This window comes from Curcuma longa, chromosome 20 (genome assembly GCF_044706935.1).
Source record: "Curcuma longa cultivar G26 ecotype Majalengka, Jawa Barat chromosome 20, ITB_CL_G26_1.1, whole genome shotgun sequence".
Classification (NCBI taxonomy): domain Eukaryota; kingdom Viridiplantae; phylum Streptophyta; class Magnoliopsida; order Zingiberales; family Zingiberaceae; genus Curcuma; species Curcuma longa.
In genome coordinates this window covers 12305503-12377591 of record NC_133880.1, presented here as the reverse complement: position 1 = coordinate 12377591, position 72089 = coordinate 12305503, and the positions used below count along the sequence as shown (strand labels likewise).

The 72089-nt window shown below is 37.1% G+C and overlaps 1 protein-coding gene and 1 pseudogene across 1 annotated transcript; one reads left to right on the top strand and one right to left on the bottom strand.

Annotated features, from left to right (window-relative positions):
- Positions 1 to 26490: 26490 nt before the first annotated feature.
- On the top strand, positions 26491 to 55898 carry LOC141813362 (F-box protein 7). Its single transcript, XM_074701318.1, is given in 12 exon segments — positions 26491 to 26523; positions 26526 to 26610; positions 27981 to 28067; positions 28193 to 28305; positions 28897 to 29013; positions 29101 to 29197; positions 29772 to 29845; positions 30210 to 30263; positions 30343 to 30441; positions 30568 to 30626; positions 30765 to 30975; positions 55647 to 55898. Coding segments are annotated over 12 exon segments (1089 nt in total). The 3' UTR covers positions 55707 to 55898.
- LOC141813474 (uncharacterized) lies at positions 40283 to 41216 on the bottom strand (annotated as a pseudogene).
- Positions 55899 to 72089: the final 16191 nt, after the last annotated feature.

Genomic DNA, 72089 nt, shown 5'->3' with positions numbered 1-72089 from the left:
GTAAGGGCGGGCGTTACACTTGAATTCCAAGTAGGGGATTCAGTCTTCCTCAAAGTCGCTCCTATGAAGGGAGTGATGAGATTTAGCAAAAAGGGCAAGCTAAGTCCTCGCTACGTAGGACCCTATCTGATTACAGAGAGGATTGAGAAGGTAGCTTACAAGCTGGACTTACCACAAGACATGTCAGCAATACACAATGTATTTCATGTCTCCATGCTAAAGAAGTGCCTCCATGACCCTAGCCAAGTGATTCAACCTCAGACAATACATATTCAGGAAGATCTTAGCTACGAGAGCAGACCTACACAGATAGTGGACAGAGCAGTTAAGAGACTGAGAAACAAAAAAGTGCCACTAGTGTAGGTCATCTGACAGAACCAAAAACACGAGGAAGTTACTTGGGAGCGTGAGGACAGTATGAGACAGAAATATCCAGAATTATTCTAAGTTCGAGGATGAACTTTTTATAAGGTATGGAGGATTGTAAAATCTCAAATTTCTTTATTTTGAGTTCTTAAAGTGTTTAAAAATATTTAGAAATGCCATAGAAATATTCTAGAGATTTTTAGAAATTTTTAGAGTATTTTTATGTAATTTTTGGAGGTCGTTTGGTATTTTTACCAAAAGAAACAAAATCGCGATAAAAAAAACCAAGCCGAGGCTCGAACTCAAGACCCATAACTAAGCAACATTGTATCTCATTTTGGCTAACCAAGAATCCAACTAAGATATGCTTTAAAAAAAAGAGGGTGCATTATAATTATACGAGTTTAGACGTCAAGTTAGACATGAAAAGATATTTTAGTATAAAAGGGGAAGTTAGAGAGGAAAAAAAATAAAACCTATTTTTCTCTTCCTCTTTCTATGGGTGGTGGAAACAGAAGAAAACCTAGGGTTTTCTTCTTTCCTCTCCGAGTTTCCTCCCCCTCTCTTCCTCCTTGTGGTGGCCGGCCAAGAGAAGGGAACTGGGGAGTCTATTCCGTAGGGTTCGGACACGCCGACAAGGGTTTTCTAAACACGCTAGAGTGTTCAGAGTCTTCAACCTTAGGATTTCGTTTGTAAGTGCAAGAACAAGGAAGTAAGTACTACTCACCTGTAGTAAGAGTTGTTCCGGTATTTTTTCGTTACCTTCGTAGCATGCTTTAAAGAATTATGTTCATTCTATGCAAAAACTCTAAATTATATATAAACCCTAGAATTGTATGCATGTAGAATGATAAAGTGTTCTATTAAGTCTTTTTAGAGGTTTATGAGAAGTTTATAAGTAAAGAAAGACCAAGATCTTGATAGGATCCCAAATTCAAGAATTTGAGGATCAAAAGCACACCAAGTGTTTGAAAAATACCAAGGCATTTTACTATATGAGTACTAAAAGATAACAAGTATTTTACTTTGAAAAGGCTAGTACTCGACTTCCAAGGTTGTCGTAAAATAAATCCAGGTGACCAATTCCGAGGTCTTGGCCCTGGTAAGACTAAGATCTTTACCCTCGTAGGGCTGGTGGCTCGCTACCCTAGTCTCTATTAGGGAGCGCGCTTTGGTACTACGTCTGGGCCCCAAGAGAAAGTTGATTATTATTTTGAAGTATAAAGCTATAAGTATTCGAACAAATAAAGTAAGTTTTACAAAAGTTTCAAGTTCTAGCAAATTTAGTTAAGAAAGTGTATCAATTGCAATTTCATATTTATAAGATGAGAATTTCTAGTAATTGTAGGGTCTCCAAGGATGTCTGCATCTCCACAATGGCATGATATTGTCCACTTTGGGCTTAAGCCCTCATGGCTTTGTTCTTGGGCTCTCCCCAAAAGGCCTCATGCCAATGGAGATATCTTCCATCCTTTTAAACTCATGATCTTTTCCATGTGCTTTAGATGTGGGACTATGTTTACACCCTTGCAACCCAACAATCCATGATCAGGATCTAACCATGTGGATTTAACCTTAAACAAAAGAAGTGGGTGATCCCGTGTCTGAATCAAGAGGACCAAACACCGGGCAGGAAGTCCTAGTAAGTCGGGTGGACCGAGGGGCAAGAAGTCCTGGTTGCGGTTGGGCAGGAAGTCCTAGTAGGTCGAGTGGACCGAGGGGCAGGAAGTCCTGGTTGCTGCTTGGCAGGAAGTCCTAGTAGGTCGAGTGGACCGAGGGGCAGGAAGTCCTGGTTGCGGCTGGGCAGAAAGTCCTAGTAGGTCAGGGTGGACCGAGGGGCAGGAAGTCCTGGTGGATCGAGGATTCAGACATCAAATGGAGTTTTTTCGTTTGAGGGGGGCCTGTGGTCCTTTGTTTGAGGGGGGATTGTTGGGTTGCAAGGGTGCAAACATAGTCCCACATCTAAAGCACATGGAAAAGATCATGGGTTTAAAAGGATGTCCGCATCTCCACAATGGCATGATATTGTCCACTTTGGGCCTAAGCCCTCATGGCTTTGTTCTTGGGCTCTCCCCAAAAGGTCTCATGTCAATGGAGATATCTTACATCCTTTTAAACTCATGATCTTTTCCATGTGCTTTAGATGTGGGACTATGTTTGCACCCTTACAACCCAACAATCTCCCCCTCAAACAAAGGACCACAGGCCCCCCTCAAACGGAAAGCCTCCATTTGATGTCTGAATCCTCGACCCACCAGGACTTCTTGCCCCTCGGTCCACCCTGACCTACTAGGACTTCCTGCCCAGCCGCAACCAGGACTTCCTGTCCCTCGGTCCACTCGACCTACTAGGACTTCCTGCCCAGCCGCAACCAGGACTTCCTGCCCCTCGGTCCACTCGACCTACTAGGACTTCCTGCCCAACCGCAACCAGGACTTCTTGCCCCTCGGTCCACCCGATTTACTAGGATTTCCTGCCCGATGTTTGGTCCTCTTGATTCAGACACGGGATCACCCACTTCCTTTGTTTAAGGTTCAATCCACATGGTTAGATCCGGATCATGGCTCATCCGACGGTTAGTCCGGTGAAGAGCGCCCTCACTCTGATACCAATTGTAGGGTCCCCAAGGATGTCCGCATCTCCACAATGGCATGATATTGTCCACTTTAGGCCTAAGCCCTCATGACTTTGTTCTTGGGCTCTCCCCAAAAGGCCTCATGCTAATGGAGATATCTTCCATCCTTTTAAACCCATGATCTTTTCCATGTGCTTTAGATGTGGGACTATGTTTGCACCCTTGCAACCCAACAGTAATTACATGATATTGTAGCGTAAACATGAAAGATCACATGTTTTAAGTTTTAAGAGTTTCACAGCATGAAAACTATTTCAATGAGCATGAAAAGTTTCTTATTATGAGCATACTGTTTTTTGAATTTTTGTATATACACACATCTCAGTTTTGTGAGTTAGATAGTACTTACTAAACATCCGCTTATAGTTGCATTTCCTCTTACTGCAGACAAAGAAAAATGAAAGCAAATTTGAAGGAAGGCGACAAGGGGATATGTGATGGTGTGTGTGATGCCTGGACTATGGAAAGCCTTGGGAATTTGCTAAGAGCACATTAAGATGTTTTTAAATTGCTAAGAAAATTTAGAGATTTTACTTTCTATTCATTGTTAAGAAAAATTCATAAATTATTAGTTTTGCATATGTTGGGTATCATCTAGTATTTCTGTTGCTAATGATTAAATAGATTAGTTTGGTTAATGTTTGTTAGATGTTATGATTCATGTCTTTTCAATAAATATGCATGAAATTTTAAAGTAATAAAATGAACTAATGCTTAATTAGTTTTTGAGATTGATACTTTTGACACATGAGGTATACTATTGATACATTGTATGTAGATTAGTTTTAAAGAGTGCAAGAAGTTCATTTATGATCCTTTGCATGCAAATATAGTTAGAAATGCTTTAGTTTGCTTTAGAACTATTAGTTGAGTGTTTAAATAGAGTTTAAAAGGCTGAAAAAAAATTAAACATGAAAAAAAAAGATTTTCGCACAAGTTAGAAAATTTTAAATTATTACTAAATAGAGTAGCACTTTAAGTAATACAAGAAGGAAAGAGAAAGAAAGTAACCCGACTCATAGAAAGCATGAAGGGCGGGCATTACAGACATACTAAACACCTCGCAACAAAATCTGCAATGTCTCTCTTCATGTCGTTCCACCAATAGAGGCGCTTAAGGTCTCGATACATACGAGTACCACCCGGATGTATCGCCAACCTCGAGTGATGTGCCTCATGCAGCAATTCATCTTTAACCGGATGCTGCTCTGGAACACAAAGTCATCCTCGAAATCGAATTATCCCTTCTGTGTCACATGAGAACTTCAACTGCTGTCTGGAGTCCATCCTATTGCGGATAAACTAGATATATTGGTCGCTAGCCTGGGCCAACTTAATCTTCTCCACTATAGGTGACTGAGCAACCATCGAAACTAGAACACCATACTGAGTCCGATTATGCTCTATCAGTCACAACTCTGAAACTGTCGGATCAGATCAGTAACGACTACCATCTGACTAGCCAGAATCCCCCGTGACTTCTGACTAAGTGCATCAGCGACCACATTAACTTTCCCTGGATGATAGTTAATGGTACAGTCGTAATCTTTCAGATACTCCATCCAGCATCTTTGTTTGAGGTTCAGTTCTTTCTGGATGAATAGATACTTCAAACTCTTATGATCTGTGAAGATCTCGAAGGTCACTCCGTATAAGTAGTGTCGCCAAATCTTCAGAGCGAAGATAATAGCGGCAAGCTCCAGATGATGCACAGGGTAGTTCTTCTCGTTATCTTTCAACTGACGAGAAGCATAAGCGACTACCCGGTCACGCTGCATCAATATCGCACCTAGTCCCTGGAATGATGCATCGGTATAAAGTGTGAATCCATCTTCGCTAGAAGGAATCACTAGGATCGGAGCGCTCATTAATCGCTGCTTAAGCTCCTAGAAGCTAGTCTCGTAGGTCTCTGACCAAATGAACTTCGCTCCCTTTTTCGTTAAACGAGTCAGTGGTGTAGCAAGTCATGAGAAACCCTCAACAAATCTCCGATAATTGGAGTGACCTGTTTTGAGACTTCATATAGTTCGATATATATATATATATCAATGAAGATCTCTATGCAGCTTAAGTGCGAGTTTCCTTTGACTTGTGGTATTCAAGTCATCTTGGTCATAAAGGCTTATACTTTAATATCTAAAGCAAGCATCTTCGAGGAGGTGTTGACCCGAGAAGATTGGGTATAAGACAAAGTGTCCGAAGGTGTTTGAATAGCTCACAGATGATTCACCGCTCCTTGAAAAGGAGACGTAGACCCTGCGGCCGCTTGTCAGGATTGTTACTAAAAGTCTTTGACCAAAGCATTACATGTTAAGAATATGGTACTCTTGGATACATGTACAACTAACTTCAATCTATAGGATAAGAAAGCAGCTTGACTAGGTGTGACGTAGTCAGTCTAGTGGGGACCGACACATAAACCATGTCCTAAACCAAGAGGGTATAAGATGGGGAAAGGAACGAAACACGATTCAGTTTAGCTACTGAAGGGTTTAGAATTGTTCTGGAATCAATCGTTGATTTTCCTATCAATTGGGGATCATGATATACTACTAGGTGTCACTCATGATCGTTCCATAATTAATAGTTAATTACGGACGACCAACATAACCGGGAACCTAATAGGTCACACGCACTACAAGTTCTCCGAAGGACTTAAAACAAGTTTAAGAATTAGATTCTTAGAACGAGAGAAATAAAATCTGGTTGGACCAGACAATGGACAAGATGATGGAACTCGTCTTACGAAGATAAAATGAATGAAATTGATTTCGTTCAAATCAGAGATTGTTTGGTTAGTGAACCAAATGATTAAGTTTTGAACTGAATTGGACCAACTTGGTTTGGTTCGTGATGGAAGAGATTTTGGCAGAACGGATGTGATGAGAAGCTTCGTCTTATAATGACGAAATGAACAAAACTAATTTGGATTAAATCGGAGTTCGTTTGGTTAGCGAACCAAGCGAACCAAAATGAATCCGATCTAAACCTAAACCCTAATCAATTTGGTCCAGTTTATTTTCATTTGCCCGGTTTAATTCTTTTGGTTTAGTGTTTTTCCTTGTGGGTTTTATTGTGGCTGTCGCATGAAAAAAAACAAAAGGGAAATAAAAACCTCAAGTTTAATTAAAACCTAAGGTTTTAATTAACGAGCGGACAATAGCTTCTCTAGAAAAATTGATCGCGATTTTTCAAGAGTTGTTGTTCATCTTCTCCGGCCGAACACAAGCCCGCTGCCGCGCCTCTCCGTGCTGCACTCTCCGACCGCACATGAGCCCGTCCATCGCGCCTCCTTGCGTTGCGCTCTCCGGTCGAACACGAGCCCGTTCGCCGCCATATCCTCTATTTTTGACGGCGGAACAGAAGACCCGAAAGGGGTTTCTCCACCACGACAAAAATTGGAGAGGAGGAACAGGGCTGGTCTTCCTCCGCCGCGGTCGCCACCGCCCTGATGTCATCGGTGAGGATGGAGCTCAGAAACCCCAGCCACCGCCCCTTTCTGTTCTTCTTCCTTGCTGAGCTTTTCGAGCAAGGGCACAGCGCACAGGGGCTTCTTCCTGCGTGGTGTGCATCACTATAGAGACCGCCGGAGCTGCCTTCTCCCACGCGCGACAACCGGAGCTCTCTTCCTCTCCTTGACGCTACCATCTCCCATCGCACGACGCCCTCTGCCGACCATCGCAAGCGCCGCCGTTGCCCTAACGCGATCGCCGGCCTCTGCGCTTCCTCGTGATGCCGCCCGTTGACCACGCGATCGTCGCCGCCTTCCGCCGCGACGCCGCCTTCCACCCGCGACGTCACCGCCTACCGCTCGCGACGCCGCTGCTAGCCGCTTGTCACTCGTCGGCGTGGAGAAGACCGCTTCTTCTTCTTCTTCTCTTCGTTGCTCACTGCAGCCGCCGCTGGTTGGTTTAGTGTCTGCAACCGCGACCTACAAGCATCTTCTGCGTGCAGATCTCCTCCTTTCTGCTTTTCCCCGTTTTCTCCTTCCAACAGCGGTAAACCCCAAAACCCCTTTTCTTGCTTTGTCTCATTTTTGAAACAAAAGGGAAAGTTGCACAGTATACTTTTGTTAGGAAGTTTGAGGTTGAGGTGGATTTTAACCTCGATTATTCCATTAGTAAGGTAGTTTTGTGTTAATTACTTTGATTGGATAATATTTTAAATTGTTTGGGTATTTTAATATTATGTGTAGATACTGGTTCGAGTGGAGCACGCTGATCTGCTGACACTCGGAGCCTGATAGATACACGAAGGTGGGTACCTTCTGTCCTTTGACTCTTATATACCTTTGTGCATGAATAAATAGAATAAAATGGATTATGCATAATTGTACACCTATTTTCAAAAAGGGAGTTAAAGTGACATTTAAAATACTGAAACAGGGAAAATAACTAAATCATAAAAGGGTAAAAATAACTGATTTACTTTCTTGTTCACACATGGGATTCATCTGGGGGTAATTAAAAGGGGAAAGGGTGTTTTCAAAATTTAATAGATACTCTAACTTACTCTGCCTATTGATACCGATCATTACATTGCTTGATTTATTTTAGTTCTTGCTGTTAATTTTTTTATTCTGTTGATACTTAGCTTTTACCTGTTGATACTTACCTTTACCTACAAACTTGAGGATGATACCTAAATAAATGAACAATATGTAATTTGATTCAAGTTGGTCGTTTAGACCATATGATGAATATACATACTGAGAATGTAATACTGATGATAATTGATAAAAAGGATATAACAAGAAATGAGATAAGAGAAAATACTAAATATTAAAAGGTGTTTATTAAGAGCCTGACTTTATACCAGAGTTTTACCAGAGTACTGGACCGTACACTTGAGGAGTGGTGGCGTGATGTAGCCCTTGGTCCAGAGCACTGACCGATCACATATTATTGTGGTAGAGCAGAGGCCACAGTCAGTGTTTAACTTGTCTTCCCTCTAGCAGTCACTAAATAAAGGGAAGCAGCAAGAGAAAGGCTGATGAGGATGTGTGTGGTGGTGACTTGGCGAAAATCGGCAATATGAATTTTATATTTGCATGCTTAATGTTTGAATTGTCTTATGTGGAATATTGTAGCTAAGATGTTTTAATAGCTAGACAATAGATGCATAATATTATAGGTTTATCTATCACATATGGAACCACTGCCATGTTATGTTTTATGTTATCCGCTGCGTAGTTTCGTGGGTTTTTTTCGTATGTGGTATAAGATGTATGAATGAAAGAGTAACTGTGGCGTCCGTCTAGGCCCACGTAAGGGCGGGCGTTACACCTTTTCCAACAGGCCGCGCCTCCGGGACTTCATCCTTTGCCAAGACTCCATTCCTGGACTTTCCTGTGAACTCAAGTCACACATGTTAGATCAACAAACATTGCCTAACTTAACCTGATTTAGCCAAACATTAAAATCCAAGTCACTTGGGGCACAATTGCCTCAACAATCTCCCCCTTTTTGATGTTTGATAAAAATCATTTAAGTTAGGTCTTTAAACACAACATGCTTTAATCAGAATTAATCAAGTAAGTATAAACATTAAGCATGAATAAGTAATCATGAAAGCCTAACTTTCCATTTCATTCTCCCCCTTTTTGACATACAGCAAAAAGAAACAGAGAATATCAGAGCAAATAATGAATAAGTAGTCAAATGCATTATAAGAAACAGGAAATATTTTTCAAAGAATTATAACAAATGTTATAATTTTCTCCCCCTTAATCCTTACTCCTTCTTTGTTCAATTGCTAAAAGTATAAGATTAAACACTCAAAGGCATTAGTGAACAAGGAGTATACTAATAAGTGACACGATGGAATTTAAAAATCCTTTGAAAAATCAGCATAATTCAAAAAACAGAGAGATCAGTCGACTGCTAATCACACCAGTCGACTGATGCCTGATAAACTGATTTTCAGTGCCAACTTCGAAAAGCCTTAAAATTCATATTAATTCAGAAAAATATGAGATTTGACCATGTGATTTAATGACCCATAAGTAATTATAAAAAATATTATTTCAACATATTTTCAATCCTAAAAATGCCATTGTGATACTATGTGCCAAGGGATTTGAATTTTCAAGTACCATGCATAAGTATCAAAATATATTTGGGTATTGAAATGTTGTTTGGACCAATCCTTTTTACTAGTAGATTAATTATAGAGCATACATCAAGCATTTGATGTCAAGGAATGGTCAATTTTCAATAAAACAGGTCAAAATCACAATGTCACAGAAGTATCAGTCGACTGGTATCTGTCTCAGTCGACTGATGGCTGAAGTTCTGATTTTTCAGCCCAACTTTAGAAATTCATAACTAATTCAAATTTCGTCCAAAAATTCTAAAATTTGACAATGTAATTTCTTAACCATTTTGTGTGAGAGAAAAATAGTTTCAATATTTTTGCATCAATAAAAATCATTTTGATACCATGTATCAAAAACATGAAACTTTGAAGTTAAAAAGAGCTAAGTATCATCATTTCAAATGAGTAAATTGGTTCTCTCTTTAATGGTTCTAAGATACTTGATGTCATAAAAGAAATAGTATGGATGGTTGATTTCTTGATATTTTCAAAGAATTATTTTAATTCAATAAGCTCCCCCTAAATATATTAGGTTTGAAATCCATTTTAAATCCCTTTTTAATCTATAGCTCCCCCTATATCCATGCACTATATATGAATTAAACACAATTATGAACCAAAGAAAATAGCCATAAAACCTTAATCCATCGCGTTCCTTGATCCAAGAGGAGGTTGAAGCCGGCCGATTGGGTATAATCCGGCAGCTGAGTTGGCGCGGCGGAGAGGGTTTCTTCATCGGCCAAAGTCCCTATTTCATCTCGTTCCGGCCATCTACAGAGCCATCCAGCGCCGCTATCCTTTGAGGGGTTCTCCTAGGAGTGTGAAGCATATCGGAATTAACATCAAGCCAATCGGAGCAAGAAGAAGCACGGAAATCCGATTTTGCCAGCTTTAACCATCCTTGCGCATCGCCTGTTCTTGTTCAGGAAGGGTTTTTCTGGGCAAATTCGTGGTGCTGACATCGAGAAATCCACAAGAAGACTGAGTTCAAGCTCTAAATGCATTCAACAGCTGATTGACAACCAGCTGAAGAGATTCGAAGGAGAAGAAAAGGGTTGGATGTGTTTACATTTCTGATTTTTGGTTTCATTCAAGCTGTTTCTGAACATTTTTGTTCTTCTGCATTTTAGGCTATAAACCGCACATTTGTTTAAGTTCGTTCATTCCAAATGATAGTTTATGTGTTTTAGGATTCAATTTAGTGCCGTCAACATGCATTTCTTGTTCATTGTCTGATTTCTCTGATAAACTGAGTTTTTGGCACTGTACCGTGCCATTTTCTTATTCCGCGTATCAGGTGTTAAGGCTTTACAACTTAATGACTTGGTTTGATGTTAGCTTAATGACTAATGTTGGTTAAATTGTTGTTAGGATTGTTTTAGCCTTGTTGCCAAATTTCTGAAAACTGGTGAGGGCTAGAGAGAAAGCCCGTACGTTTGATAACGTATGTGACAGTATATTCTGAGGAGGCTGTTAGCCTACATATATATGAGTTATTTCTACACTCTGATGATATCGACTCCTGTTATGCACTTTTTAATTAAGTATATAAATGTTGATACTGTTCATAATAACTGATCAGATTGAGATTATTGGTGATGATAAATAATGGTAATATTACCTGATTTTCAGATAACAATAAATAAATAGAATGACAAAGAGATATATATATATATACACACAGATATTATACTATGTACTAATGGAGAATTACACAAGAACTGAAAATGATAATATGAAATTTTGATCCACTCTAATTTCTTGGCTTCTTAATTAAGAGTACATTCATGCACATCTATTCTGATTACCCACTTAGCCTTTGGCTAATTATCTACATTTTTGGCTTCTAGTTTTGTAGGCACAGAGTTAATACTACCTTGGTTCAGTTGCTTTAGAGTTGCTCAGAGACTTGACGTGCTGATTTTCAGTTGGGGGTTCTTTATTATATTGTCACCGAGTGAGGTACCTCCCGATGTGCGGGAACGACACCTCCGGGTCGTGACACTGATCTTTGGTTGCTTGCCGCGTGAAGAGAGAGCCGAGAGAAGAAGATACCTTATTTTATTTCTTCTTCTCATAGCGATTTCTGAAATCATTGTTGGTTTAATCGTAACGGTTTGTTATCGGGTTTTACAGTAGCTGGAAGCTTATGAAGCGTTCCAAACATTGTTCTATCATCATCGGAATAGTTTTGACCAATTTGTCTATTATCGGTGGTTAATGGTTTACCAATGAAGACTACATCGAGAATACTATTCTCGGTAATAGTTAAAAAGCCCCGGAACGATCGTGACAAACATTATTGCGTAGTTTCTGGAATAAGGCTTCTCTCGATTTGATCATCATCGATCATCGGCTAGTACCGAAGATGATGACGCGACTTGTGGTTTCCGAAGCCATCCAGACGGGAGCTTGACGTGGATCACCAGTAGAGGCGGGACTCCGACGAGGATCGCTTGATTGATTCAATACTGCTCAATGTCATCATCCGTGAGGTACGCGTAGAATAATCTTTTATTCTGTAAATTTTATTTATGCAAGTAGAATAATTGTTATTCAAAAAATTTTAATTTCCTGTCATGTCTTGTACTTGTTATTACCTACTATGCATGTGTGTGTTGTTTAATAATTAGTTGTAATTATTTGTTATATTTTCGCTGCGCACGTTTACGAAACGTGTAGACACGCGCATTGCACCAGGACGATCCCAATACATATATCCTATGGCCACTTACTCCGTAAGTCTTTGTCAAAGCAGAAACACATTAAGAGGATGGTCCTCTTGGATAGATATTTTAAGTAATTTGAATTTACTGATGGGAACCTGAAATTCCGTTCCATTGAATTCTTACCTGAAAAAAAAATTTGGAAACGGAATCTTATCAAGTAGCCCTCATATTTGATCAACTAGATGCTTGATCGATACATTAAGATCATTGAGCTCTTGTGTTTGGTATTCAGGATCCATATTTAAGAAGAGAAACCATTTACGCAGCGGAGATTAAATTATATCTTTCTTCTTGTAGGAGATATTCACTTGAAGACCTCTTGATTTTCTGTTGTATTCCTCTCCTCTTCTTGGATGTTGTGTGGGCAACGATCCTCTAAGATAGGCCACCAAGCTTTCTTCTTTCCGATGGCAAGCAAGCAAGGAAACTTCTTCTCCTTTCCTTGTTCTTCTTCCTTCTTCTCCTTTATTCTTCCTTCCTCCTTGGCTGCCGACCCTACCAAGATAGAAAGGCTTGTGCGCCGGCCCTAGGAAAGGGAATGAGGGAGGAACCGAACCATAAAAGGCTAGAAGAAAATCGAACAAAAGTCAAGAGAGAAAGGGGGAGGCGGCGGCAAAAAAAGGGAGGAGGTGGTTTTGGATGTCGTCGGCCCTAGGGTGTTTTTGAGGCAAATCCGGATTGTCTTTCCCTCTTTCAAACCTCCCCTTTTATAGCTAAACCATTTTAGAAATTTTAGAAAGATTCTAACAAATTTTCTTATCCAGATTTAGTTATAAAAAATCTAATAAAATCTTAAGAAGAATTTGTTAGTTTCTTAATAAATTTTCTTGTTTAAATTTTATCTTTATCTTAATAAAATCTCTTAATAAAATTTTATTAATTTCTTAACAAAATTTTTTAATTAAGAAATTTTATTTTCTAACAAAATTTCTTAACAAAATTTTTATCAAAAAATCATAATAAATTTTATTGGTGCAAGATGCACTAAGATCTTGCCTAGAGTTTCGATGTTTGACAATACACCTAAATCTGGTCAGTTTGACCAAGGGTTGATCCAAACAGGACTTGATGTTTGGAGATGTGTGGAAGTGAGCGAGAAGACCTAGTCGATTAGACTAGGCAGTGGAAGTCCTGATCTGGACGATCGGGCAAGGGAAGTCCTAGTGAGTGAAGCTGGGCAAGAGAAAGTCCTAGTTGTAGGCTAAGCAAAGGGAAGTCCTGATTTGGAGGATCAGGCGGAAATCTTGACAGAGTCAAATGCACCAGGTGAAGTCTGGGCTGGTCTAGGTGACCGAGTCGCAGCAGAAGTCTGGGCTGGTCTGGGTGACCGAGTCGCAGCAGAAGTCTGGGTTGGTTAGAGAGAACCGAACCGCAGCAAAAATCCTGGGGGCGAGGACAGAGCCGAGCACAAGTCCAACAAGTCTGGAGGACTTGGTTGGCATGAATTCTCCTGAAAGGAGTGGGTTAGACTAACCCAAGATTTCGGTAGAAATCTGAAGTTAGACCCACTAGGTAAGGCTTTAGGTTGTTTTGTTTGCTTGCTTGTATGCTTGTCTTGCATGAACTAGGAGCTGGAAGCAAGAGGGAAAAGCAGAGGTGAAGCAAGCAAAGTTAACTCAAAGTCAAGTTTGAAGTCAACTCAGGTCAAACCTGAGTTGAGTCGACTCAACCGGAGACTTGAGTCGACTCGGCAGTGGCAGTGGAGTCGACTCAGATAAGGTTTTGAGTCGACTCAGGCTGACGCAGAGTCAAGACTTATCGCAGTTGATGCCACATCAACTGGAGTCGACTCAGAAGGCAACTAGAGTCGACTCAGACAAGATAACAGGCGGAAGCGATAAAAGTTGATCTGCCACGTCGGCTGGAGTCAACCCAGATGGGCATCTGAGTCGACTCAGGACCAGTATATAAGGAGGCTTCGACCAGCAGCTGTAGACAACATTTTCATATGCCTTCCTTCCAACAAGAGCCGCTACTGAACGCGAACGGGGCTAGGCACATGCAACTGGGGAAGATCCAGGAGGAGTGCGCGACGCTCAGAACTTCCGGATTGGCTAAGTGTTTGGTTTATTTGTTCTTTATTTATTTGTATTATTTCTTGGACTGTAAGATGGGTTGCTCCACCTCCGAATGACGTTCAAAAAGGAGACCACTAGTAGACGGGCGCCTCCCGAATTAGACCTTGGATGTACTAACCCTGGGGTTAGGAACCAAGTAAATCCCGCGTGTCCTCTGTCTCTTATTTCTAATTCACTGCTTAAGTATTCTGATAGTTAACGAAAGATTTCGAAAAAGCGATACGCGCTATTCACCCCCCCCCCCCCTCTAGCGTGTACACGATCCTACAAATTTTGTCTACAGAAGAAATAGAATTCTTAATAGAATTTCGTAATGGAAATTCTTAACAGAAATTATTAACAGAATTTTTCTCCGAAAAAAATTCTTAACAAAATTTTTTCTTATAGAAAAATTCTTAACAGAATTTCCTAACCGAAACTCTTTCAGAATTCTCTTAGGTGGATTCTAGGCTTTATCCAAATGCTATAGCAGGGACCTAAAGGAGGAATTGGTTATGGCCTCCTGATGGGCTTGGGCTTCCTATGTTCTCCCTAAACACCCAACTCAAGTCCATCAATAATAACTCATACTACTAAAGGGTTATTATTAAACTACCGCACCAATCTCATATTATAATATGGGCTCCTTCTTACCATGAGTGCATTAATCTCTCTGTGTTTAAGATATCGTATGTCCGTCAATTACTAACAGAATCTGAGAGTAGTACCACTCAACCTTATTATCATGCGGAACTAAGTCTACCTGTAGGGTTTACATGATAATCCTTATGAGCTCCTCAAGGAGACATCATCAGCCTAGATTATAGGACACAGTTTCCTTCTATAATCAACAACACACCATATATATAGCATTACCTCCCAACTCATCGGGTCTTTTGATTTAACGAGATAAATCTCACCCTTTGATGAATTAAAGAAATACATACTAAGTATATGTGCTTGTTATTATATCGGGATTAAGAGCATGCACATCCATGATAACTGAGGTCTAGTTCGATTATATAGTCAGTATAAATCGAACAATCTCAAACGGTCCTGCTCAATACACACAAAGTGTACTAGTGTAATTTAATAGTCAAGATAAATTAATACCAATTATACTACAACCACTCCAATAGTTTGTCCCTATCCATCTTGATTGTGAGCTACTATTTATAATTTATAAGGAACCGATAACATAATCTTATGTGTGTGGCACCACACACCATGTTATCTACAATATAAATTAAGTTGACAACTGTATTACATCAGAAACGCAAATATTCTGACCAAGGTAATTCTCATTTCAATATTATTGCAAAATAGATATTTATACAAAAAATGAGACTTTATAGTATACATCACAACAATCTCCCACTTATACTAAAAGATTATGTTGTCATACATGCTGTCATACATCTGATTCTCATCTCCTCCACATGTCTATCAAACGCTTTCGCTGGAAGGGCCTTCGTGAAAGGATCTGCTAGGTTATCTGCTGATGCAATATTGGCGATGACAACTTCTCCTTACTTTACGATGTCTCATATCAGGTGGTACTTGCACTCGATGTGTTTACTTGCCTTATGGGCTCGTGGTTCCTTCGAGTTTGCTACTGCACCACTGGTATCACAATAAATTATGATAACTTTGGGCAAACCAGGAATCACATCTAAGTCCATCAAGAAGTTTCTAAGTCATACAGCTTCTATAGCTGCCTCAGAGGCTACTACATACTTAGCTTCCATGGTAGAGTCCGAAACGTATTTCTGTTTAACACTCCTTCATGTTATGGCTCCATCTCCTAAAGTAAACACATACCCTGAGGTAGATTTACTGCTGTCCCTATCTGATTGGAAGTCAGAATCCGTGTAACCCACAGGGAGTAATTGATCTGCTTGGTAAACCAGCATATAATCTCGAGTCCTTCTCAGGTACTTCAATATATGCTTTATCACAGTCCAATGTCCCTATCCTGGGTTACTTTGATATATGCTAACCATGCCAACGGCAAAACAGATATCTGGTCTCGTACATAGCATTGCATACATCAGGCTTCCTACAGCCGGAGCATAAGGAACTGCCTTCATTTCCTCTATCTCCTTTGGTGTCTTAGGACACATCTCTTTAGATAGAGGTACTCCCTTATTTTTGATGATTGTCAAAAAACGGGGAGATTGAATAGGTTCAAGTTAGGTTTTAAATGTTATTCATGATTTAATGCTCATGCTGATCATGCTTAGTGATACTTATTAATTCATTATACTTATGAATGGTTATTGATTCATTTTTACTGAAATAAATTTCTGTTATTTAATACATGCTGTTTTAAAGACCTAACTTAAATAAATTTTTATCAAACATCAAAAAAGAGGAGATTGTTGATGCAATCTTGCCCCAAGTGATTTGAATTTTAATGTTTGGCTAAAATGAATTTAAGTTAGGCAATGTTGGTGATCTAACTTGTGTAGTTTGAGTCCACAGGAAAGTCCAGGTTGGAAGACTTGACAAAGGATGAAGTCTTGGAGGTGTGACCTCTTGGCAAAGGATGAAGTCCCGGAGACGCGGCGGCCTCTTGGCAAACGAAGACTTAGCACGATAAAGCTGAGGGAAACGTCTCAAGTTAGTGCAAGGAAGGGCACGAGGCTTGTGGAAGACGTTTGAAGGTTTGCGTCAAGGCTAAGGGCTAAAAAAGAAGCTGAAAGGGAAGTTTTAGCTTGATCAGTCGACTGACACTATTGGTGCAGTCGACTGGTGGTTGATCAAAAGCACACACAGAGTTTACAGAGAGATCAATCGAGTGGAGCAGTCGACTGGAGCAGTCGACTGCTCATGGTGCAGCCGACTGCTAGGTGACGAAAGCCATACTGAAATCCTGAGAATCACAAATTTATTACTTGGTCAGAAAACTTTAGAATTTAAAATTATATTGATTCCTCAAACAATATAATTTAAATTCACCAACACCTCAAACACCGGGAATTACGTATGCCACGATCGTGTGGACGTATACGAATTCAAGCATTTGTAAGAGGAGGTTTTACCCATTAATTTTATTATCTCTAAGATAGATAAAATTAATAGTTGGTTTACTTCGGTCGCACAGATAAATAGCAGTGACTCCGATGGGGAGGATACTATTAAATGTGCCTAAGTGTGCACCATTACTTGATACTAAGTCCATTATTTAGGATTGTGCCCCTTCAGATGGAGAAGATCACACGCTCCTAAATAACTTCCTATAATCATCCATAAAGGAAGTTTGATCTAGTGATCTGCAAAACAAACTCATCCGATATGGAGGAAGGCACTCAGAGCCAACACGCAAGTTTGAATTGCATCACTATCAAACCAGTAATGGAGACCACGGGATTAAATAAATAATTCCCTCTCCCACTTAGTTATTTGAATTGAGGAATTTTAATTATGTACGCATATATAATAATTCAAAAATCGATTTCCAGGCCGTGGCGAGGCACAGGGGCCTTCTTGGTTATCGGAGCAACGACCACTTTCTTAGACAAAACCAATTTAGGAATCCATTAAGTTATGCATACATAATTTCATATCAAGCATGCATCCATATAATAGCATATAAAGCATGAAATAAAAGCATATCATAGCATGCATCCATATAGCATATAAGCACGCTTATCAGAGCATAGCATAAAATAGCATATAAGCACGCTTATCAGAGCATAGCATATAAAACAGCAATAAAGGCAATAAATATGAAAAATTAAATTTCCAACTATTATGGCCTTTTCAGAATCCGCCGTTCTTCAATATGCCACCTGTGGATGTAGTTGCGTCCATCTTGCTTCCTTCTCTGCTGCGCCTCTGGTCATCACCACGCAAAAGAAAGCCGCAACAACATAAAATAAAATTTACATCCATCGATCCTACACCCCACGAAGGGGTTTACATGTAATCTAGATCGAACAGTAAATTAAAATATTTACATCTATCAATCCTATACTCCACGAAGGAGTTTACATATTTTCTAGATTGAACAGTAAATAAAACTATACAGCGTCCCGCTGTGCTTAAATTATTATTACAATAATGCATAATAACCTCGACATGCCCGAGGGTTCCAATCACACATACATGCACAACACACAACATACAATACATACATATCACGATTTAGGCCATAATAGTTGGATCTAGGAATCCTGCAACCACAGAGTTAATCTATTTGCAATTCCTACTATTATCCTGCCTAAATTTATGTATGAAAATGCATAAATAAACTGAAACCAAACACACAGAGCCCTAACCAATGCTCTGATACCATTGATGGGAACCTGAAATTCTGTTCCGTTGAATTCTTGCCGGATAAAAATTTTTTGAAAACGGAATCTTATCAAGTAGCCCTCATATTCGATCAACTAGGTGCTTGATCGATGCATTAAGATCATTGGGCTCTTGTGTTTGGTATTCAGGATCCATATTTAAGAAAGAAACAATTTACGCAGCGGAGATTAAATTGTACCTTTCTTCTTGTAGGAGATATTCACCTGAAGACCTCTTGATCTTCTGCTGTATTCCTCTCCTCTTCTTGGACGTTGTGTGGGCAACGATCCTCCAAGATAGACCACCAAAATTTCTTCTTTCCGATGGCAAGCAAGCAAGGAAACTTCTTCTCCTTCCTTCTTCTTCTTCCTTCCTCTCCTTTCTTCTTCCTTCTCTTCTTGGCCGCCGGCCCTAGCAAGATAGAAAGGCTTGTGCGCCGGCCCTAGCAAGGGAATGAGGGAGGAACCGAGGCTTTGGGAAAATCGAACAAAAGAGGAAGAGGGAAAGGGGGCGCCGGCCCTAGCAAAAAAAGGGAGGAGGTGGTTTTGGATGCCGCCGGCCCTAGGGAGCAAGGAGGCAAATCCGGATTGAATTGTTGTTTCTTTCCCTCTTGCAAACCTCCCCTTTTATAGCTAAGCCATCTTAGAAAATTTAGAAAGATTCTAACAAATTTTCTTATCCAGATTTAGTTAGAAAAAATCTAATAAAATCTTAAGAAGAATTTGTTAGTTTTATCTTAATAAATTTTCCTTGTTTAAATTTTATCTTTATCTTAATAAAATCTCTTAATAAAATTTCATTAATTTCTTAACAAAATTTCTTAATTAAGAAATTTTATTTTCTGACAAAATTTCTTAACAAAATTTTTATGAAAAAATCATAACAAATTTTGTCTGCGGAAGAAATAGAATTCTTAATAGAATTTCGTAACGGAAATTCTTAACAGAATTTCTTAACAGAAAAATTCTTAACAGAATTTTTCAAAAAAAAAGAATTTCTTAACAAATTTTTCATAAATTCTAAAAATTCTTAACAGAATTTTTTTCCAAAAAAATTCTTAACAGAATTTCCTACCCGAAACTCTTACAGAATTCTCTTAGGTGGATTCGAGGCTTTATCCAGAGGCTACAGCAGGGACCTAGAGGAGGAATTGGTTATGGCCTCCTGATGGGCTTGGGCTTCCTGTGTTCTCCCTGAACACCCAACTCAAGTCCATCAATAATAACTCATACCACTAAAGGGTTATTATTGAACTACCGCACCAATCCCATATTATAATATGGGCTCCTTCTTACCATGAGTGCATTAATCTCCCTGTGTTTAAGATATCGTATGTCCGTCAATTAATTGAATTACTGACAACTCAATTAATTAACTTCTGAGTCCGAGAGTAGTACCACTCAACCTTATTATCATGCGGAACTAAGTCCACCTGCAGGGTTTACATGATAATCCTTATGAGCTCCTCAAGGGGACATCATCAGCCTAGATTATAGGACACAGTTTCCTTCTATAATCAACAACACACCATATACATAGCATTATCTCCCAACTCATCGGGCCTCTTGATTTAACGAGATAAATCTCACCCTTTGATGAATCAAAGAAATACATACTAAGTATATGTGCTTGTTATTATATCGGGATTAAGAGCATGCACATCCATGATAACTGAGGTCTAGTTCGATTATATAGTCAGTATAAATCGAACGACCTCAAACGGTCCTGCTCAATACACACAAAGTGTACTAGTGTAATTTAATAGTCAAGATAAACTAATACCAATTACACTACAACCACTCCAATGGTTTGTCCCTATCCATTTTGGTTGTGAGCTACTATTTATAATTTATAAGGAACCGATAACATGATCTTCTGTGTGTGACACCACACACCATGTTATCTACAATATAAATTAAGTGGACAACTGCATTACATAAGAAACGCAAACATTCTGACCAAGGTAATTCTCATTTCAATATTATTGCAAAATAGATGTTTATACAAAAAGCAAGACTTTATAGTATACATCCCAACACTCTTCTCCTCCAAGTTGCCACCCACCGCTCTTCCTCCTTGCGCCATCGCTACCTTTGGTGGTAGTGCCACCATCCAAGAGGGGCCAACCACTGGCTTCTCTTCCTCCATCGGCTGTCCACCTTCCAAAGTGGAGTGGTTATCGATCACAGCTGACAACACACCAAGGAGTCGTCGGTCAGCAGCTCCTCCGCTAGACAACAGGTGCTTCTGCCATGAGGTACTTCTTCCTTTGCCCTTGGCTATTATTTCGGCGAGCAATTATTGTTGTCGGAACTCTGATGCCATTAGGTTTGTTGTCCCTCGTTGGTAGCAAGCCATCCAACCTTCGAACGGTGGCTTAATAGTCTCTGTTCAGTTTGATCCATATTGTTGGATTGTCTGGCGCCGTCGGATACCGAATCAAACCATAGGTTTTCTCTCGAATTACTTTGTCTCCTTCCTTTGACTAGTATCAAAATGGAGATACAATACATAACTTAGTGAAGTTGTTCTCATCTCGACGTGGGTACGAGTAGAGGTAATCTTTCTGAAAGTTGCTAGTTGATGTCATTTTCACTTCGCATCATCTAATAAGTATAATTTATTTATGTCATCTTTTCTATGATTATGTCTGCATATGTATGTATCCTCATGTAATTTTTGATGTGCATGTTGTAATAATATAGATTATTATACTTACATTGCTTGTTTAGTAAAATAAAATTTTAAAATGCGCATAGAGAAACCTAACAATTTACTCCTCTAAGACTTCTCACTTCTTAAGGTTCACTGCCTTAGGATTTTCCTTAATTTAAAAGTTCACTCTTCCAAGACTTCTTACTATCTAAGGTTTGCTCTTTTAGGATTTTCCTCTTATTTGGAGTTCGCTCCTCGAAGACTTCTTACTATCTAAGGTTCATTCCATTAGAATTTTTCTTTTGCTTAAAGTTTACTCCTTTAAGACTTCTTCCTACCTAACGTTCACTCTCTTAGAGTTTTTCCTCTTGTCAAGTATCCGATCACCCTTGACCTGTTTGAACTTTCCCTTACTAAACATTCGATCATCCTTGATTTGTTTAGAATTTTTCCTTATTAGTCATTTAGTCAATCTTAACTTGACTAAACTTCTTACTTGACTGTCAAGCATTTGATCAACATTGACCTGCAAGGACTTCTGTCCAACTTATTTTCAAACATCTAGTTAAACTTAACTTGGTTGGATTCTCTTACCAACTTGATCAACCTTGACCAACCACCCCTTTAATATATTGTCAAACAAGCATCAAAACTCTGAAGGTTAATTGCACCAACAGACTTCTTCTTTTTAAGTTACCTACACTTGAACATTTGACGCACATGTTAGAACATCTAATGCATAACTTTAAACTCTTTATCATACATCAAAATATTAATCTGACCATCTGGTAACCAACAACAATGCGCTAGGATTGCTTTTATTGATATAGATATATCCACTATTATCTCATTATAAAGTTCTATTAGAAATTATTCCCAAACAGGTTTGCTTTCAATTTCTTCAATTGTAAAAACAATTAGGAATAATTTATTGGTTCTATTGGCACCAACAATTAAGATTAATTTATTGGCTCCCTTGACATCAATTGCCATCATTAGAATACCAAGGTACTTTCTTGTTAGGTGGCAAACATCTATAGTAATCACGGGACAAAGGAATTTAACAAACACACACATACTAGCACCAAGTGGCTAGAAGGAAAATGCCCATCATATGTAGACCTTATGTGCACCATTGACTAGTTAACTTCAATCTTCAATTCTCTAACAAATACATAAATGTCATTGTATGATTCAGCATAATCTCATGAAAATCAATCATTACTTGGACTTTAGTTTAGACTGCTTTTTGATAGGATATTGTAACTCCAACCCTTTTTTTAATGTCTACCATAATCATCCTTTTCACATCTTTGACGCCTACATCCAATGTGAAAGTATCCTAAGTTGTATAAGGCAAATTTTTCATCTCATAGAGGAGTGAGCCATTTAAATTATAACTTTCATTGTTAACCTCAAATGTATAAAAATTGATAGTGTTTGAATAATCAGCTTCAACATGCTTAAATACAATCTCTTCTTCCTCATCTAGTGCCACATAGTGAAAACAATCTTCCTCAGCTTGTAGATTATAAACTTCCTCATCCACTAGCTCATATCATCATTTATTTTCATCCTCTTATGTTGTATTGTTCAGGTCATATTGTTGATTAGATAACTTTGGAGGCTCACATTTATTTTGTACTTCCGTATGAGAATTTGACCTAATTTTGTGCTTTGCTTAGTGGCCAAAGAAGACACTCAATATCGCTCCATACTTTTAATGTAAGATAGAAGTTCAATAAAAATAGGTGATTCCTTGAAAGAAAAATTAGAGATCTACATGAACCTCTAACATAACTTATAATTATAAGTAATATTTTTGTAAAAACTAATTTAACACTCCTAATATGATCTTAGTATAGTGCAAAACTCGTATCTTTATTGTAGAAGCTTTTTCCAAGGTGGTGCAATTTTTATTCAAGGTGTATCAATTTAGAATAACTTTGATCAAAATTGCTTCAACAACATATGATAAAAAATTAGAGACTAGATACATGGTATATGTACTTGGATGCATAGGCTGAAAAGATGAATTTGAATTTTAAGTTCGACAACTTTTTGCTTTTGAAAAGTATTGAATACAAATGCAACAGTTTGGAAAAAGGGCAACAAAAGGGTATTAAGGTAACTAACACACTTGGGAGATATATTAATTGATTAATGACAAATGTTCACAGAGAGAATGATTGAGTTAGGATTTAGGATTTATTCAATTAACGCAAGAAGAAAACATAATACAATGATTCAAAAGATGCTAGCAACATAAAAATATTGAAAACAAAAGAAGAAAATCAATTATTTGAAAAAAATAAGACACCTATATCGGAATCAAAACAGAGAGAAGGGAGGTCTTGTAGTAGATTGAGATATTTAAAGCAATACGAAAAAGATGGGATCATAAAATAGTGATTCAAAAGACATTGGCAACACAAAAATTTTGAAAACAGAAAGATGACAATTAGACATATAAAAAATAAGACACCCACATTGGAACATAAATCCTTTGGTTGGAAAAGAAAGAGGAAAGGTTCTCCGATGGCTTAAGAATATTTAAAAAAAAGATGGGTAATAATACAGATACAATATAAGATTTTGGGTGGGTAAATAATGACTTTGGATATATAGAATACTAATATTTTTTGATTGTAGGTGTATTAAATATTATTTGATAGATAAATAATAATTTTAAGAAGAAATTTTTATGACTAAAATTTAAAAAATTCATCAGTTAGTCAACTCTTGTTGGGTTAATAGTATATTTTTTGGCTTGAGTTAAGAAACTTGGACTCTAAATTTAGAGTATTCAGATCAAGCAATAATAAGACGTTTGGTTGGAAGTTATTATTGATAACTTTGGTTAATTATTTACCTAAGGTTATCAATGATAATCTTATTTGATTCAGCTTATGATCGATTCCTAAGTAATGCAACATTACCATCACATCAGCAAATAGGTTATAATATGGGAATGTGATTACGTTGACAACTTAAGATTTTCTACGATTCTGGAGGTTAACGAAAATTTTTTCCATGATTATCTTTTGATTTTAAAATTGAGTTAATTGAAATACACATTGAAACATAATTGAAATCGAGTTAATTAATTTAATAAATTTTAATTTAAATATTTATAAATTTAAAAAAGATAATTTATTTTAAATTTTAAAAAATAAAATTTAATGAATTATATTTATTAATTTAATAAATTAATTTATTAAAATATTATAAATTTATTTTAAATTTTAAAAAATAAAATTAAAGAATTATATTTATAATCAATTTATTATCATAGTTAATATTATTAATTTAATTTAATTTATTCTAAACATAAATTGAATCAAAGATAATACAATAAATATAAAATTGATTATATTTTATTCCCTCTAAATAAATAAGTTAAACCAAATAATATAAGATTGTGTTTTATACCCCATAACCTTGGTTATGTAATTACCTAGTAATCATATAACTAAGGTTAAAGCATCCACAATTGATGCATTAACAGAGTGTTATAATACTCCATTGGTATTAAATAACATTGTGGAGAGGTATTATAACACTCCTCCAGTTGAACGCGTTTAAACAATTGAACGTGTTCAATTAAAAATAGAGTGAGCTAGCCAGGGGTTGATCCACCCACGTGTTTTTTTTAATTATATTTATTAAAATAGTTAGTTTTAACGGCTATTTTAAATTTTAAGATGATTGAGTGGACGGCGGGATCCATAAATAATGAGTATTAATGTTAAAAGGAATATGGGTGAAAAAGATATATTGTTATAACGAGTATGTGGCAGTGGATCCTATATTTTTTTAATGAGGTGAAGGGTGTTATAATGAGAGTGGATTGTGGATACTCGTTATATATGATAACTTGAATCAAATGCATCCTAACAGTGTGTATGGTTCAAATTATCATGTATACCTTTAATAATGTAATTATCACATAATCATATAATTATAAAATATAATCTAATATTACTTGATTTAATCTAGATAATGTACTAAAAACTTATTTATTTAGATATTTTATATATAATTTAATTTAAAATTTGAAAATTCAGGGGTTAGGAAATTATATATATATATATATATATATATATATATATATATATATATATATATATATCAGAAATGCTATGCTGCGTGCCGATTTCCTACGCGCTCGTGCATGACAGCGGGATCACCATTCATCACACATGATCGCGAGGATCTGACTGTCCAAAAGTGGGAATGCACAGTGCTCCCTCGCGCCGACCCGTCGCTGTCGCCACGCCGTCCGACCATCGGAAACCGCCGGACCGGGCCCGGTCAACGAAATTTATTAAATACATGCTTAGTGATATTTTTTGGTGGCGTTTGGTTGATAACTTTTATGGGTCTGCGATTCGGCAGTTTCCGATCGAATTCGGTCAGATTCCGGCCACTATCTGGTCGGAATCCGGTGCCGGATGGTGCGCCGACGAGTGGGCCGTCGATCGAGCCCGGGGCGGCGATCTCTGGTGGCCGAACGGCGTGGCGACGACAACGACAGTGGTTGGGGGTCGGGGGTGTCACGCACGGGTCGCGGATGGGAGTGTCGTGCAGCATAGAATTTCTGATATATATATATATATATATATATATATATATATATATATATATATATATATATATATATATAAAATTTTGGATAATATTTTACTTTTTTTATTATTTTTTAAAAAATAAGATAATATTGTTAGATTTTAGATTAGATTATTTAGTTTATCTTTGATTGATTCAATTAATTAATATTAAAAAAATTTAAGTTTAAAAATCCGCTGTCCTAAAAACTTAAGTTTAAAAATCCGCTGTCCTTGTCCTTCACACATGTGATCGTGTACTCGTTGTTGTCGCCTGTCGCCTTCGACCCCTGAGGAGTCTTCCGTACGAAGAAATATCGCCACCGCCAAGTTGGTATCGCCCTCGCTGCTCGTTCTCAACGAACCTTTCTGCACAAAGAAACGACGATAACGCTGAGCCGACACCATCCCTCGCTATTTGCTCTTGACGATTGACCCTTTACGAGCCTTCCGCATGAAGGAACGATAATGATGTCAAGCCGACACCACCCTCATTGTTTACCGTTCGCGTTCGACGACTGACTGCGGCTAGATTCTTGTTAACCTCAAAATAAAAAAAAAATCTTACCTTTTTAAAGTAATCACATTGCAAATTTATAATCTCTTTTACTGATATTTATTAATATGATGGATATCCTTCGAATTAATCATTATTCAAATAAAATTAAATAATATAGCCATGATAGATAACTAATGTTATCAACCAAACGCCACCAAAAAAACGTCAGCCAAATAACTTAGCTCCGCTTGAGCACACTGCCAGGTGACACATAAAAGTATAGAGACAGGAAGCCATCGTTATCTAACATTAAAGTAGATCCAAGTCTGATCGGGTTCACGTGATAACCGTAGATCCAAGTCTGATCGGATTCACGTGATAACCGGGTAAAATGTTGATGGCGGATCCGTTTACAGATGTGGCTGCAAGCTCGGCTCTCTCTGATAACATCAAATTCGACGGATGTTTCTAGACATGCTGCCGGACCCGGATCATATGGACAATCTACACTTCTATCCGTGAATCACAACCGTGCATTTCAAGGCAGATGGTCGAGATTTTTGCTTCTAGTAATAAGCGACGTCTTCTTGTGGGGAGACGGCCCCTCTCCTCTTGGACCTTCTATTATTCGACCTAAAACCGCTCTCTCGATCGCTGATGGCTTCGGGTGAGTTTTCTATTACGAATTCTCCTCCTGTTGCGCGCTTTTGACGATTGGAGATGCTCCCGGAGGAAAAAGTACTCGACCATGGTGTTCTGCGGATTATGTTTTACTTTCTTATGCTTCTATAGTTGCGCGTCCGTAATATTATCTTATTTGATTTATGGATCATTTTTGAATTAAATTTTTTATTGGGGATTTGATTACCTCCTGGAAGTTTGGTAAGAGTTCAAGAACGAGTATAGAAATTTCGTTGTGCATTTTTTTTTTGTTTTTGTTCAATTACCCAGTATGATTTCCTTGTAGTTTTTTATAATGTCTTTTGTATCGTTGTTTTAACATTAACTGTTGTGAGTTTATATATGCTTCTTGTTTCAGGATGATTATTGGTCTCTTTAGTTATCAATCAATAGCAAATTTAACTACATGGTGTGAGTTCCTCAGAGAATTGTTATTGGTCTGTTTAGGTGTCAGTGAATAGAAAGTTTAAAGTTGTTCCATGTTGAGCTTTATTTGTAGTTTATATGCTCTAGAGTTTGAAATTTAGGTTCAAGAGGTGATCAAAGGAATATTTTTAGATTTTGTCACTTATTCTTTGTGGCAAGATGTCTCTAAATGTAAACCAACTTTTTCTCTTAAGAATTTGCCCCACGATATTTTTGTGATGTACTTCTATAGTTCTATTTGTAAAGTATGATTAAAGGACATCTATTTTAATTGCATTTTAGTTAAGTTATTAACAAACTAAAATTGTGTTGTTGAGCATAGAAGAAATTAGTTAATTCTCCCTAACATTACAAATTTAGAATTTATTTTTTCATCATCATTTCTTGCAATGTTCCAACATTAACAATCATAGATCTTAAGGTTCAAGATATTTTAAATGGTAGATTTATGACAAATTAGTAAAGTAGAAATTGGAAGGTTAAGTTTACAGAAATAAGATGATACTAGTGGTTGTATGCTTATTGATTAAATGAAAATTTTAGGATAATTGTAAGGTCAAATTTCGATATTATCTATGGATGAAGCAGTTCACAACTGAAAAAAAAAATGCATCAGAAGTTATTAGGCCAAATGAGGTAAAATCATGTAGGTAGGATATTGTGAGCATATTAGGGTAGCCAGATGTCCACGATAGATGATGTGAGTCAAAGTGTCAGTAGTCCAACGTTACAAAGACTTGCAAGCATTATAACAGCAAAATTACTTGCTAGAAATGTCCATGAAAGCAAAAATCAAACAATTTGAAAATAAATGGTGCTTCTTGTTGTTGTACCAATCATATAAATCTTTATTTTCTCCATAACAAGGTGAATGTATATTGTACAAGTTATAACTTGCCTTCTATCCTTAATTATGATGCTATTCTGCAGATATCTCTATTTCAGTTCCTTCAGAACATAATCGATTTTCTCACCTGAGAACTGTGGAATTCATTGGAACAGATAGACCTTGGCTAAGTATACATAAATTTAGTTTCTACCAACAGTGAACTTCATTATCCATTCCATTTCATGGTACTTGCAAGTGCTGCTTCAACACTTTGTTTGCTCTAATTAGTCCATGTGTTTGGTTCTCTGATCAGATCTTTATGGCAATAGGGTCAGACCTGTTGCTCCCTTTGGAAGTTTGAGCAGTAAACCATACGTTGACCCTGCTCTAATTCATCGTTGTTTGCCAGATGAATTGCTCTTTGAGGTACATTTTTCATTCATTATCTAAAATGGGCAAATTGTACGAGTGACAAATTTATGATGCTCTGGCTTGTAGTTTTTGTGTTCTTAAATCATGCACATATTGGATTGTAGGTTTTGATTTTATGAGGTATAATGTTATATTAATTCCATTGCTAGTGGTGTTTAATTTATAATGTGGTAAGGATATTCATACCATTGTATTAGTGTTTACATCTCATTGAATCATTTTGACAGAATTACTATTTTGCATCATTTTATTCCACTTGTTTTGGTATATAGTGAGTCGTGTGATAAGGATCTGTATACCATTGTATTAGTGTTTGCATCTCAATGAATTAACTAACATGTAAGTACTATTTTGCATCATTTCATTTCACTTGTTTTGGTACGTATAGCTCCATGAACTTTAGCCACATTTCTTAATTGTTTTAAACTTATTTATTTTTTTCTAGAAATAATTGCTTTAACTAAGGATGTGGAGTCATGATATCAGAATTTTTGTGTTCAAAACTAATTAAGTGCCACTCTAGAAATAATTGCTCGAATTCAGAATGTGAAGTTCTGGATTGATAACTTATGTGTTTAAAATTAGGTATTTGCACGCATGAGGCCATACACTTTGGGAAGAGTGGCATGTGTTTGTCGCAAATGGAGATATACTGTTCGTAATCCGATATTGTGGCAAAATGCCTGCCTAAAGATTTGGCAGGTAGATCTCAAATCGTATATACTTCATAGTCCTTATGTTTGCTCACGATTTCAACATGTTTTGCCCATTGCCCATCAACCCTCGTAGAGTTATGGAGCAGAAGCAAATTATAGAATTGTCCGAAGCTTGTACAATGGTTCTTGGAGGAAAATGTGGGTCCAGAGACCCAGAATTCGAAATGATGGTAATACTTTGAAAAAATTTTATATTTTATGTTCTCCTTCAGTTCCACATATCATATAGATTTAAAATGAACTGTTGTTGTGAGATTAAGGGTAATTTATTCAAATGATATCTTGGAATGTTAGGGCACCATTTATATTTTCTCTGGTCAATGAGAATCTTAACTATATTTTGTTGGTTGAGCAAATTCTGGTTATCATGATGGTAATTTTGTGGTTGCTGACTTGGGTTCTGAAATTTCTCTAGTTTTAAAGAGAAGATAAACCTCTTTTTATGGATAATCTGATGAGAGATATTGGCCATCCATGACCTGCTATATTTTATGTTCTTAGCATCAAGGTCCTTTGAGGAGATCATATCACTTCCTTTTAAAGGAATAAAAGTTATATCACTTCCTTTTAAAGGAATAAAAGTTGTCATATATTCATGAAAATAACATTTTACTTAATATTGATAGGTGCAGCATGACATCTAAACTGTTGACTTTCAGCTGCTCTGGTCATTCTCACGTTTAGCTATTTCCTGGTTCATATGTTCTATGCTGGCTTGGTTAAGGACTAAACTTTCCATTTCAGGTCTCTATGTTAGCCGAAATACCTATATTCGTACGGGGGTAGCAGAGTGGAAAGTTACAAATCCGGTCCATGTGGTAAGATATACCATAGCTTTACTTGTCACATGATGTTCTTGTGTAGACAATCTTTGTTTGGCCATTTCCTTCTTAGTTTAACTGACCCCAAAACCAATTTTTGTCTTACCGTAGCTGTATCCTTTCTTCTGATACCTTTTTGTCTGGTAGTTCAGTGAGACAGTGGTTAGTTGAGGTGAATCCATAAGATTCAACTTTGATACCTTGCATTTGAAAGTAGAACTGTGTTATAGAAAAATATGCTATTTTGCACGAGTCAAAGTAATTACACTGCATCGAGAACCATTCTTGAGTGAAACCTAATTCCAATTTGGACTATTTTGAAGCACCTCATATTGTATTTACATTTCTGGTTAATTTGTAGGTTTGCTACTATCGCTACCTAAGATTTTTTCCAAGTGGGAAGTTCTTGTACAAGGTTATAAGTGTGAACTATAATTTGCTATGTTGTGTTTTTTCATTGTTCACTTACTAATGAAATCTTTATGATCAAACAGATATCTTCACAAAAAGTTAAAGAGGTGGCTAAGTGCATGAATCATGCTTCCAAGGCTGAATGTGTGTTCAGAGGTGACTACAAGTTAACTGAAGATCAGGTTTGTATAATAGCATCTACTAACCCATTTTCTTCTTGCCCATGGAATAAAGAATATCCAATCTGTTGATCAATTCAGCAACATAGTCCACCATGTATCATGTGTTGGTTTATTATGAGCTTGTAGGTTGAAGCTGCTCTCTTATACCCAGGCATGCGACTTACTGTGGTAACAATGCGTCTTAGGTAATAGACTAGTTAGCTTCTTTTTAAGATAAATTCTGCAGGAGAACATTTCTTTGGTTCTAAAATGGTACTGGTATTTACTGAACCAAAGATTCCCCTCTTCAAATCAATAGTTTTTGCTTCTCATTTTTTTTTCAGGCTTAGAGGTACAACTATAGGAGCAAACAATCGGCTTGATCTATTGAGACTTGTTACAACTGGTGTAAATGAAAATGAAGTAAATAGTCACGTAGATGGCGTGCTTGGACTTATGGAAGGTTGGGAAGAGGATGAAACACATGACCCAGATGTACCTGCTATCTCTCATAGAAGGGGTTTGACACCTTTTGTGTTTGTTCCATTTGAAGAGGTATTCTCATTTCAAAATTCTCTAGTAAAATTCTCATTTGACACCTTTTTAATCTTACTGTTATTTTATAATTTATTATTGAATTTATCTTATCATTATATAACATAGTATATTTGATGATTTGCAACTCTTTACGTGATGTTTCATACATAATATATGTGTATATGTATTGACATGTCCACCTAAGGGTCAACTCATGAATCAATTATAAGATTGTCTATATCATATTCTAATTCTCATAGCCTTCCCTTGTTTTTGGTTTGACACCTACTTATCAATAACATGTATTCAATTTTGTGCTGTGCTTGTCAGCACAGGCGGAATTTACCATTCCGTCCGCCGATCGACATTTATATCATACCGGCACCGCGAGGTCGTCGTGATCTCCATGCGGTCTCCGTGAGGGTAGGGGTGCAGAGGGTGTTGCAACCCCTGCAGCGGCCTTTGCGGTGGTGCAGAGGGTTCCATGGGGTGGGGCACTCGCGACCATCGTGATTTTTATTTTTTATAATTTTAAAGAGTAATTTTTTTATTTTTAAATTGATAATTCTTTTTCCCTATTATTATTTTTCTCTTTTATCCATTATTTTAAGGTAAATAGAGGAAAAATCAAACCTCTTAACCTCTTTAAAGATGATTATCTTTTTTACTTCTTAGATGAAAAGAATTAAATATAATATAATTTTTAACTTTTATAAATGTATTACTACTAATAAACTAAATTATTTTGTATATAAATTGGATTTAATTTTAAATTGATCAAAATATATTTAAATTAAATATAATTTAAACCTTATTGATGGATTTTAATTAATCTAAATCAATTTTTACTTAGTAAGAATCAACTATTTCACAAGATAATATTAAAACTTAAACTCAACATGCAACATCTCAAATATAACTTAATGACAAACATCTATAATGATCTAATAATAAAATTATTTAAATTAAAATATTTTATATTAAAAAAAGTATCGAAACCATATTCAATACAACACGATACTGAAATAGTATCATTCTTGTCATATATCAAAACTTCGGCTTGAGTTGAAATTTTAAACCTTGCTTGTATTAAGGGGATCAAACTAGTGTTGAAGTGCTAACTGTGCTTGTCAACAAGAGAGAAATTATTGTTCTGCTCGTTGATTGACATTAAGAGCAAAACTGGGAAAGAAAAAGAAGAGAGGGAAAAAAAATAAAGAAGAAAGGTCAAAATAAAAGAGGAGAGGAAAAAAGTTATTGGAAAGAGAAGGTGCGATCACCCAATGTTACAAGCGGTGGGAGTGACGAGGGATACACGTTGTAGATGCGGGAGTGACGAGGGATACACGTTGCAGATGCGGGTGGTTGCATGGTGAATTAGGATGTGAAGGTGTAGGACGATGTAAGGCTATGGGGTGAACTAGGACGAAGAAAAAACCTAACCTTATAAAAATACAACTATCTAATTCAATAAAGTGGTTGAACCTCTCTCTTATAAACATAGATGGGATTTAGTTTTAAATAGATCAAAATAAATCCAAATTAAGCTAGTTTGAGCCCATTTCTAGTTGATAAGCTTTATTTAACCCTAAATTAATTTTTATTCAACTATAAAAATTTAAAATATTAATTTCATTTATTTTAATTGGTTATCTAATTTTTTTTAAAATTAAAATAGAATAAAATTAATTATATTATTATTAATAATTTTATTAATTATGGGAACAATATTAAGCACGGTATGATATGATATCGAATTTGTCTCGGTTCGATTAGTAAATGAAACTTCGACATGGCTCGAAATTTTAAATCTTATATCAAACTATACTATTATGATATATCTAGAGAGAGAAAAGTAAAAGGTACTACTTACCTACAATAACTAAATCATTTTGTTGTGTGCTGCCCATGTAGCCTTGAGCTTATCGCTTGTGTTTTTTGCTTAGTCCCTTCCTAAGACAAACCAAACCTCCCATACATCTCAACTCCTTTTAATTTTGTTTGTTGTGTGCTTATGGGTTTTTACTAATTTTGACGACTCTTGTACGATCAACCATTGAAGGGGAGTTTTGACATAATGGTAAAGTTATTGTCATGTGACTTTGAGATCATAGGTTCGAGTCGTGGAAACAACTTCTTATAAAATGCAAAGTAAGGCTATATACACTAGACCCAATGTGGTTTGATCGTTTCTTGGGACTCCGCATTGACGGGAGCTTCATGCACTGAGTAGCCTTTTTTTTTGATAGATCACTGGTCAGCTACTTATGCGTCACAACAAAATCATGCCTTAAGCTTATTGTAAGAATGAGATCCATCACACCATCGCTTACTCGCTACACCATTGTAGCATCATAGTGGCTTCTTCTAATTACTTTGTTGCTCACTCGTCACAACAAATTAAAGTCTCGTGTACATCATGAGAATGCAATCTTCTCATCACCACTTATTGCAAAAACATACCACTATGACTACTTCGTACTGCATTGCCGCTCAACCTCTATAGTAGCATCACAAGACTATGTCTACTTTGTTGCACTCATCACCTGATGCTCGGTTATCATTGAGGCTACATGAGGAGTGCATGCATGATTTGGGCATTGGAACAACACTAACTCCTTTTGAGCCTCTTACTGTAAATGAATAAAATAAATAGAAATGGTGTTTGTTCTCTTGCATTGCAAATTTTGGCTACCCTTTCTGCCAAATTCCCCTAAATCTCAACATACTCAGTTCCTCACTTCACTGCTTATTTGTAGGCTGTAACCATTCACATTTGGTTTATAGATAGAATATCTCACCCCCAAGTGGTGGAGATTCTTTAATCTACCAAAGCCATATGGGAGAAAATTGATGCTCAGTAGTTCGCCATCCTCTAACAGCCCATTGATTCCAACCTCATGAGAAACTTCTAATAATTCTTTAAATCACTCTAGAGACTTGGAGAGGCTAGAGATCTATACATGGGAGATATTTCTCAATTTTTCAATGTAATTTTCAGTCTCTTCTAGTTATTGCAATCCTACATAGAGATCACCACTCATATTTGACTTTTTATGCTATTGTTTCTTCATTCAATTTGTGCTAAGTTGGAGTCTATGAAGGCTGGATTTTAGGATGCTTACTTGATTATGCTGAGGGTGTCTACCATATTTATATCACCATTTGACCCCTCAATAGATTTGCTTTGGCCATATAGTTCCCATTTAAAGGGTCCTGTGGCAGTAGAGATCATTGGCGGACATGACAAACTGAAATATACTCACTGTTGGAAACTTGGTATGTTAGGGATGTCTATATGCTTTATGGTTATCCACTAAGCACACCATCTATATGGCATGGTCAGACACAATCACTCAAAATGGTTCATTTTCTCCTATTCTCTTTTTCTATAACTTTGTCATCCCAATTTCTGTTAGGTAGCATATACTCATCTTCTTTTGCTAAGGTTGTGATGTGTGTCACTTCTTAGTTTTTTGTTTTGTCTAACAGAGGTACTTCTACTACACTTGTAACACATTCCACATGAAATTCTACCCAGGTCCTTCACGAATTTTTCAAATACTCAACATTTACTCATTTTCTCCTACATTATTTGATTTGCATGTACTCATCTTTTGCAAAGGTTGCAATGTTTGCCACCTCTTGATTATATGTTTTGTCTAATAGAGGAACTTCTACATTTGTAACACATTCCACACATCCTTCTACCTGGATCCTTCACTAAACACTTCTTAGTACATATTTGGTAACATTTACTCATTTCCTACTCACATTATCCTGCCTGCATTGTTCTTCTTTTGCTAAGGCTACAATGTGTGACACACTATTTGCTACTCAGTTATATAGTTTGTTTAACAGAGATACTTCTGCTATTTCTGTAACACATTCCACACATCCTTCACTAACACTTCTAAATACATATTTGGTAACACTTATTCATTTTCTATTCTTACGTTATTCAGGCCTGCAGATTGTTATACTTAACAATAGATCTTTTACACTAGTAGAAGGCATTTGATAGGTTTATGCTCCTCAATCTTTAAACTTTTCTCTAGAGTTAATGTGTGTGATTTCCATTTGAATTTATCATTAATTGTTATTCTTGCTAAGAAGGGCAACAATAAGTTGTTGCTGTGTGATTTGAATGTCACGGGTTCGAATCGCAGAAACAACCTGCGTATAATCGACTATGGTCTAACCCCCCTTCCTAGAGATCTCATATTGCCAGGAGCTTGTGCATTGGGCTGCCCTTTGTTAAACTTGCTAAATTTTGAATTATTGCATAATACAAAATGGTAATTCTTATTTCATTTAGGATTCATGGAAGGATGGGGGTTTTTACTCCACCTTCATATTCTTGTATGTTGAATCGTCAGAACACTCTCTTATTATTCGAGGATTACTAATCATCTAAAGATAGTTCCTAGTTTGTCTTATAATAAGAATCTTGAGCTTTGTTAATCCTATCAGTTGGGAAAACAATACTTGGTTATGCCCTTAATAATGTCTATAGATGTGCTTATATACTATTTTCTTCAATGCAATATGATATCTGGTCTATTCTAAATTTAGTTTTTTAAAAATTGTTACTTTTATTGCTAATTATTCAAATGAATTTTCTTAGTGCATAATTGATTTGAAATCTACTTTTTTCTTTTTTCGGTGTTCATATATGTTCTAAGATATGCACTCAGTTTAATGTATTTATTAAAGTGTCTAGGCGTGATAATGTTGAGGAACAATTTTCTCATTTTCTTTCAATTTCTTATCTCTTATTAAGGCTTTTTTCATCATTTTCTTATCCTTGCAGAATTTGTGTAGTTGAAAGAATGAATTAACTTTTGATTAGGATTGCTATAACACTTCTTATGGGGGATTTCATTCACATTGCTGGAAGATCTCACTCTTATTACATGTTATTTTATAAAGATATACCATTTTCTGTTGTCTATGGTTAGGTTCCATTTGTTATTCTATTGCGATATGATCTGCTAAGCAAGGTTTAAACTATTGAGTCGTGCTGAGGTTTTGGTATCGGACCAAAACGATACAGTTTTAGTACCATATCGTACCGTGTCGGTATAGTTTCAGTATTTTAAAAATATAAGATATATTAATTAAAATAAAAAATTTAATCTAAATATTTAAAAATAAAAAATAAAATATTTTTAAAAAATAATATAATAATTTTATAGATTTTAATAAAGTCTATCTAAATTATTCTCAATTATAGATAGGAATTGATTATTAAAATTCAATTAAATTCTAAATTAAAAAATAAAAAAAAACCCAAAATCGCGCCCCCTGTCGCGTGCGGCCCGCGCGGAGGCGTCCTCGGGCCCGTGCGACGCCTCCGGTGGCGTCACTTGGCTCGGGCGGCGCCTTCGGTGGCATCACCGGGCTCGGGCGATGCCTTTGGAGGCGTCTCCCGGCCAGAACCCGTTGTGCTAGTGTCGGTCCGTCGATTGAACGAAAAATTTCGCCCATATCGCGCGATACGGTTCGAAATTTCAAACCCTGTTGCTAAGTTCCTACCTAAGATATATGTATGTACATTGTTTTTGTTTGATAAACTATTGCCAAAAGTAGTAAAGTGTTTTGCTTTGCTACTCTAAGTTACAAAAGAGGTATGGCTGCTAATCTCTTTAGTTACAAGGCATATTTACAAATATAGTTGTTACCTTTTTTTTTTTTGAGTTCGCTAATATTTTTAGGCTTGTTTACTTCTGAATTAGCAATTGAGGTTGATTTATTTCCCTTTGTCTATTTCATTACTCACTCTTGTAGTTGATCCTCTACCTCACTAATGATCATGAGTGTCCATTGCTCACTTGATACCTGTTATATTTGAGAGGTGTCATAAATCAATCGCCTTATGGTTGTACTATTTATGAATAAATATAAATTCACTATTTGAGTGCACATTCTCTATATGTTTAATTGAATCTTAAACTCATTTACTGAATATTCGCAATATGATTCATAGTATGAGAGAATTTGTGATTGAATCACAACTAATGAGCATTTCTACATTTGCAATTATAAATGTATTGAAATTATCCCTAGTCGATGAATTGATGAACACAGATGTCATCGATTCTGTTGAGATTAACACGTTTTAAACTCCTTGGTTTACCACCAAGCAGTTCTTGCTGGCTGGAGACATTGGATGTTGAGAGTTAAACGTGGATACTAATTAAAGGTAACTAGTTCATTGGAGTGACCTGTCATGAGACTTCATATAATTCTATGCATATGTTAATAAAGATTTCAGTGTAACATAAGTGCGAGTTTCCTTTGACTTATAATATTCAAGTCATCTTAGTCATGGAGGTTTATATTTTGACATTTTAAACAAACATCTCTAAGGAGGTATGAACCCGGGATGATTGGGTATAAGTCAAAGTGCTCGAAGGTGTTTCGATAGCCTACAGAGGATTCACCGCTCTTTATAAAAGGAGATGTATACCCTGCGGTTGCTTGTGAGGATTGTTATTAAAAGTCTTTGACTAAAGTATTACATGTCAAGAATATAGTACTCTTGGACACATGTACAAGTAACTTGAATCCATATGACAAGAAAGCAAATTTGGGTTAGGGGTGACGTAATCAGCCTAGTGGGGACTGACATATATAGACATGTTCTGAACTAAACGGGTATAAGATTGGTGAAAAGAACGAGACACGCTTCATTGTAGCTGTTGAAGAGTTCAAAAATGGTTCTGAAATTGATTATTGATTTTTTAGTCAATTAGGGGTCATGATATACTACTAGGTGTCACTTATGATTGTTCCGTAATTAATGGTTAATTATGGACGACCAACATAGTCGGGAACCTATTGGGTCACACTTGCTATAAGTTTCTCAGAAGGACTTAAAATAAGTGTGAGAATTGGATTCTCAGAATGAGAGAAATAAAATCTGGTTGGACCAGACGAAGAACAAAAATGATGGACTTCGTGTCATGAATACGAAGTAAACCAAATTTGTTTGGTTCTAATGGAAGAGATTTTGGCAGATCGGAAGCGATGATGAACTTCATTTTATGAAAATGAAATGAACTAAATTGGTTTTGGTTAAGGTGTTTTGGTTATCGAACCAAATGATTTGATTTTGAATCAAATTGGACCAATTTGGTTTGGTTTTGAACCAAACTTGAGTTAATCGACATATAAGTTTTGGCATTGAGCTAAAAGATAGAGTTTTGGATTAGATCCAAATCTGATAAGATGTTGTATGAGATATAACATCAAAATAGGAATGAACAGTTGATATTGAATCATAATGGTTAGGATTAAATCATAACCATCTATCATATTTGATTTCCTACAGTAACTCTATATTAAAACCCTAAGTCGGCTGTGATTTTTAGGGTTGGCCTGGCGTGAGAAGGAATCGAGGTTTTAGTTTTCTTCTTCGCGTGAAAGAAAGAAAAACCCTAGCCACCTTCAAAACATGATTTCCCTCTTCATAAGAGCTGGTCGCGTTTGATTTCTCCCAGCACCGGCTGATCTTCTCTCGATCGGCCTTCCTTTTAGGCGATCTTCTCTCGATCGACATCTCCGCAAGTTTGCTCGAAGAGGGAGAAATTCCTGTTGTAGATCGCCAGAGAAGACCTCTCCCGAGCACGCACGCCCGTCGTTGACCATCGGAGAAAGGAGAGGTTCCCCGACGTTTCTTCTCAATCGTTCTCTCCCGTGCTGACCGCTAGTATGGACTTTGATCGAAGCTCACCACCCATGGGTGCTTGCTTCTTCCGAGACCCACCACCACCAAAGTTAGCTACTGGAGCTTGTTGTCCAAGGCCGACGGGTTGTGATGTTGCCAGACCACATTGTCGAGCCGGCGGAGTTCATGTGAAGGGCTGTTGCTGGCCACCGGTGAAGCATTCATCATGGACAATGCTGTCGGAGAAGAAACGCGGTTGATAGCTCTTGTGAAGAGCTGTCCAATCACTGTCAATTAACCTTGGTCGTCTGACGACCATTTGCCATCTTTGCGGAAGCTTGTGAAACTTTCGGAGATCGTTCCATCTTCGCAAGAAAGGATTCTGGTTGATTGTCCTTCACTAGTGGTAAAGGTTAACCATCAAAGTCTACGTCAGAAATACGATTGTCGACGATAGTTAGAAAGCCTCGAAAAATTTATTGCGACAAGTGTTGTTGCGTATTTTCGATATTAGGGTTTTCTCTCGTATCAATCGTTGTCGATCGTTGGTTAGTACCGAAAATGGTGATGCGATTCGTGACTTTGGAAGCCGTTTAGATGAGAACTTGGCGTGGATCACCGGTAGAAGCAAAGCTTTGATAGAGCGGCTCGATTGATGCCAATCTCATTCCCGCTCAACGTTATCTGTTAGGTATGCCTAGAATAATTATTATTCTATAAAATTGTAATTTTTAATTATGCAATGTGCCTGTTGTATCATGGATGTGTGTGTTGCGAGTGTTGTAATAATTAATTGTAATTATTTATTTTTCTTCCGTTACGTACGTTTGTGAAATGTATAAATACACGCAACGCACTGGGTCGGATCTAATGGTGGTACCAGAGCCAGGTTGTGTAAAATCGTTTTGCGTGTTGTAGTTAGTTGTAAATTTGATTAAGAAAATTTTATGATTTAATTGAGAATTTTTTATTATAGAAATTTCCTAATTAGTTAGAAGATTTCGTATTAGAAAAATTATTTTCTAATAAATTAGGGGGCGTTTGGTTTGAATTTTTTTTATTTTCTATTTTTATTTTTTATTTTTGTTTTTCTATTTTCTGATCTAATTTTTAGAAAATAGAAAATGCATTTGATATGATATATTATTTTCTATTTTCTAGAAAAAAAATTGAAAAATACGTTTGGTTTGTTAATATGAAAAATTATAAACAAAATAGTTTTTTAATAAAAAGATCATCTTATTCATGGAAAAGAAAAAATCATACAAAAAGGGGTCAAATCTAACCTTCTAATATATAATATAAGAAAATACCTTACCACTATTCACCTTTGTTGGCAATATTTTTTTTAGCAAAAAAATATTTATTCCTTAAAAAAGAAAAACCATATTAGAAGGGGGTCAAACCTGATCTTCTAATACAACATTATGTGACTTCAAACTCTTTACATGTATCACATTATAGAATAAAAGATTTATAAACTATTCACCAACCTCACACAACCTTTACAAACATCACAAAATAACATAATGTATATCTTCTATTGCAACCAACCTCACACAACCTTTACAAACATCACAAAATGACATAATGTATATCTTCTATTGCAAAGTAGCACCTCTCATATACTTGTCACCAGAAGACTCTTCTTCATCAGATAAAAACATATGTTTCCTTTTCATCAGAAGACTCTTCTTCATCAGATGAAACTTCAACATTTATCTGTTCAATTCAATCCAAATCATATCCACCAATTCCCAAAATAAAATCTATATCCATAAATCCAAATTGTGCTTTTTTAATTTGAGTCATCCCATTTATGTGCTTGATTTTCTTAGTTAGTGCATCCAATTCCGTCTCATCTACCAAATCTGTCTTGTTTAATATAATATGATCTGCGTATGCAACTTGTTCTACTACTTCTTTCACAACCCATCTCTATTTAACTTCATTCAAATGTTTCATAGCATGCTTAGAATCCACTAAAGTAACAACACCATCAAGTTTCAGATGTCGTGCAACCAAATCATATGTATAGAAAGTTTCTATAACAGGAGAAGGTTTTGCAAGTCCCGTTGTCTCTATAACTATGTGGTTAAACTTGTCATGCTTTTCTTTAGCAAGCTTCAAAAGCATGTTAACCAAGTCTCCTCTCACAGTGCAACAGAGGCAACCATTGTTAACCATAACAATATCCTCGGAAACAAAAGAATGACCAGCAATCAAGGAACTATCAATATCCACCTCTCCAAACTCATTCTCAATGACCAATTCTTTTCCCATGTTGTGAGGTCAAGATGTGGTTTAGTAATGTTGTCTTTTCGGCACTAAGGAATCCAGTGATAACAGTGGCAGGAACTCTTCCGCCGACGTCAAGCGAAGGGGAGATGTCCTCGGCGAGGTCGAGCTATGTAGATGAGACGGAGACCATGGACCTTGAAGAGGCCAAAGAGACGGCCCGACCACCAGAGGGTCAGAACAAGTTGCGGAAGGCATTGGTGGCGGCCGACGAGCAACTAGAACCAAAGTAAGAGGGGGAGGAACGTAGGTTTAGGGATGCTCTGGAAAGGAGAAACCTCGCGGCCATGGCGCTGCTTGAAGCGAAGAGTCTTCCTTCTCGTAACCTTTGCCGGCGACGAGAAGAAAAGGGCGACAGAGAAGAGAAGGGCGATGGCTCCTTGCGGCGACGAAGGAGGGAAGAGGTCTCTGCGGAGAAAAGGATTACTGTAGCCGTATTTTCCTATTTCCTATTTGGATCCGCAGTTTTCATTCTCCACATAGAAAATGATATTTTATTATTTTCTTTTTTCTTAGAAAATGACTTCTCATTTTCTAGAGAATGAGATTAGAAAACATAAAGCAAACAACAACTTCTAGAAAATAAAAAAATGAAAATAGAAAATGATCAAACCAAATGCCCCCTTAGATTTTCTTAATTAAGAATTTTATTTTCTAAAATAAAATATATAATTTGATTTAAAATTATTTCTTAATCTAATTAAATGATCATGATTTATGAAATTAGATTCTTAATCATATTTTATTATCAGATAAAATTTACGACAACTATGATTAGAACTAGTTATGATTAGTTGCATTAATTATGCCATGCCATGTTATTTGTCATGATTAGTTGTATTAATTATGTCATGCTATGTCATTGTCGTGATTAGTTGTATTAATTATGTCATACCATTTAACGTCATGTCATATAGATAATTTAATTATTTGTATGAAAAGATGATAAGATTTGAAACCCCTTATAAAATTATTAAAGTTAACACTTTCCATTAATATGATTAGAACCAGAGTTTAATTTCTTGTTTGAGTTGTTGGACTCTCTTCAAGCTCAACTTAAAATTATATATGTTCGAACTATCGAGATATGATCTTATGATTTGCGAGCTGACTTTAATTTGAAGCGTTGATTTATTAGACTCTCTCTAAGGTCAATGTAGATAGAGGTTAAGTTGGGTGTTATATATATCATGTATACGTGTTAATGCGTTAACAATCCGATGTTTATGTGAGCATTCAATTAGTTGATAGCATACTGTGATAGTTATATATATGTGATACATAATCAGTATATGATACTTACCATTGTAGTTAAAAATGACTTGTTGAATTCTCTTTAAAGTTATTATTTTTAGTGGATATGAATCCATTTAGAGAAAATTATTATCTCCCGAACTCAAAGTAAGGATTTTTGAATTCGTAAAATAAATGAGACCTATAAATGTATATAAATTGTTTATAAATACATTACATATCATCTCTCATATATGCTCGATTGTATTTTTAAGCTTAATTGACACATGGTATATTTTAGAAACTAACAAGTTGACTACGGCTGAGTATTCGGTTTTATCGAACCGAATTAACCGAAATCGAACCAAATCGAATTTTTTTAAATTAATTGAAAAAAAAGGGCAGCCCGGTGCACGAGGCTCCCGCCTTACAGGGTCCGGGGAGGCTTTTTTTTTTTGAACAAAATCGAATTTTTTTAAATTAATTGAACCGATTGAATTTTCAAATAAAAATCGAACAAACTGAACCGATAAAATATCGATTAATTCAATCAAAAATTGAATTAACCAAAATAATCAAAATTTTTAAATATTATAAAAAATTTATCACTTAATTAAAGATTTATAAGTTTACTTACTTAGGAATTTATAAATTATTTTTTTATTTTGATTAATTCGATTTATTCAGTTTGTTTGGTTTAACCAAATAAGAAATTTTAAAATCGAAACCGAACTGAATTAATCGATTTTTAGAAAAAATAACTAAAATTCTGAAATAACCGAATTGAATTTTTAAATTCGGTTGGTTTCTTCAGTTTAATTGAATTTTTGCTCACCCCTAAAGTTGACTGACCCTAGCTTTTTGGACTGGTATAGGAATTTGAGAATTGTTCTCAAATCTAAAATTGTAAGTTTTATCTTGAGTCTGTGAAGGGAAAGTAGGCATGTTGCCTCATCTACTTCAGGTATTTTCGTAATTGAATGTAATACTATTTCCTTAGTCACTCGGAATTCCGTTTCTACTTTTTGTTTAAATAGAAAAGGTTCCATTTGACGTTTAGTAACAGTTGTTATATAACTTTGAATAGAGTTTTTTATGAGATCGGAACACTAAGTAATGATATTTACGTATTAGATATTTTCCATGAGACATTTAATATCGAAACAAGTAACAAGCGTGCTCAAAAGGATAATCAATTAACCACCTATTCATGACGTTGTCGTTTTGGTCATATAAGCAAGAAATGTATGCCCGAATTTTAAAGGGTTGGCAGTTTAGAATCATTTGAATTAGATTTAATCATGCTTAAAGGACAATATGATTAAGTTATCTTTTATTGGAAAGGATGAACTAGTGGGAGAGTTGCTTGACCTTGTATATACCAAGGTTTAAAATATCGAGCCGTGCCGGAGTTTCGGTCCCGGACCGGAACGATACAGTTTCGGTACCGTATCGTACCGTGCCGGTATAGTTTCGATATTTTTAAAATATAAAATATATTAATTAAAATTAAAAATTTAATATAAATATTTAAAAATAAAAAATAAATTTTTTGATAATTTTATAGGATTTAATAAAGCCTATTTAAATTACCCCACATTATAATTTTGAACTATAGCTAGGAATTGATTATCAAACTTCAATTAATACCTAAGTTAAAAAAAAAAAACAGATCGCGAGTTCGCGACGCACCGCGGGCGGCTGCGCGGAATGTCGCGGGGCTCCGGCGGCATCGCCGGCCCCGGGCGGCGCCTCCGTCGGCGTCGCCGGCCCCGGGCGGAGCCTCCGGCGGCGTCGCCGGCCCCGGGCGGAGCCTTCGGCAGCGTCGCCGGCCCCGGGCGGAGCCTCCGGCGGCGTCGCCGGCCCCAGCTTTTCCCCGATCTCGGCACGCGCGGGCGAGATCGCGAGATCGCGACCCCTCCGCCGCGCCGGAGGTGTCGCGCGACCCCTCCGGCGAGGCCGCCGGAGTCGCGCGACTCTGGCAGCTGGGATGGGCTGTGCCGGGCCGTGCCGGTGCCGGTCGGCGGGCGGAACGAAAAATTTCGGCCGTTTCGACCGGCTCGGCACGAGATTTTAAACCCTGGTATATACTGATATATATATGGTCCAATGTCAACTCAAGCACGAGGAGGTTATAGCTACTTCATTATCTTTATCAATGATCATTCACGATTTGGGTATATATATTTAATGAAATATAAATTTGAAGCTTTTGAAAAGTTCAAAGAATTTAGAAATGAAGTAGAGAAATAGTTTGACAAGAGTATTAAGATACTTCGATCCGATTGAGGTAGTGAATACTTAAGTCAAGAATTTTAAGATTATCTGAGAAATAATGGGATATTATCTCAATGGACTCCGCCGTATATGCTTCATCATAATGGTGTATATGAGAGACGAAATCGAACCTTGTTGGATATGGTGAGATTAACGATGAATCATACAAGTCTTTCTAAATTTTTTTTAAAGGACAATACACTTGAGACAACTGTTTACTTGTTAAATAGAGTCCCGATTAAGGTAGTCTTTACTACTCTATATGAGATATGGAATAGTAAAAACCTCACTTATTTACTTGAAGATATGTAGTTGTCCTACTTATATAAAGAGGACTATATCAGATAAGTTGGGAGTTAAGTCTAATAATTATCTATTTATTGGATACTCTAAGGAAGCAAGGGGTAACCAATTCTATTCTCCTGTGGAACAAAAATATTTATTTTAAGACATACTGTATTCCTAGTGAAAGAGTTTCTCTTGCAGGAATATAGTGGGAGTAGAATTGAACTTAGTGAAGTTCAAGAGACTCAAATAGATATTGATGAGACACTTAGTTAAGAACCACAATCGATTACTCATAATGATGAACCATCGATTGAACTTATGAAGACACAACCTCTTCGTAGATCCAATAAGATATGCAATATTCCTAAAGAGATATGAATTTCTTATAAGTAAATCGAATGACGTGTTACTCATTGAGATGAGGAACCTACTGATCATGAAGAAGTTTTGAAAAGTTCAGAAAATGATAAATGGTTAACAATTATAAAGTCAGAAATGGATTTCATTAAAATTAAGTTTGAAACTTGGTAGAATATCCGTTTTGATGAGAAAATTAAATAGTTTGATTTCTCACAAAATCTGACGAACTCTTTATGTATAAAGAGGTTAGTGGGAGTGCGATTGTATTCCTGGTATTATATATTAATGACATATTAATAATAGGAAACGATATGCTTGTTGTATGCAGTTAGTCAAACTATGGTTGATCAAAAGTTCTCTATGAAAGACATGAGAGAAGCAACCTATATTCTTGGGATTAAGATCTATAGAAATAGATCGAAGAGGTAGTTTGGTTTTTCGCAGTCTACATATATAGACAAGGTGCTAAAGCAGTTTAACATGCTTGAATTCAAGAAAGGTTACATACCCATTAGGCATGAGGTTTATCTTTTGAAGTTTATGTGTCCATGGACAAAAGACGAGAGGATTTACATAAGTAAGATTCCTTATGCTTTGGCAATAGGATCTATCATGTATGTTATGATATGTACGAGACTCGATGTATTATTTGCTTTAAGTGCCACGAGCAGATATCTGTCAGATCTAGGAATGGATCATTAGACAATTGTCAAGACAATCCTTAAGTACTAACGAAGAACTATGAATGTGTTTTTGGTATATGGAGATGATGATATGGATACACACGGGAATACTGATGCTAACTACAAGACAGACAAGGCTGATTCCAAGTCGTTTGGGTGCATATTCACTTTAACTGGTGACACAATAAGTTGGAAGTGTTCTAAAAAGGATACTATTGCAACTTGTGAAGCACTAAAAGAAGCGATTTGGATTAGGAAGTTCATCAGTGAATTTAGAATGATTTTAACCATTATTGAAGCATTATATGTTTATTGCGATAATAATGGAGCAATCGCGCAGGCGATGGAATCCAAATCTTACCATTGATCCAAACATGTGCTTTGACGTTATCAATTGATCAAAAAGATCATTAGTAGAAGAGAAATACAAATTGAGAAAATTTCTATTGAAATAAACCTTGTGTATCCTTTGATGAAATTTCTACCTTAAAGGAAGTTTGAGGAATACATAAAGGCGCGTGATATTAGATACCATGGCGGTTGACCTTAGGTCAAGTGGGAGTTTGTTATATTTAAGAGATGTCTTAAGATAATCGTCTTATAGTTGTACTATTTATTTGATAAATAGAAATTCACTATTTGAGTATGCATTCTCTATGTGTTTGATTGGATCTTAAACTCATTTACTAAATATCTCCAATACGATTCATAGCATGAGAGAATTTGTGTTTGAATCACAACTAGTGAGCATCTCTACATGTGTGATTATGAATGTATTGGAATTATACCTAGTCAATGAATTGATGAACATGGATGTCATCGATTCTGTTGTAACTAGTACGTTTTAAATTCCTTGGTTTATCACCAAGTAGTTGTTCTTGCTAGCTAGAATTGGATGTTGAGAGTTAAACGTGGATGCTAATTAAAGGTAACTAGTTCATTGGAGTGACCTATTATGAGACTTCATATGATTCTATGCATATATTAATAAAGATTTCAGTATAGCATAAGTGTTAGTTTTCTTTTGTAGGGATCTATGTGCGCCAAAAATAATTTTTAACCACATAAACACAGCAGAAAAGGATCCCTCCAGAAGATCCATGCAAAAACCATACTCGTTTATTGATTCTATCTACTGGAATCGAGTTTACCTTCGATGCGAGCCCTTCACAATCCCGACAGCAACTTTTGCCTTCAAAGATTGGTGGATCTCAACGCGATCAGTGTGTTCACGCCTCCACGGTATCCACACGAACACCGATATAGAGAAGAATCAAATTGCAGTGGTAGCCACAAAATAAGGTTCGGCTAAGGAGGTAGAAGAGAAGAGGAAAAAGATCATACAACCATCCAAGTAGAAGAAAAAAAAGCCTCTCATCCCTTTATATATCACCATGGAATATCAAGGGTTTTGACTTTGGTATTCTATGGAATTAATACCCTATTAATCCCTTCTTTAGTGATCATGCAACCCTCTTAATGGATCCGAATTGACTTGAGTCCAACTCGAGTCTCACTTAATCCGAATTGACTTGAGTCCAACTTGAGTCTCACTCAATCCGAATTGACTTGAGTCCAACTCGAGTCTAATTCAATGAGTCTACCTTGAGTCCCACTCAATGAGTCTAATCTACATTAGACTCAACCCAATGGCCCAATAATTCATCACATGAACTATCTCCAAATCACATGTTCTAAGTGTGTGATCCAATAGGTTCTCGTAACGTTGACGATGTCTTTAAAACCATTTTAGAGACATAAGCAATGAGCGACATCTAACAATACATCATTGCTATCCAAGTGACGAGAATGTCGAGATCTGATACAATTTTTCTGTGACTACTATCTTGTATGACTCAGTCCTTCTATCCTTGATATCTAGATTGATCAATGAGGCATAGACCGTGTCATCCTCTTATCAATTATGTATTTCTTGATCTCCAAGTAGACTACTCAATCAAATAAGCTCAATATGTCATATTGACTTATTCGAGCATGATCATGCATTTTTGCAGTTCTACTCTATCAAGGGGCCTATAGATATTACTTCCGTCATATGGAAGGGATATATCCCATCTACATCATTCACATCTCTCTGTTTAACTTATTGCATACCCAGTGATCGCCTTTATAGTCACCCTGTTACAGGTGACGTTTGACGAAGCCAAAGTATACAACTCATTATGTAGGGAACCGTAGTGACTTCAGGTCTAAGGATTATTCATACCAATAGTCACATGAGAATGTTTATGACACTCATATAACGATCCATGAAACATTCTCATGGCGGATCAATTCAGTACATAGTCTCTAATATGTACTCATGTGTCAACGTAATATCACATATCCATGACTTGTGAGATTAAGTCATCAATTGACCTATATGCTAATCTCAACGCATTAATATTGTCCTTGCATATTAATGCTTGACTAGGAATAGTTAAGAGTAGTGTTCTATATATGTCTATAGACTCTCACTATCAATTCAACCAATTGATATGCTGTAGACAAGAACCTACTACTCAAGGACACTGTTATATTTATTCATATAGCACGGATAACAAATAAATATAATAAGCAGACCTTGTCTTTATTAATGAATATGATACATGTGTTCCCTAAACAATCATCTCATGATTGACACTAAGGGCTGACACTAACACCTTTGACTTATGATATTCAAGTCACCTTAGTCATGGAGGCTTATATTTTGACATCTTAAACAAACATTTCTAAGGAAGTATGAACCCGGAATGATTGGGTATAAGTTAAAGTGCTCGAAGGTGTTTGGATAGTTCACAGAGAATTCACTGCTCTTTGTAAAAGGAGATGTATATCTTGCGGTCGCTTGTTAGGATTGTTACTGAAATTAAGTCTTTACATGTCAAGAATATAGTATTCTTGAACACATGTACGAGTAACTTGAATCCATAAGACAAGAAAATAAGTTTAGGCTAGATGTGACGTAGTCAACCTAGTAGGAACTGATACATACCTTATGTCCTGAACTAAGTGAGTATAAGACTGGTAAAAAAACGAGACACGTCTCATTGTAGCCGTTGAAGGGTTTAGAAATGGTTCTGGAATCGATCGTTGATTTTTCGATCAATTGGAGGTCATGATGTACTATTAGGTGCAACTCATGATCGTTCTGTAATTAATGGTTAATTATGGACGACCAACATAGTCGGGAACCTATTGAGTCATACGCACTATAAGTTTCTCAGAAGAATCTAAAATGAGTTTGAGAATTGAATTTTTAGAATGAGAGAAATAAAGTCTAGTTGAACCAGACAAAGGACAAAAATGATGGACTTCGCCTTATAAAAACGAAGTGAACCAAATTGGTTTGAATAATGGAAGAGATTTTGGCAGATCAAAGTGGTTTGGTTCAAATTGAAGGTGTTTTGGTTAATGAACCAAATAATTTGATTTTGAATCAAATTGGACCAACTTAGTTTGATTTTGAATCAAACTTGAGTTAATCGACATATGAATTTTGGTCATTGAGCTAAATGATGAGGTTTTGGATTGGATCCAAATCCAACAAGATGTTATATGAAATATATAACATCAAAATAGGAATGAATGGTTAATATTGAATCATAATGGTTAGGATTAAATCATAATCATCTATCCTATTTGATTTGCTACAGTAACTCTATATTAAAACCCTTCGGCTATGGTTTTCGGGGCTGGCCTGGTGTGAGAAGGAATCAGGGTTTTTAGTTTGTTCCTCCGCGTGAAAGAAAGAAAAACCCTAGCCGTCTTCAAAACGCGATTTCCCTCTTTGTAAGAGCCGCCTGTGTCTGATCTCTCTTGGCACCTGTCGATCTTCTCCCGATCGGCCTTCCTCCAAGGCGATCTCCCGATTGGCTATCTTCGCAAGCTTGCTCAAAGAGGGAGAAGTTCCCGTTGTAGATTGCCGGAGAAGACCTCTCTCGAGCATGCACGCTCGCCGCTGACCACCGGAGAAAGGGGAAAGGTTCCTTGACGTTTCTTCTTCTCAATTGTTCTCCCCCGTGCCGACAGTCAGTGTGGACTATGACCGAAGCTTGCCGCCCACAACTACTTGCTTCTTCCGAGACCCACCACCACCAGAGCTCGTTGTCCAAGGCCAGTGGGTTGTGGTGTTGCCGAACCACGCTGTTGAGCCGGCGGAGTTCTTGTGAAGGGCTGTCGTCGGCTACCGGTGAAGCGTTCATCGTGGACAACTACCGTCGGCCACCGGTGAAGCGTTCATCATAGACAACTATTGTCGGAGAAGAAACACGACTGATAGTTTTTATGAAGAGCTATCCAATCACTATCGATCTTTCTCGATCGTCCGACGACCATCTGCCATCTTCGCGGAAGCTTGTGGATCTTTCGGAGATCGTTCCATCTTCGCCGGAAAGGATTCTGGTTGATTGCCCTTCACTAGCAATCAAAGGTTGACTACCGGAGTCTACATCAGGAATACGATTGCCTATGATAGTTAAAAAGCCTTGAAAAATTTATCGCGACAAGTGTTGTAGCGTATTTTCGATATTAGAGTTTTCTCTTGTATCGACTATTATCGATCGTTGGCTAGTACCGAAGACGATGATGCGAGTCGTGACTTTGGAAGTCGTCCAGACAAGAGCTTGATGTGGATCACCGATAGAGACGGAGCTTTGATAGAGTCGCTCGATTGATACCAATCCCATTCCTGCTCAACGTTATCTGTCAGATATGCCTAGAATAATTGTTATTTTATAAAATTTTAATTTTCAGTTATGTCATGTACCTGTTGTATCATGCATGCGTGTGTTGCAAGTGTTGTAATAATTAGTTGTAATTACTTATTTTTCTTCCGTTGTGTACGTTTGTGAAATTTCTAAATATGCGTAACGCACTGAGTCGGACCTAACAATAGCACCATTTGATCTTATTTAGCTTGTAATTTGAATCTTCTTATTGTTTTTCGAAAAGCTAATTGTGGTTGTACCACCTCTCATCCCATTTTACGTGTTTGATTTTATGGCGCATCGCCATCTAAGTATTATGCCTTCATTGCTTCTTTGGCCTAAGAAGACATCACCTATAGACACTGTGCATCTATTGGGATACTTAGGATTATGGAGTGGAACATCTAGATAGCTCACCACCTGTTACAAAGATTGCTTCATTCTTATTGCTTCTTATCTTGACATCTTTATTTTAGTAGCTCTTTTGCCAGTTAAATATCAATAATATCTTCCTCTTAGATGATCTAATGGGGAAAAAAAATACTTAAAGCAATTTCCAGAGTTCGTTGCTAAGGGGAAGAGTGATATGGTATTTAAACTGAAGTTCTTTTAAGGTTTGAACTAATCTTTGGGAGCATGATTTGAGAAACTTCATTCCGCTCATTGAAGTTAGGATGTTCAAAAGTATCTTAGTTCATTTTATCTTACTCTAAATTTGGGAAGCTTATTCTTGTTGTTATATGAATGATATTATCATAACTAGTGATGACTTTGTAGGGATCATAAAGCTAAAAGATTATCTGTCTAACAATTTCTGACCAAGAATCTAGGTGACCTTAGATTTTTTTTGGCATACAGATGACTCACTTGAGGGAGACCTATCTCCAATATACATTAAACTGAGGTGCTAGGATCACGGGAGTCTTGATTAATTCTAGTTTGGAAACTGAATTTACTGGACATATTCATTTGCAATGAATATGATCAGTTAATTTCTTAAACCTCTATGTCATGATCATTTGAAGTTAGCTCAAGAATTCTATAGCACCTGAAGAATGCTCTAGGGAAAAGTCTCCTGTATCAATTTAAGGTTACTTTTAAACTATACGATAATACTAACTAGGTATGTTCACTCACAGGTAAGAGATACATATCAATCTACTGTATCATCCTTTGATAGTTACCTGATCTCTTCAAAAAGCAAGAAGTAGTAGAATGCCTTTGATTGAGAATGTAAAAGTTATTTTCTTAAACCTTTATGTCATGATCATTTGAAGTTAGCTCAAGAATGTTATAACATCTAAGAATGCTCTAGGGAAAAGTATCCTGTATTAATTTAAGGTTATTTAAACTATACGCTAATACTAACTAGGCATGCTCACTCACAAGTAAGAGATACATATCAATCTACTGTATAATCCAGTGATAGTTACCTGATCTCTTGAAAAAGCGAGAAGTAAATTGCCTTAGATTGAGAATGTAAAAACAAATTATATTTTGACCTTGGTTCATATGAACTTATTGCCTTAGGCAGTTGATGATCAAGCTGGAGACATGCTCCTAAAGAGCTAATAAAGTTGTATTGCCACACCCCGAAGGTATAATTCCGGTAGACCAGGGTACCCCTATGACAATATAAGAAATAAGAAGACAAAACTCATTTAACCCAACACAAATATTAATGTAATACATAAATCGCTAAATTACTAAATGTTAATGCATGTATGCATGCTCATGTGTACATACCAAAACCAAATGAGGTAAACATTTGGTTTTAACAAAAATCAAAGGTTTAAAAAGAAAAGAAAAAAAACAAAACAATATAAAAAGAAACCAAATAACTCGATGTCAAGCGGGACTGGTAAGTTAGGATCTCTTAGTAGCTCTAGGGACTCCCCTCTAACTATGTGGACGCAACACTTCTTTTATCTACTAACCTGGAGGTCAAAGGAAGCAGGAAGTGAGTACAAATTTACTCAGTGGGAATATAAGAAAAAAGATGCATGAACTAAAAAGTTAATAGAGGTCAAAGAAAACCAAGGTAATATCACTTGTCTAGCAAAACATATCATGTAACATGTTAATGTGTACCTAGGAGCATACATGCAACCATCCAGATCCACTAATCCATCTTTGTAATGGCAAGTTATAACACAACATCGCATAATGAAAATAATCAAAACCATGCACTAATCATATAGTGACTGCGAGCGAACTATGCTACCACTACTTGTCTTGTGGGAAGTCAGGGTGTAAAGATAGCCACTGGCTACGAACGACAATACCATACCATGAACGGGTCTTGTGGGTAGACAGGGTGTAAATATAGCCACTGTTTGCGGGCGACAATACGTTACCATGAACGGGTCTCATGGGCAGACAAGGTATGTAAATAACACCTATTTGTCGACGACAACACGTTGTTATGAATAAACCTCATGGGCAGACGATGTGAGATATTGACTGCGGGGACAACACGCTTTCACGAATGGGTCTCATGGGAAGTTGGGATGTTTAGATAGCCATTGTTTGCAACAACAACACGCTATCACGAATGAGTCTTGTGGGTAGATAGGGTGTGTAAACAACTATTGATTATGGGCGACAACACACTATTATGAATAAGTCTCCTGTGCAGCCAGGGTGTATAGAAAGCTTGTGGTCAGACGGTGTGTAGATAACTACTAATTGTGGGAGACTATTATATGCTACCACGAACGATTTTTGTAGGTAGTTAGGATACTCTAATATTAAGTTTAGAGTTCTACCATATTAATTACTGGAATCCATACTAAAGTTATGACAAGGGAAAATATAATTGCTAGTCATTCATATCCTTCTAAGGATAGTTTATCAATTAGAAATTCTTATCAAGGAAATATTAACCATCTAGTCATATAATCTCAGTTAACTCAATATGATATCAAGATAAAATATAAAGCATGCATCACATCCGAGGATATCTAGATATCAATCAACATAGGAAGATCAAGCAAGTGAAAAGATGTGTAACAAGCAGAAGTGTAGAGTATCATACAATTTTATAACCTATCCAAACTGATATAAAATAAGACATAATGCACTAAGATAGTTCTAAGAGGTCAAAGGAGAAAAATTACCTACCTCTAAATGTAGAATGTCCTGAATGTCTTCCAATCAAAATGCCTATTTTAGGTCCCAATATGTTATTTGATTAATCAATTATCAATCCGATTAGTAATTCAATTAACTACTAAGTAAATTAAATTAATTAATAACTCAACTAATTCTTAATTGGCATCTAATCATTATCAATCTGATTAATAATTCAATTAACCACTAAGTGAATTAATTAATCAATTATTAAACTGATTAATAATTAAATCTCAAATTAATCAATTAATAATTTGATTAATTATTCCTTAATCAATTATTAAATTGATTAATGATCCAATTAACCCTTAATCAAATTAATTATCTAATCACAACTAATTAATCAATCGATTAATTAAAGCTTACTTTAATTAAATTAATTAACCAATTCCCAAATTTATTGACCATTATTATAATAGTACATTAATTAATCAATTAATTCATAATTAACCTATTAATTCTTATCATAATTATAAAACTAATTTTATTAATTAGTGAAATTGATTAATACTTAATTAATCAATTAAAAAACCTGATTAATAACTTAATTAATCAATTAGCTAACTGATCAATTTAATCGATTAATCACCAATTATTAAACTAATTAATTAATTAAACTATTAATTACTTAATTAAACTGATTAATAATCTTAATTAATCAATTAAATGGATTAATCATCTGATTAATTAAAATGATTAATACTTTGATTAATCATCTAATTAAACTGAATTAATTACCTTAATTAACTTTCTTTTGTTGACAACACAACGGGAGGCAGGCGGTGGTGGTGGCTTTCGATGGTGGCGGGTGGCGGTAGCAGTGGTTTTCGATGGTGGCAGTAGTTGTTTTTTGCCTGATAAATGGCGATGGTAAGGTTGTTGACGTTAAGGAATAGGAAGGCGATGAAGGTCGTGCGAAGATTACACGCTGTTTGCATGAGGAGGGCGGTCATGCTTGTGGTTATCGGGTCGCAGTCGGACGTCGGCGGGGTCTTGGTTGGACGCTGATGGGGTCTCAATTGGACACCGATATGGTCTCGGGTGGGGATCGTAGGGATACGACAGTGGGCAGCCGCGAACGCATGGGAAGGAGGAGAGGGTAGCAACAGTGATTAAAACTCTAGGTTTTAATTAAAATTTAGGTTAATAACTTCAATCATCTCCTAACTATAAATAAGATAATCTAAACAAGCTTCGCCAAACCCCAACAGAACTATTCCATTAATACAATATATAAAATTTATTTTAAAATTTGAAAATTTGTAATAAAATTATATATATATATTTTTATCGTTAATTTTATTATTATTAATTTTCTTTTAAACTAAATTAAATCAAATTTTAATCTAATATCAAATTGATTTGGTCATCATCCTACCAAATAATAAATTAATTTGGTTTTAGATGATATTTTTTTTCTTCTTAATATAACATGTATCATCACAACTAAGCATTACCCCCTTAACTATGTTAATAGTTATGAGTAGTAGAAATAGTTACTTGTGGATCAAGCTCTTTCGAGGGTGTGCTATGATGTGTAATAGACTCTGCATTTTTGTGGGTTCAATAACTGACTTTGATTGCTTGTGTGAATGAATTGGTAGGTATATTAACTTAAAAAATCCATTTATCTTTAATGCATTTACTTGCTTTTCTGAGGTATAGGATTGAATTATTCTTGAACATGTTGGTTCCAACTCAAGTGCTATTTATGAATTGGGCAAAACCACCTTCATCTTCAAGCCTGATTCACCCTGGTCCTCAACAGAAATAAGAGAGTAAGAGTAGGAACCTAATTTTGGAAGCCATGTCTTTATGATTATAGAGTATAATTGATTCTCTTTTCCTATATGCGATAGTGCATTGGAGAGTTTGAGATTGACTTCTAGGGGTAAAAACCGCATCAGCATCTTTTCACGGAGGAAATATATGAAATTATTCCTTTTCTCCACTCTTTCTTCTTTTTTCTGAGTATGTAACTATTTTTTTTGTTGGAAATTTTGCAAGATATAACCATAGTTTTCCTGCTTTTTGCAGGTTGACACGTCAGTGCTGAATCTTCCTGTTGACAAAATGGACTATTTTGTACCTGGCTAGTATCAAGACGTTGTGATGTTCATATAATAATCTTACTATCCCTGTTTCTGTCACTCCCTAAGTTCTATTGTATGTTCGTTTTCACAAGACCCTTGTGAATATGATAGTATTGTCGCCAATATATATTGCCTTGGGGATAACGACTGTATCACGTTTAGATGCAACAATTTTGTATAGTGCCTTTTGCAACGATTCTCCGCTTGTGCATTTTGCCAATATATAGTCCCGGCTAGTCCTGTGCGCTGACAAATAAGTTGCAGCTCATTTTCCATGTTTTACAAGGTGGATTTCAATTTGCCCCCATTTGTCTTTTAGAATGTTTTCGAGATTGGGACTGTTTTCAGTAATTTAACAGAGTTGAACTGAATTACTTTTCGTGTTGTAGGATTTTCTTATTAATGTAATAAACATTTCACTTCTTTAATTGATTGATGTTAGATTTCGGATCAATCAGGTGAACATGTTAACCTGGTCATGTTTTAAATGCACTGTATAGGAGCATGAGTCTGGGCTGGTGGTTGGGAGGCTAGTTATTTAAATTGGTCACTGATCTGTTTGCAACTAAGACAAATTTGTATTTAATGCCAAATTAAAATAGATAAATCTGTTAGATTCATAGTTTGAACTAAATTATTAGAAAGAACTATGATATAAATGATGCAACTATTACCTCTAGGCAGCCGTGAACTGAAGTATCTATGTGTGAAAAAAGTCTATGAATTTACCTCTTGAATGAAGTATTCATTTCAACGTGGAACGGTCTTATAGGGATGTCGAAGATTGTAAAGGTTGGTTGTCAGTATAGTTGTTGAGGGGCTTTTAGAATTTATGTTTAGGATCGGTGGAAAATTTCTGTGGGATAGGAGTGTAGTTGTTGAGGCGCTTCCAAGATTTTCCTAGATCGGTCGTTTTAGGATTATCGTAAACTAACAATTATACTCCCTTTTTAAAAATATTATTGAAATAATGGCGCACTCCATGTTTTAATCGTTAAAATATTTCTTTATTCGGCCGGGCAAACCATTCACTTAACCCATTAATGGTCGATGATTCAGTTTAGGTCATTTCTACCTTGCTATTTCAAAATCGCTCTAGTTTTTTCTTGCTATCATTATGCTCTCTTTTGCATTGGTCTTCATCTGATTTTTTTTGGTGATGACTTCAAAGGTATGATTACAAGCTTGTTTTAGTGTTTTATATCGTCCTGAGGAACAAAAGAAGTTGATGTTGTTGACGCAATTACACCTGTATGGTTGAGTTTGACCATATGATTTTGATGTGTTTAATAAAGATTTGAAATTAGGTTTATACTATGATTTCAAATAGCATGTCAAGCATGTAGGGCAAAGTTTCTTGATATTCACATTACAAGTGCAATGGTGAAAATCAAGATGATCAAAGTTGATTAAACATTTGATATAAGAAAAAAAAACCCAACAGTATTGACAGGAGACTAATATGTGTTGGGATATGTGAAAACCTTGTAGGGTTAGAGCAAGTACACACTAGGCATAGGTTCATGGTGTTGGCCGATATAAAGTTTTGATAGATTGAGATAAACTGGATACTACATAGAAACCCAACAGATATTGACAAATATAAAATCTGAATGGTTGAGGTCAACTAGATATTTGATAGAAGTTTAGTGGGAGTTGAAAAGCAAGAGTCCTAAAGGGAAATTCCTAGTAAGCGAGAATTCGACCAAGAAATGTGTTTTATGGTTATAATCCATATACCATTTGCTTGTTGATTTTGTTAGGATCTTGATCGTCGAGCTAGAGGGGGGATGAACAACAATTGTTACCTACAAAAGCAATTCTATCTACTTTTGCTCTCGATAGTAAGGTCAGAACACAAAGTATTAGCAGTGAAAATGAACATAAATAAGAATCACACTTACCAATCGCTAACACGTTTGTTTAATATGGTTTGACAAATCCTAGGGTCCTACTCCATGACGTATAATCTGTCGGTGGATCACTTTTAGAAAGCTAATATCTTGTTTTTCTTTGTTAACTACCAAAGGTCAAGAATGTTGGATCGTTAGTAGCAACTAGAGGGAATGAATAAATGCTCTTCGATTCTCATTTGTTTTCGTCTACAATGAGTGAGTATGCAACAAAAAGGACATAAATAAACTTAGATACAAGAATAAAGAAAAGAAATGCAAACCACTCAAAGATTTATGTGGTTTATCAATACATTCGTTGCTTGATTCGCTCCTTGATATTTACTGTTGACCTTGATATGATCCCATTGTCATCAATACAGTCTCATTAATTGTTGTTTATCTGTGCTGATTTATTATGATTGATGTTGTGTATATCTCGGTGGATGTAATAGTTCTCTGTTGAACTATGCATCATAACATCATAACATGTTATTGTTGTTGGCTCTCACTACTTGTGTGAGTGAGAGCATTATAGCACTGCCTGTGTGGGTATTATCAGGACTAGCTAGATAGCTCTTCTGGAATACTGCCCCTCCTCTTCGCATGTAGTTGGTCTGTTGTTGGAGCGGGTGATTCCTGTCATGCACCCCAGTTCACTACACAGTGTGGGTGTTTGGGGATGTTGAATGCAGACAGTGATATTTTCCCATTCCCCACTCACGTGTAATGGTCTGTTGTTGAAGGGTGTGCAGTTGTCCTGTTTGGCACCCCAGTTCACTGCATTGGGTGGGTGACTGGGGGTGACGAGTGCAGATAATGACCATGCATAACATATGTACATGCATTTGCTGGTAGTTGTTTACTGCATTTATGGTTGTTGCACTTGTTGTTATATGATTGCAATTGTTGCACTTGTTGTTATATGATTGCAATTGTTGCACTTGTTGTTATATGATTGTGATTGTGCACTTGTTATTATATGATTGTTGCATTTGTGTGACATAACATACATTATTCTTATATTGTATAATACCTGTTAGTTGTACGTAGTATGTTGACCTTGTTCCTTAAGTATCATATTAAGACTATATACCTTTGATATCTATGTTTATATTTTTATGTTGTGCATTTCTATATAGTATCCACTGAGTATTTTATACTTATCATCCAAACCCTAGAGTTTCCTTTCTTTCTCCCCAGATAGCAGGTAAGGATCTTGTCTTGAAGCTTGGAGTTCTATCGGACTGCCCCCATCTCACAGCAGGAGAAGTATCAATTTGGGTTATTTCATATGGTTGTTGGATTGTGTTTTCAATGTGTGAGTTTTTGGAGTTTGTCATTTGATTTTGTTGCAAGCACTATTGAGGTGCTTTAGGATTTTCGTTGTTATGTAGTTGATGTATTTTGGTGATCATACCTTGTTAGTACGTGTATGTGGATTGATTTGTTGTTGTAGTTGGTATTGTTACATGCATGTGTTAGATATATAATTTGTGGCCGTGTGGGCCTTTATTCATATAGTTTAGTAGTTAAATACATATGTTGTGTTGTTGAGCGGCCGTGTGAGCCCTATCTTAATATGTATTCAGAAAAAGTTGAATTGTTACAGGGAAGATGTTGTCAAAATTTTTTTGGACATACATCACTCGGGCATAATAGTCCAAATCTAACTTAGCTGACATATTCACAAAATTTCTGCCTGAATTTGAGTTCGGCACACTCAGAAGGCAATTAGGAATGTGTTTGGTAGACTAAGTACAAATTTTTTATAGTTCAAAACTCATGTTTTCAAAATATTGGTTATATTGGTTATAAATATTTGTTATTTTTTATAGGCTTTTCCTAGAATAGGTCCTAAATCCCTAACTATAAATAGGGCCTTATATCTTGTATTTTGGAATAAGAATTCTTTACTTTGATATTTGATAACATGGTATCAGAGCCAAATTAGGGTTCGGCGCCGCTCCACGATTCATCGCTTCCCTCGCGAGATTTTGCATCGCTTCGGCCCCGTGAGTTCGGCTTGCTTCCTTTGATGCCCCTCCCTCTCTTTTCTCTCCCGAACCTCCCGCGAGCCCTCAACTCTTCGGTTCGCCTCCGACACGTGCGCACCGACCCAACGAGCTCGCTCCGCGCTCGTCTGCCCGAGCTCGCAGCCCCCCCGCGCTCGCCTGCTTCCCGGGCTCGACAACGCTTCGGTTCGCGCCGCTGCCCTTGCCAGCCTTCCGCTTTCCTTTCGCCGTGAGAGAAACCCTAGAAGCCATCTTTGATAACACAAAATAATTTTAAAATTTTATTTTATCTTTGAAAAACTTAAGTTAAAATTTTGATTTTCAAAAATAAAAGGAATTTTTAGCCCTAGTCTAAGTACTTCTAGTAGAGATCATGTACCTATTAACTTAGGTTGACGCATCACATAAAGCACATTAGATAACTTGATTGTATATTGTGAAATCTAAAATGGTGTGAGATGCTTAGGGTCATAGCCTGAGTTCCAGATGCATGCCAATGCATCAAACCAACACTTGGGCTATAAACGCAAACTATGGATCAAGTTAAGTATTTCTGCTTAACATAAGTTAACTCGAATGATACACATAAACTTGACTAACTTGGTTAAGTTATTATCTTCTAATAGTTAGTCAAAACCTAAGTTGGACATGTGCTTAAAAGATGTTGGGACCGATGTGTTCGTTAGAGAGGGGTGAATAGCGATTTCTTGAACTTTCCTGCGAAATTATTAGCGGAAGCAAAAACAAAGACAAAAGAAAGATCAATCGCTAACCCGATTTGTTTACTTGGTATCCACCTCTACGAGGTGACTAATCCAAGGATCCACACATACAGACGACCTTTTCACTATGAAAATCCTCCTTTTCGAAGCACGCTTCGAAGGTGGAGAAAACCCTCACAAACTGATCTCTTCCTTTCACAAGAATGAGTAGAAGTATGGAGGAAGAGGAAAGCTTTTACAAAGTCAGAGTCTTGCCAGAAAGATGAGAAAATGAACTGTTAATTTCTTTAGCGTCGTCTGCTATTTTTATGTATTTTCGTACATCAGTCGACTGCTCCAAAGGCCAGTCGACTGATGGGCTTCAACGACTCTTTAATATGTATTTAATCAGTCAGCTGTCGCTCCAACGGTCGTCTAGCAGTCGACTGAGCCTTCAGCAGTCGACTGCTCCAGTCGACTGATGGACTCGACTGATTTTTCTACAACCTTTGTGTGTGCTCTGATCAACCACAGTCGACTGATCAAGCTAAAACTCCCTTTTCAGCTTCTTCTTCAGCCCTCAGCCTTGACGCAAACCTTCAAACGTCTTCCACAAGCCTCGTGTCCTTCCTTGCACTAGCTTGAGATGTTTCCCTCAGCTTCGTCGTGCTAAGTCTTCCTTTGCCAAGAGGCCGCACCTCCGGGACTTCATCCTTTGCCAATACTCCATTCTTGGACATTCCTGTGGACTCAACCACACAAGTTAGATCACCAATATTGCCTAACTTAAACTCATTTTAGCCAAACATTAAAATCCAAATCACTTGGGGCAAGATTGCACCAACAATCTCCTCCTTTTTGATGTTTGATAAAAATTCATTTAAGTTATGTCTTTAAAACAGCATGTATTAAATACCAACAATTTATTCCAGTGATAATGAATCAATAAACATTAATACGCATAATGAATCAATAAGCATGAACAACATTAGCATTAAATCATGAATAGTATTAAAACCTAATTTTAAACAATTCATTCTCCCCCTTTTTTGACAATCATAAAAATATGGGAATCCAAGGAGGAAGAATTAAAAACATATAGAATAAAAATCCAAGAGGGAGCTTAACTTGTCAAAATGACCAACTTTTGACACAAACTCCCCCTAAAACCTTACTCCCCTATGCATCAACAATTAGTTGTGGACATCGAAGTTTTATGTTTGAACAATCCGCCGTGCCTTCGGAACTTCATCCTTTGCCAAGAGGCCGCGCCTCCGGGACTTCATCCTTTGCCAAGACTCCATTCTTGGACTTTCCTGTGGACTCAACCACACAAGTTTGATCACCAATATTGCTTAATTTAAACTCATTTTAGCCAAACATTAAAATCCAAATCACTTGGAGCAAGATTGCACCAACAAACGATACATTTTTTAAGTATTTTTTTATTATTATAACATGCTTGGACCTATATTTTTTTTTTCACGTAATTGAGTGATTTAAAATTTTTTTCATAAAAATATAATATTTTTCAAAGTTTTTTTGATTATGTCAAAGGGGGAGAGAGATAGTTAATTTAAAGTTCAATTCAAAATATTTTCAAATCTCAAAAAATCTTGTTAAATATTTTTAAAATGATTTTTGATTAAATGGTTAATTCTTGAAAAATTTATATTTTTTAAAGTGATTGAGAAATTTCAAAGTAAAATTTTGCAAAAGTTAGTTTAATTGTTGCAAACTAATTTTTTTTAAAAAATAAGAATGACTTTAATGGGTTAATCAAAATTGACTAACCAAAAGCCATGTCAAGTTAAGGAGGAGAGAAAGAATTTTTTTTAAAAGTAAAACATAAGTTCAGGGGAGTCCTGAATTATGGGGGAGTCAAGGACATTAAAGTTGTTAATGATCATAATGACTTGCCTTGATTATTGTTGTGATTTACTTCTTTACTATTTTTTACTTAACTTGGAACTTAGGTTGTTATAATCAAAAGGAGGAGATTGTTGGTGCAGGAAGCATCAGATGAACTTGAGTTTTGATAATGACAAAGGGTTCAAGTTAAGTGTATAAAGTGATCTGATGAGTTGAACTGAGTGTAAAGGTAGCATAGGAAAACCCTAGTTGCGGCTAGGTAGTGGAAGTCCTAGCTGGAGGCTAGACAAAGGAAGTCCTAATTTGGAGGATTATGTAAAAGACCTAGTTTGAAGGACTGGGCAAGGAGGACTAGGCAGGAAGTCTTGGTGGATCAAGAGCATCAGGAGAAAGTCTAGGCAGGTCTAGAAGATTGGACGTCTAGCGATGGAAGTTCTGGGGGCCGAGGATCGAGGCTAAATAAAAGTCCAATAAGTCTAGAGGACTTGATTGACACAAGTTAAATTCTTCTGAGTGGAGTGGGTGAGGACGTGTTCCCGGTAAGGAGAACAGTAGGCGTTGGTCTAATATAGGATTTCACTAGAAACTTGAAGTCAAGACTAAAATAGTTTGTTAAACTGTTTCTTTCTTGTTATATTTTATATTTGGACTAACTTGTAATGCAGGAAAGAAGGGACTAAAACTTTATGTTCGGAGCGCCCTTATTTTGATCCAAGCGACCGGACGATCCAAGCGCTCGGATTGGTCCTAGACGATCGGACGTCAGTGGAATGGGCCAATGAGACGGTGAGGTGGCAAAGTCCCAATGGTCAGGATACCTTAGCTTCCAGGCGCTTGGATAGGTTTCAGGCGCCGATTTCAGGCGCCCGGATCTAGATATGACGTTGCAAAGTTAAAGTTGATCCAGCAACCTTCATGTCAACATCCAAGTGCCCGAGAGGGATACAGGTGCCCGGAAGATGTCAAGTCAGTATCGAAAGTAGATTGACAGGAGGACGTGGAGGCACTCGGAAAGACTTCTAAGCGTCCAGATCACTTAATAAAAGCAGTCTCGAGGGAGAACCCTAGATGCATCTCACTACGACTCAAAGACGGTCGTCTGTAAAAAAATCTTCCATCCGAAACGTTGTCGTCATGCCGAGGAGCTACAATAAAGTCTACACATCCATACTTTATCAGTATAATTACTTATTGATTTACTCTTTTTTATTTACATTTTTGGGTCGATATGTGTTACCGATCCTAATCATTTTGTAAAGCGATTAACTCCCTTTTGTAAAAGGGGAGTTACTTAGTGGATTGCCGGTTGAAAATGATCTCTGAACATGGGCCTTGGAGTAGCAGCCTGTGGCTGTGAACCAAGAAAAACCATCCATGTCACTTGTGTTATTTTTTACTACCTATTCTGATTTATGTACACAAGTTATATGAATTTTTTGAAAAGTGTGAAAATGTCTAGAAGCGCTACACCCCCTCTAGCGCTCCTAACGATCCTACAGAGTGTGTGTTGGATTTTAAAACCTAATAATTAGATTTTTAATTCTTGTAAATAACTCTTTATAAGAGATATATTTATAGGTATTTAATAGAAAAAATTTCATTAAGAATTAATAGAATCGGTTAAATCAAACTCTTATCTTTTAGCTTCAAGTTTGCTTTACAACTAAATTGGATTGATTCAAAACCAAATCACTTTTAATTAAAATAAATCAATTTTATTTATAATTAAACCAAAGAGGACCCACTTTATCTTCAAAAGATGTGGACCATCCACACTTCTTTTCCGATAAAATATCTTCTATATTTGCCTTTCATCTAGTCCAATTAGACTCAATCTCTCTAGATCTGAGAATCTAATTTTAAAACTCATTTTATATCTCTTAGAGAAAATCGTAATGAGTGTGACCTTATAGGTTCCCTATTTATGTTGGTCATTCATAATTAACCATTAATTACAAATCAATCATGAGTGACACCTAATAGTACATTATAACCAATAATTAATCGAAAAATCATACTAGATTCCAGAACCACTTTTGAACCTTTAGTAGCTATAATTGTTCATGCTCTATTCCTTTCACCATCTTATACTTGCTTAATTCAGGACATGGTCTATGTGTCAGTCCTACGTCACACCTAATCCAAGTTGTAGTTCCTTGTCTTGCGGATTCAAATTACTCAAAATAACTATCCAATGTAGGATCTTATAACACGCTAGAGGGGGAGGGGGATAAATAGTGCGTTCTTGGCTTTTCGTTCGTTTGTTTCTATCAAAATAACTTGCAGTGGATATTAGAACAAGATGCAGGGGACTCGCAGATTTACTTGGTTCTTAACCCCCCAGGGTTAGTACGTCCAAGGCCTATATATGGGAGGCGCTCGTCCACTAGTGGTCTCCTTTCTGAACTTTATTTGGAGGCAGAGAAACCCCATCTTACAGTCCGTATAAACAAATATATAAATGAAAATACAAAGCAAGACAAGTAAAGAAATAGTAACCAAACAACTCGCCGATCTGGAAGTCCTGAGCACCGCACACTCCTCCTGGATCTTCCCCAGTTGCAAGCGCCTAACCTCGTTCACATTCAGGACCACCACCAGAGAATGAGGAGAACTTGTAATTCCATGTTCTGATTGTGCACGCCTGCCCTTCTTTTATAGCATGCTCAGGTCGACTCTAGCCAATCTCAGGTCGATCCCACCTAGACCACGATCCTCTTTCTTCGTGGCTGACTTGGCCTTCCAGTCGACTGGAACCACTCTTCAGGTCAACTCTAATCTGACGTGGTGGATCTAGATAGACTTCAGCTCCGTAGCATTTATCCACCTCTGGTCGACTAGAATCACCACTCAGGTCGACTTGAATAAGTTGACTCAGGTTTGACCTGAGTTGACCCCGGGCTTGATTTAGCTGTCTTTGTTTGCTTCACCTTTGCTTTCTCCATCTTGCTTCTAGCTCCGGGTTCCTGCAAGATAAGCATACAAACAAACAAAACTATCTAAACCTTACCATATGAGTCTAACTACACCTTGTGGGTCTAACTTCGAATTTCTACTGAAATTCTGGGTTAGTCCGACGCTTACTGTTCCATTCTAGGAACACGCCCTTACCTACTCCACTCGGGAGAAGTTTTGCCAACAAGTCCTCTAGACTTGTTGGACTTCTCGCTTAGCTTTTGTTAATTTGAAGGGTGTCATAAGACAATCGCCTTACGATTATACTATTTATTGGATAAATAGCAATTCACTATTTGAGTGCACATTCTATATGTGTTTGATTAGATCTTAAACTCAAATACTGAATGTCCACAATATGATTCATAGCATGAGAGAATTTGTGATTGGATCACAACTAGTGAACATCTCTACACGTGTAATTATGAATGTATTGGAATTATCCCTAGTCGAGGAATTGATGAGTACAGACATCATCGATTCTGTCGAGACTAGCACGTTTTGAACTCCTTGGTTAGTCAAGTAGCTAATCTCACTGCTGTCGACATTAGATGTTGAGAGTTAAACATGAATGCTGGTTAAAGGTAACCATTGTTGATGCAGTCTGACCCTAGTTAGGCCTGAGTCTGACCCGAGTCAGACCTGAGTCGGTTTTGTTGTTTGACAAAGTAAAGTCAGATCAAATACAAAGATTTAAGTTTAGTCTTACTGGGCTAGTTGGGCGAGTCAAAGTTTACTCAGAATAGCCGAAACCCATTGGTTAATAAAGTTGATTAATTGGTGATAGCATGCATGCTTAGAATTCACATAGGATTTAAGGTGAAGTTGCATGCAACTAAACTTAATTAATATGCATGCAACACGTAGAATATTAAGGAATGCAAATGCAAGAATTAAGTTTAGTCAAGCTCTTGCAACACGTAGAACACACATGCATGCAAAAAGAAACAACGTGCAAGCTTGGAAACATCCTTTGATCGACCACTTGGTCGATCAGAGCTATCTGATCGACCACGTGGTCGATCAGCTTGCTTGATCGACCAGTGGTCGATCAGATAGGCCTGATCGACCAGCGGTCGATCAGATAGGCCTGATCGACCAGCTGGTCGATCAGCTAGCCATGATCGACCATATGGTCGATCAGGCCCGATCGTATCCGTGCCTTAGCCGAGAAAATCCTGCTCTTAGCCGAGAAGATATTACCCGAGAAAATAGTATTTTGGCCGGGAAAAAGAGAAGTGAAGATGGGAGAAGTGAGACCGGGAGAAAGATTTAATTGACCGGGAGATATAGAGTCGGGAGTAGTATACCCGGGAGAAGGTTACCCTTAGCCGAGAGAAGTGAAGCCGAGAGAAGATTTCACTGGCCGGGAGAATGTGCGAAGTTTAACCTTGGCCGGCAGAGAGAAACTTACCCGGGAACTTGACCGGGAGAAACAAGCCGAGGTTGCCCGAGAGAATGCTTAGAGAAGTACAGCCTGTCCAGCCTGAACATTCTTGTATGAAGAGGAATATCTTGGCCGGCCTTGTTTAAAGTTAGTCTATCCCGGATATAGAGAAGAGTATCTTGGAAAAACATTATCTTGGCCGGGAAACATAATGCCGAGCAAAGGATAACAATGGCCGGGAGTTAGGGACAATAGCCGGGAGAAAGGCCGGGAGAAAGGGAACCAAGCCGCGGGAGAAAGGAACCAAGCCGCCGATCGACCAGCTGGTCGATCAGCTAAGCTTGATCGACCGTTGGTCGATCAACATGCTCTGATCGACCCCTGGTCGATCAGCCATGGGTGATCGACCAGCTGGTCGATCACCATGGGTGGTCAAACCCGCCTGCACAATGTTTACTCCCGAGCTACTTTTTGAGTAAATTCTGGATGTGTAAGAAGTCGGTCTTGATCGGGAACTTGGTATTCGTAGGCGGTTGGAGAGAGCTTTGGTAGCTCGTCCCCGGAGTGGTCCAGGAGGAGTCTTGGTGACTCAGGATCGTGGAGCTTGGTGCTCGGGAAAGAATGGAGAAAGCCTTTGTGGCTTGTCTCCGAGATGGTCCAGGAGGAGTCTTGGTGACTCAGGACCAGGGAGCTTGGTGCTCGGGAATGAATGGAGGAAGCCTTTGTGGCTTGTCTCCGGATGGTCCAGGAGGAGCCTTGGTGGCTTAGGACCGGATTGGCCGGGAGCTTGGTGCGAATGGCCGGATGGTCCGAGAGAGCTTTGGTAGCTCGGCTCGGGACCGTGAGCTTTGGTAGCTCGATTTCAGGGAGCCTTGGTGGCTCGGAACCTGAGTGGCCAGGAGCTTGGTGCGAATGGCCGGATGGTCCGAGAGAGCTTTGGTAGCTCGGCTCGGGACCGTGAGCTTTGGTAGCTCGATTTCAGGGAGCCTTGGTGGCTCGGAACCTGAGTGGCCGGGAGCTTGGTGCGAATGGCCGGATGGTCGGGAGAGCTTTGGTAGCTCGGCTCGGGACCGTGAGCTTTGGTAGCTCGATCTCAGGAGGAGGGCCTTGATGGCTCGGTCTCCTGATTCCTCAAGAGGAGGGCCTTGGTGGCTCGGTCTCTTGATTCCAGGAGGAGGGCCTTGGTGGCCCGGTCTCCTGTTTGGTCCGAGAAAGCTTTGGTAGCTTTGCTCGTGACCTGGACTTTAATGTTTTATCCATCCTTATACTATGTCCTTGTGCTGGAACATTTTTAATGTTGCTTTTGAGTGTGCAGATATACAGGACAAGTAATGGAGGGAAATTCAAATGGATGGTGAGAGTTCCAAGGCGGGCGTCTGAGCTGTCTTTTCTGCAGGGGGAGTTCTGTGACAACGGACGGCAGCTGGTGTCAGAACAGTGCAGGGATCCGTTGGGCACAAGAACCAAGCAGAGGCTATAAGAGAAGCGAGAAGCAGCGCTGAGGATAGGAGTCTCACGCATTTACTATTGATCATCCTTGAGAGCTCAGAAGCGCCATTGCCAATCTTACGAGAGCCTGAGCGTGAATCGAAGAAGAGGAAACAAGAGCAACATCCTGTGTTTGGAGGAACCGGCTTGCAAGCTGTTCTTGTTGGCTCTGTCTAGAGCAACGTCCTGTGTTTGGAGGAACAGGCTTGTGCTGCTAGCTGTTCTTGTTGGCTCTGTCTAGAGCAACGTCCTGTGTTTGGAGGAACAGGCTGAGCAGCAAGCGGTTCTTGTTGTCTCTGTTGTCCGGTCTTTGATTCACTGTATTCTCCTTGTCTTGAGCTTATCTTTGTATCATTTGAGACAATCTGTGGAGAGGTTCCTCCACCGAGAAGGAGAAGATTATAGCCGATATTTATCGGGGTCTGATCTGCCGAAAGATCGAGGGATCGTCCACCTTACGGACACGCCGAGGAGTAGGAGCATCATCTCCGAACCTCGTAAATCATTGAGTTAGCGTGCTGATCCCAGTCTTCGTGTTTCTGATTGTTCATTCCGCTGTACTAACGAAGACGAAGGAAGAAAAGGCGAAAAGTGTGGACGGCTATTCACACCCCCCTCTCTAGCCGGTGTCCAAGAGATCCAAGTTGGATCAGGTTGGACCGGCTAGAGGGGGTGAATAGACGGTTAATGAATTTAGCACTCGTCTCTTTAATAAAAAACTTGGTTGCAACTGGATCGTTGCTTCCAAGGCGGTTAATGCTCACTCAGAACTCCTTTAGGCGGAGAAGCCTTTACAGTTGTAGCACAGAGACTTAGCTAGAAGAAAGAATACAAAGCAATTGATGATCTAACTCTAAAACTCTAAGTCTATTTATAGGTTAAGAGAACAAATCCTAATCGTAGATCGTAGATAGGTTTTGCTCTTAACCATTGATCTGTAGATGAGATCTTCATCGTTGGTCTTTGATAAGCTTGATTTGTAGCCGTTGATTAAATAAGGATAAACTTTATCTTTAATAAAAGATAAAGAGAATTATCCTTAGTAATAATTAAGTATTTATCTTTGTATAATAAAAGATAAAAACTTAATTATCTTTTCTCTTTTTTTTCTTCAAAAGTCACGTCCAAGTTTTAGTCTTTTCGCTGGTCAAATTCAGCGGTCAAAGTCAACGGTCAAAGTCAATAGTTTGACTTTTGTTGACTTTTTGTTGAATCGTCGATTGGGTGATTTCTGGCCAACCGGAGTTAGGCTCACCCGAACCCGACTCCGGCCTTTCGCCCTTCGAGCGTGCTTCCTCCCGGCTTCTCGTCTCTTGGACGTCGCGTACGTCCTTCTCGTTCCACCGGCGTACTCTTCCGCAGCTTTCACGTCCCTCGAATTGCACCAAGCCCGTCGGCTCACTTCCCCGCGCAACCCTTCTCGTCCGCTACGTCTTACGCTCGACTTCCTCCGTACCTAAGCTCCTGCGCACTTAGCAGAGGGATTAACAAAACACAAGACCTAACTTAACCTGGTCGATCACATCAAAACTAACCAGGGCACCAACAATCTCCCCCTTTTTGATGTGCATCAACCCAGATTCAGTTAGGGTTAAACCAAAAATAAGAAAAGCAAAATAAACAGGTTAAGCAAAAAAAATGTTTCATGTTAAAACTATAATCTCCCCCTGAACTTCAGCCTATTCTCCCCCTTTGATCACAGCAAAAAATCGGGGATTAAATATTAGGGAAGGAAAGATTAACTTTAAGTAACTGAGATAAAGTAACAGAAAAGATAAAAAAAATTTCCTAAGTGTTAAAATAGAAAAAAAAATTATTTTTCAAAAATAACATTTTCAATAATTTTCCAAGTTTAAAATCTTTAAAAAATAATGTTATTAACAGAAAATTTTTGAAAAGTTTTGTAAAAATTGAGCAAACTTTTTTAAGAATAATAGAAAATTTTTAGAATTAAACAAATTTTCTGTGTCTTAAAGAAAACCCAAAAGTATCAAATTTTGATATTTAATTTTTAGAAATTCAAAAGGTACTTAACAAATTCGGAAAAAATTCTGACAAAGTAAACATCTGATGTACAAATCTAGAAAAATTGGATCTGATTAAAAAATATATATATATATTTCAATTTGTTAAAATTAAAAATTAGATTTCATTAAAAAAATTCATAGTTAATCAAAATCTCAAAATTTTACATTTAAAAAAAATTAAACTTGAGAAAATAAATTACTTTTACATTTTTAAAATTTGAAAATTTAATTTCAAATGAAAAATCATGAAAAAAAATAAAAAAATTTTTTTTTTGAAAAGATATCAAATGTATAGCTGTTATATCTGTGCATTAAGGAAAAATAGTAACATAAACATAATTAGTTTAAGATAGATTTAGGAATCCAAAATAAGTTCCTATCTACCGGATTAACTAAAAATTTTGGCGGTACATAATTTTTAGAAATTTTTCTAAGTTGACCCTTATGGTTTTTCACATACCAATTTAGACCTTGAGAATAAGAATCCTTTTTGTGTCGCAGGCATGTAATATCGAATTCTAGTTTTGCGACTAAGTTTTCTAAATTTTCATTTTTAATTTTTAAATGATCAAACATATTTAGTGGACATGATATTGCTAATTCCTTTTTCAGATTTAGCATTTTTCTTCTATTTTTACATAAACTACTACATAGCGATTTTATAGCGGAAAATAATCTGTCAGAAGGTAATTTACATACCTCACTTACCATTTCATCGTAGCTGCTGCTTAGTGGTTCCTCATCGCTGCTGCTTTCATCAGATGATTCTCCCCTTTCATAGATGCTCATTTCTGAAGAACTCTCTTCTTCGTCTTCTTCTTGATGACTTGCCATCAGAGCAAGTCCGGCGTACTCCTTAATTTCTGACTCGTCGGAAGACGTGTCATCCCATGTTGCTTTTAGCGTTTTCTTTTTTCGCTGATTCTCCTTCTTCTTGTTCTTCAATTTAGGACAGTTGTCTTTAATGTGACCTTCTTCATAACAATTGTAGCACTTGACTGTCCGTCTTTTCTTTTCCTGAAATTTTGAAAACTGATTAGATTTAACAAATTTCTTAAATTTTCTTACCAGATATCCTTTTTCTCCTTCTTCTTCATCATCTGAGGATGTCGGTTCTGATTCCGTTGTCTTCGCATTCAAAGCTACACTGTTCGCCTTTCGACTTCCTGCAATTCTTGATTCGTGAAGTTCAAATGTTGAAAATAAACTCTCGAGCGAAGTTGTCTCGAGATCTTTAGCAATAAAGAAAGAATCAACAAAAGACGACCAATCGAAATTTCTTGGAAATGAATTGAGCGCGTACCTCAGCGAATCTCGGTTACTTACCTTTTCCCCGAGATTCGTCAGTTCAGTTATCAAACTTTTGATCTTTGAGTGCAGATGCGCTACTGTTTCGCCTTCTTCCATTCGGAGATTAGTTAGCTGGTTCCGAAGAAGGTCCCTTTTGGCGAGCTTGGCCTCCGAAGTCCCTTCGTGTAACTTTAGGAATTTTTCCCAGAGTTCTTTCGCGGATTTGAACGTGCCAATTCGGTTGACCTCTTGCGCGGGGAGCACAGAAAGCAAATGGAATACGGCTCTTCCATTGGCCACGTAGTCATCTTTCTCTTTCTTGGTCCAGTTAATCTTTTCTTTATTTTCGGGGACTGCAAAACCAGTTTCCATTATAAAATCTAATTCAAAATCAGTTGAAAAGAATACCTCCATCTTGCGCTTCCAATCGACGAACTCCCCCTCAAATTTAGGCGGATAGATAACGGGTCCGACCATTTTGTCGGCGGTGCTGCAGTTGGCGGTTAGTCCTTTCTGCGGCGTCTCGGCTCTGATACCACTTGTTGGATCAGGTTGGACCGGCTAGAGGGGGTGAATAGACGGTTAATGAATTTAGCACTCGTCTCTTTAATAAAAAACTTGGTTGCAACTGGATCGTTGCTTCCAAGGCAGTTAATGCTCACTCAGAACTCCTTTAGGCGGAGAAGCCTTTACAGTTGTAACACAGAGACTTAGCTAGAAGAAAGAATACAAAGCAATTGATGATCTAACTCTAAAACTC